This window comes from Panicum virgatum, chromosome 3N (assembly GCF_016808335.1).
Source record: "Panicum virgatum strain AP13 chromosome 3N, P.virgatum_v5, whole genome shotgun sequence".
Taxonomy (NCBI): Eukaryota; Viridiplantae; Streptophyta; class Magnoliopsida; order Poales; family Poaceae; genus Panicum; species Panicum virgatum.
Window position 1 is genome coordinate 7,533,411 of NC_053147.1, and position 69,893 is coordinate 7,603,303.

At 46.8% G+C, this 69,893-nt stretch overlaps 4 protein-coding genes and 1 non-coding gene across 23 annotated transcripts; all 5 read left to right on the forward strand.

The window, feature by feature from the left end:
* Positions 1-26,088: 26,088 nt before the first annotated feature.
* LOC120663638 (proline-rich receptor-like protein kinase PERK12) lies at positions 26,089-26,689 on the forward strand. Its single transcript, XM_039942519.1, has one exon. It carries the CDS (start codon positions 26,120-26,122, stop codon positions 26,630-26,632), a length of 513 nt encoding a protein of 170 aa, XP_039798453.1. The 5' UTR covers positions 26,089-26,119; the 3' UTR covers positions 26,633-26,689.
* A 368-nt stretch (positions 26,690-27,057) lies between these two features.
* On the forward strand, positions 27,058-27,131 carry TRNAR-UCG. The gene has a single exon. It is a non-coding gene; the product is annotated as a tRNA-Arg (tRNA).
* A 144-nt stretch (positions 27,132-27,275) lies between these two features.
* Positions 27,276-32,052, forward strand: LOC120664057 (nudix hydrolase 9-like). 3 transcript variants are annotated; one of them, XR_005670706.1, is made up of 9 exons: positions 27,277-27,479; positions 28,445-28,519; positions 28,625-28,681; positions 29,308-29,387; positions 29,551-29,609; positions 29,973-30,121; positions 30,796-30,933; positions 31,112-31,266; positions 31,354-32,052. XR_005670706.1 is itself a non-coding variant. In XM_039943031.1 (9 exons), the coding sequence occupies exons 1-9, from the start codon at positions 27,396-27,398 to the stop codon at positions 31,447-31,449; spliced, it is 897 nt and encodes a 298-aa protein (XP_039798965.1). In that variant the 5' UTR covers positions 27,280-27,395; the 3' UTR covers positions 31,450-32,052. The 3 variants fall into 3 exon arrangements, 2 of the variants coding, with proteins under 2 accessions (XP_039798967.1, XP_039798965.1); XM_039943031.1 differs by having other exon boundaries at positions 27,280-27,479; positions 31,108-31,266; XM_039943033.1 differs by lacking the exon at positions 31,112-31,266 and having other exon boundaries at positions 27,276-27,479.
* Positions 32,053-32,939: 887 nt separating this feature from the next.
* LOC120664058 (pre-rRNA-processing protein TSR1 homolog) lies at positions 32,940-40,759 on the forward strand. 2 transcript variants are annotated; one of them, XM_039943035.1, is made up of 22 exons: positions 32,940-33,265; positions 33,351-33,436; positions 33,907-33,984; positions 34,081-34,212; positions 34,373-34,423; positions 34,522-34,662; positions 34,792-34,914; positions 35,015-35,092; positions 35,857-35,946; positions 36,020-36,139; positions 36,281-36,364; positions 36,617-36,715; positions 36,799-36,987; positions 37,206-37,281; positions 37,917-38,020; positions 38,340-38,596; positions 39,359-39,445; positions 39,553-39,780; positions 39,986-40,064; positions 40,147-40,210; positions 40,323-40,468; positions 40,548-40,759. In XM_039943035.1, the coding sequence occupies exons 1-21, from the start codon at positions 33,184-33,186 to the stop codon at positions 40,430-40,432; spliced, it is 2,358 nt and encodes a 785-aa protein (XP_039798969.1). In that variant the 5' UTR covers positions 32,940-33,183; the 3' UTR covers positions 40,433-40,468; positions 40,548-40,759. The 2 variants fall into 2 exon arrangements, with proteins under 2 accessions (XP_039798969.1, XP_039798968.1); XM_039943034.1 differs by having other exon boundaries at positions 40,323-40,759.
* Positions 40,760-44,999: 4,240 nt separating this feature from the next.
* On the forward strand, positions 45,000-48,488 carry LOC120664059. 16 transcript variants are annotated; one of them, XM_039943041.1, is made up of 9 exons: positions 45,005-46,178; positions 46,261-46,343; positions 46,460-46,570; positions 46,714-46,770; positions 46,877-46,943; positions 47,383-47,558; positions 47,657-47,734; positions 48,124-48,165; positions 48,345-48,488. In XM_039943041.1, exons 1-3 carry the CDS (start codon positions 45,093-45,095, stop codon positions 46,554-46,556), a joined length of 1,266 nt encoding a protein of 421 aa, XP_039798975.1. In that variant the 5' UTR covers positions 45,005-45,092; the 3' UTR covers positions 46,557-46,570; positions 46,714-46,770; positions 46,877-46,943; positions 47,383-47,558; positions 47,657-47,734; positions 48,124-48,165; positions 48,345-48,488. The 16 variants fall into 16 exon arrangements, with proteins under 16 accessions (XP_039798971.1, XP_039798975.1, XP_039798984.1 ...); XM_039943050.1 differs by having other exon boundaries at positions 45,010-46,178; positions 47,383-47,553; XM_039943039.1 differs by having other exon boundaries at positions 45,010-46,178; positions 46,460-46,770.
* The last annotated feature ends 21,405 nt before the right edge of the window (positions 48,489-69,893 follow it).

The window sequence follows — 69,893 nt, forward strand, 5'->3', positions numbered from 1 at the left end:
TCAAAATTGACTGAAATTTGTTGGAGATGGCTCAGTATGACTAGCAGCTATTTTGTGCAAAGCAGTGTGGCTAGAATTACACGTGGGTTCCGCATCAAGAGCCGGACCCTAGAAATAAAACCTCGCGTTCACACTATAAAATTTTATCGAAATTGACTGAAATTTGTTGGACATGACTTAGTACTCAGTATGACTAGGAGCTACTTTGTGCAAAACAGCGTGGCTAGAATTATATGTGGGTCCCACATCAAGAACCGGACCCTAGAAATAAAACCTCGCGTTCACACTATAAAATTTTATCGAAATTGACTGAAATTTGTTGGAGATGACTCGGTATAACTAGCAGCTACTTTGTGCAAAGCAGTGTGGCTAGAATCATATGTGGGTCCCACATCAAGAGCCGGACCCCAGAAATAAAACCTCGCGTTCACACTATAAGATTTTATTAAAATTAACCGAAATTTGGAGATGGTTTAGTATAACTAACAGCTACTCTGTGCAAAACGATGTGGCAAAATTTACACTATAATTTTTTTTTGGAGAAACAGGTTCTTATTGGATTGTAACCATAGTTTGGCTAATAGTTTATTACATCATAAACTGAAATGTTTAAGTTGGATTGGTTTGTGGTGGTAGTGGTTTGGAGTGGCGTGGGTAATATTAATTTCCCTAATGAGAATGGATTGGTGTGGATATAGTTTGGTTTTGAACCCATTTGCAGGGCTAGTTGTAACAGTGTTTAGCATAAGTCTCATGTAACAGTTGCTGCCAATGACAGCCCACACAGAAGGCTGGCGGCGTTTGAACTGGAGGTGCGACAAGACTTGCGCTCTCCGTTGCTGCCAAAGCCACCGAAGGCTGCGCGACCGACGCCCCAGCCAAACCTACAGAACAGACGCAACTGCCCAAGCGCAGCGCGCGCCTCGCCAACCACCCACTTGCGAATGTCGCCTCGTCTAAACGGGCTGAGATCATTCTGATGCGTCGTTTCCATGGCTTGCCGGAGGAGGCGTCTGTGAACACGGAATCTAGGAAGGCATACACACAACTCTACACCGAGAATCTTGCTGGTGACCACTTCGAGGCGATCCGAGACTTGCTGCCAGCGCTACGCTGCGCCAGCCTGCAGTCGGAGGTGCCCCTCGGTTGACAAGCTAACCCATGGATCTCTTTACCCTACTGTCGTGGAACGTGCTTGACCTCCAAAGCGGCATCAAGCTTGACTTCAAGCTGTGGTTTGACGCGGGAGCGAGTCGCCTTGGTTGTTTAAGACGCGAGTAGTACGCACAAGGGTTGGCCTAGTTAGGCGTCTAGTTCTGATCTTTCAGCTGCACCTCCCATTGTGTTTCTGTATTTGGCGTGAGCTTCAGTCCCCGCGTTGTTGTCAAACTCTACTTCTTCTTAATACAATGATGCACGGCTCTTCTGCGTATTGGAGAAAAAAAATCTCATGTAACAGTTGGCCTCACGAAACACGTTGTAATTCATTATTGATTTTTTACGAGCTGCAATACATTGATTTTATTCTTAAAAAATAGATATGCAGCTCTTTTACATATTCTAAGAAAATGTGTCTCACCCTCTGTCTTAGGAGAAGCACTACTTACATTGAACCTGCCATGCAAATGAGACGTGTGATATGAGATCATGGCGCTATGGTTAGGAGACATTCCTGGGCGGACCTACAGGGAACCCCCCCCCCCCCCCCCCCCCCCCCTCTCCAATTTTGGATGAAAGAGTGAAGAGAGAAGGAAGAAGAGAGTGAATATAGGGCCCCTCTACATTCACAGACTAATTCGCCACTGCATGCTCCCTCTACATCCAGCATGAGTTCAGCTCGGATTGATCTATTTGAATATTTGATTTAGTGCAAAAGCTTTCTCCAATTTTTTATTTGCCTGTTGTCAGAAACTTATTTACCGGCCTGTTCGGTTAGCTAGCCCAACGGCCGGAGCTGGCTGGAGGCACAGTGAACCGTGAGAGGGGATATGCGCCCAGCCAGCCAGCATCGGCTGGCCCGGCCAGCCGAACAGGGGCTATATTCGTCTAGCATTTCCTATTCCAAACAAGGCCCAATAAAGGTATATTATAGATCGACAATCTATTATTTTATTATTTAGCCAACAAACGGAGCCTCCACATTTGTTCTCAAGGCCTAAAATTTTCATATTAATCGGAAAAAATAGAAAAATAAAAATTACCCACCACTACCATTATGATAAAAAGTAGCCTAAAATACCCATGTGACTAATTTAAAATCACCCACCAATGAAAAATTAAATATAAAATATCATTTAGCTATGTATTAGTTACAAACATATACTATTAATAAAAACTAAAACTAACAAAAATGAATCAAAATAAAACAAAAATAAGAATAACTATATGAATAATATTATTAAAGCTCAACAAATCAAATTGTTATTATAGGTAGATTATATTTGAATTGTTTTAACCAACAATAAGATATAATTTATGATAATGAGCAGAGCGATGTATGGTAAAAAATAGTATAATCTTTAAGTAAGAATACAACATACGAATTTTTGAATTTTCAATACTAGCCGCGCAAATGCGCGGGCTGTACGTCTCGTGTTTCGAGTGCCACCAGGCCGAGCACAGAGACAAAATCATTCTGAAATTTGGTCTGGTCTGAATTGATTCGTTGCATGCCGCAGCGAAGCCAGAAGAATGGAAAGCAAAACCGGGCCCAGAGGAGAAATTTCAGCACGAGTGAATTTGGTGGATTAATTGGCGGTAATTACAGCAATTTTTTGGCATCAGTTTACTGAAATTACTGCTAGGAAACCGTTTCAGTGTTCAGCAGTCAACCTGCCATTTCCTCAACGCCAGAGACCCCCTATAAATACGTGCCCAAGGAGCGACGCCACGACACCCACGAACACCAGTAGCTAGCGATGGCCGGGCACAAGAACGCCGCGATGGCGCTGCTGCCGCTGCTCCTCCTGCTGCCGATGGTGATCCTCCTGCTGCTCGGAGGACTTCTCGGTGCTGCGGAAGGTTCCCACTGGACCCAACAACGCAACCAGCAACCCACCGCCGCCGCCACCAGTCTCCTCGAGCACCGGCGTCCAGGAGCGGAGCCAGGATTGAAATATAGGGGGGGGACAATTTAGATCAGGGGGGCCACACACCTTGTTAATGAGCAATATTAGCAACGAGATTAGGGGATTTTATGTGGAGTTACAGCAACATTAGGGGGGCCTGGCCCCTGCCCGCCCCTCCTTGTCTCCGCCCCTGCGGCGTCGACTCCCCGGTTCTGCGTAAGGTTCCCACTGGACCCAATCACGCAACCAGCGACCCACCGCCGCCGCCACCAGTCTCCTCGAGCACCGGCGTCGACTCCCCGGTGATGCGGACGGTTCCCACTGGACCCAACCGCATGACCAGCGACCCGCCGCCGCCGCCGCCAGTGAGCGCCGCCGCCGGCTTCTCGGTTCTGAGGAAGGTCCCCAGTGGACCAAACAACATGACCAGCCAGCCGCCACCGCCGCCACCAGTGACCACGAGCGCCTAAGTCCCGGCGGTGCTTACAGTGGGCTTCTCGAAGAATTTTATGATGAACCGTGCGTGCGAGGCGATTTGAATGCGTGTGCCTCTATGTCTTCCATTGAGCCTTCATCACGCAAAAGGTACTTTGTAATATAGGGATGATGCATTGATGCTTTATTTTTGTTTTACTTCTTCTGGATCGATCGCAGCAATAAACAAATGTTACTAGTGAAGTTTGTGAGTTCATGATTTGAATTGGCAGCTTCCTACGTTTTGTTGTTTCGCAGAACTTACAATTCTTTTTCTTTTAAATTCAAAAAACTTAAAGTTTTTCATTTGATTTTAAGAGGAGGTTCTAACTTGTAAGAGTTCATAGATATCCTCCCTCTTGTTGAACAGAAACAGCATACGACTGGGCCTTGCCATGGCTATGACTGGGCCGGCCTTTCTCCATTTGTTTTCGGGCCTAGGCGAGTCCGTAAGAGCATCTCCAGCAATAACCCCTATTTCCGGTCCCTATTTTTTAAAATATGGGCTTCTCCTACTTTTGGGGGCTATAATTTTTACCATCAACTCCAGCAATGGTTCTCAAATTACAGCCCCTACTCTCCTATGGCAGGTGGAACCCATGTGTCGGGGTCTCATCTATCTTTCCCTTTTCATTTTTCCCTTTTCTCTCTCTGGTCCGCATCTCTCCTGCTTGCATTTCTCTGTCAGTCTCTCCCATCGATCTCTTTTTTGAGGGGAGCGGGGAGCGCTCAAAATTCATCTTTGGAGGTACGCTGGATTTTATTTTTAACATTTTGCATACTGTATTTCTCTCCTCTTTTTTGAGCAAAAATTACCTCTGTCACGGTCGCCTGCCACGTAGGTCACCAACCTATCGCCCTTTCAACCAATCATAACTTTTCGATATGAGTAAGAGTTCTGGTGGAAAAAAAATAAGTTTGTACACTTCTGACAAATCAACGGGCTGGGTGAATTCTCACTTGGATTTGTAGAGACAAATTACCTTGAATTTCATTTGGTTTTATCGTCGAATGTTGGAGATGCCTCAAGTAATCGAACACGAAAATTGTCCACCACACCATGCAGCTATCCGGCATTACCGCTTTAGTGATAGATACTTGGACTTGGGCATAGTACTATTTTATAGTATACTCGTATCGCATACACGCCTGGAAGCCATCATCAACAGAAACAAACAAAGCTGGACGATTTTGTAGTGAGGTTGTACTAAGCACGTTGGCTGGCTCTACATTTCCTCGCATTCACGAAGATGATTCTGTAGCCTATGCAGATCCTTGCTCAATTAAGCACTGCTGCATGTCGCCATCATCCCATTGTGATGGAAAATCCTTCGCGAGTTACTGACGATCTCGTCAACTAACCCAGCCCGCAGTAACATAAAAGGCCCTAGGCACGCAGCTAGCGTTGCAGCACGCAGCTCCGATCCCGCAATGGCAGCGTACAACAAGACCGCCGCAACCTCCGCCACCCTCGCGGCGGCGCTCCTCTTGGTACTCCCGCTGCTCATGCTCTCCTCCTCCACCGCCACGGCGTCGGCGGCGCGCCTGCCGGCCGGAAGGACAATCCCTCCCTTCCCCCACGATCCCATAGTCATCGACCCCCGGGCCCCGCCCCCTCCGGCGGATGCGCCAGTTATTATTCACGTGCACTCCGGCCGCCCCGGCGTGGGCGTCATCAGCGAGCCCCCGCCCCCGCATGGCTACTAACCACCGGTGCCGAGGAAACACGTTTTCATCTGATGAATAAGCTTATCAGTGGCAAACTTTTGTTCATGTAAGAGTTGTGATGTTTTCACCTTGGAACATGTAGCAAGATCTTTGTTTCACACAGATCTGTCCTGTGGCCATTTTCAACTTTTGATTGATATATAGTACATGATGATGTCCGGACGAACTCAGTACCTTTCATGGTTTAGCCTGGATCACCTTTTTTTTGGGCAAGTGTTAAGCCTTGAAGAAAGCTAGCCGAGCCGTAAACATGTCAGAGCTTGCGCCCAGGATTTCCAATCAGGCCTCTTTTCTTCCAAGTCAGAGCACCGTTTATTTTTAGGATGCCAGCAACCGCCACGCGCGATTCACTTCGAGCCTTCTAGAGCGTACACTGCCATATATAGGCGGCGCCATGCAACACAACCAAGCAACGATCGGATCCAGAGAAGAAGCTCAGCCACAGGTAGGTAGCTCCAGCCTCCAGCAATGGCCGCGCACAAGACCTCCTTGTCGCCTACCGCCGCGGCACTCTTCCTCGCCCTGATGTGCTCCTCGACGGCGTCGGCGGCACGGCAGTTAGGTGGGACTGGAAGCACCGTCGTTCAACCCTTCCCCGACCCTCCGCCACCGGCGCCGCAGAAGAAAGGAGAAGCGTCGCCTCCTCCGCCGCGGCCGCCGCGAGTGACGCCGGCGGCTCCGTCTCCGTACATTATCCAAGTGCCCTCCGGGCGCCCTAGCGTGACCTACCCGGAGGCACCACCGCCGCTGACCTACTGGCCGTCGGTGCTCGGGAATTATTAAGCCGTAGGATGACTGAATGTTTTGATCGACGAATAATTAAGTTTTTAGGATCATGCTTATTAAATGATATGATTATTATAATATGAAAGTGATGTTGCTATGAACTATAGGACGTATGCTATAAGCGTGCATTCAAGCGCGCAAAAGAAATATGATTGCTGTTTGTCTCATCAATTTCTATTCTTCAATTGGAGAAATCTGAAAGTTCATGACGAAATGTGATTTTCATCGGTGACTAATGATTGTTGGAGATGAGTGAGTAGGCTGGGCCTTTACTGAGTGGGCTAAAATGATCATGTTCCCAAAATTATATTAGCTGCTATTTGTGGGCTTAAACCATGATCACACTGGGCTCGTCTTTCTGGGCCACAGGTGTAGGTTTTTGGGCCACAAGTGTAGGCTGGAACGGCCCGTGAACAATTTTGTAGGGATATCGTTTCATACCGAATATGTAAAACGGAGGTATAAATTACTTGAAGTTATGTTTGAAAAATAAGAGGAAAGTCAACAGAGGCCAAACAGAAAGATGGAGAAAGCTGGCCAAGTTTAAACGAGCACTAAATTCATTCCAAAATAATCGACCGTCCTGCTAGTATTAGCATCTCGCTCAAAGCAAACACTAAATGGCCTCCTAGTTTAGCCGACGCAAATCGATCCATGCTAAAGTTAAACCCCGCATTGCCAAGTTATCCCACGCGATTTCAGGCAGCAATCAAATTGAGCCAGCGACTTATATAAACCTCCTCCTCCTGCAATTTTCTCTATCCCAACGCATCGTCCAAGAAGCAAGCACCGATCGATAAACAATGGCGCCGGCAGGGCACAAGAGCAACGCGACGGCGGCGGCGCTCCTCCTCCTGCTGCTGCCGCTGATGCTCTCCTCCACGGTGTCGGAGGCGGCACGCCATCCCGGTCATGGCAAATGGGAACCCCCGATCATCTACCCGACGCCGCAAACCCCGTGGAACCCGCCGATCATCTACCCGTCGCCGATCAAACCTCCTCCTCACTCCGGCGGGCACCTGGATATGGACTTGCCCTCCGTAGATGAGCAGGCCCCGCCAGCGTTGCCGGAACGCCCTGCCGACTGGTCGGCGGCGCCGAGGAAGCCGTAGGATGACGTAATATTATAGATTTTTATGAGTAATAACTTTTTGAGCTTATATGTATATATGCTCATAATATGATTAATCAGTGGTGTGGTGTTCGCGTCTGAAGATGATCAGTGCAGTGATTTAGCGTTTGATCTGTCTCACTGGCCTAATATATAATGTAGCGCAGAAGTATTGCAGTTAGAGGTAGAGTTTGTTCATTGCTCAGCTTATGATCAATCCATAATTACCAATGACACTCGAAAAGGTACATGCTAAAACACCATTAACTAACTCTTTATCAATCAAACCCGTGAGATTATGAGGTTATGAGCCTCGTGAGCTACCACTATATAGAACCAAAAAAGTGGACAAAGTTGCTTCAAAAAAAAGAAAAGGTGTACAAGAGAGTTGAATACAAGTCTCTACCATGGCAAAATCTCAATCTCACAAGTGGGCCGAGTCGTAATGATTTTGGACCATAGCGACGTCATGCTCAATTCTACCTTTTTAAAACACGGTACAATTACAATAGTATATACACATACCACTGCAAGAAAAATGGGCATTAGTACCGGGCGGGAACCCCCAGTTAGTACCGGTTACCCGCCCGGTACCGCCAGATCGGTACTAAAAGCGTTTGTATTTAGTACACATTTAGTACTGGTTAACAATACCAACCGGTACTAAAGAAATTTTGGCGCGAAAAAAATTATATTGCTTCTCCCGCTTCTCATCCTTCTCTCTTCTCATTTTTCTTTCTACCACCGCCTGCTTCATCTTTCTCCTCTGATCTTCACGAATCCAGAACAGAGAAAAATGATATGCAGATGACTGTGAGAAGAAAACCGAGAGAAATAAGAAAATAGATGAGGAGTCGGAGAAGCTTTACTTAGATTACAACAGGAGACCCAAGATTACAAGAAAAATTATACTACAACAAGAGAGATTCAGCATTCAACTACATATCCAAAAAGGGGAAAAATTCATCTACATATACAAGCCGGTCGTCTCGTGGGAGATCTGCACCAGGAACGCTGCCACCGCCGCAGGCTGGTCGAGCTCGCGCGCTCCGCCGCCTGGCCGAGCCCGCGCGCTCCGCCGCCGCCGCAGCAGCCGAGCCCAGCCCGCGCGCTCCGCTGCCATCGGCGCGGCCTGGCCGAGCCCGCGCGCTCCGCCGCCCAAGGGCCACCCATCTGCTCGAGAGAGAAGAGAGGGAGAAGGAAAGAGAGAAGAGATAAGGGGAAAAGGAGAAGGGATCGATGTAGAGATAATAAAGACCTCTGTCGGTCGCTGCCTGGTCGCGAGATTTTTTTGAGCGGTCATGTTAGTACCGGGTGGAGGCTCCACCAAGTACTAATATGATACTTTTTTATACTGGATGGAGTCTCTACCTGGTATTAAATATTTTGGGTGTCATTTAGTACCGGCTGGAGCCACCAGCCGGCACTAAATGGTTACCTTTCAGTGTTGGTGGCGCTCTCTAATATTACGAGCCGGTACTAAATGGTCTCTGTAGGTACTGTGCTATAGGACCAGTACTAATATGCATGTTAGTACCAGGTGAAATACAACCGGTATTGACAGCTGCGGACGAATGACCATTTCTCTAGTAGTGTACAAGTACATGTACCTACATCTATGAGTAGCTTCGAGGGAGGAGGTCGTTAAGTCCTCAGATTAACAAGCATACAACCATGTGTGTTAACTTTAAGACTCAACCCCGAACGGATAAGTTCTACCATAAGAAATATAACCAATTGTTCGTATTACCAGTGCCTTCACAAATGAGTTCGTGTTACTAGGTTCCTTTACAAATGCTTCTTTACAAAAAAAAAGAATGTATTATGTAAATTTATAACGGTCTCCAATCATAAATATAATTCGTTTAGGATTAACGAGGAAAGAGATGCAGGTTTTACTAGCAATTCACGTGAAAATTCGGCATTTGTTATGAAATAATTTTCCATGATAAATGCATTAACACAACCTTAAAATTTTAATTTCTATGATTTCTTGTATATTATTGTGAGTGTCTGAGTTATATTGTGTAATTATAAAAAGAAAAGGAAAGAACGTGTACACACCGACATTAGCTCGATCATGTTGAAGTTATATGTTTGGATTTCGGAGGATCAAGAAAAGATTAAAAAAAGACCAAACAATAAAGAACCCAGGCAACAAGTATAAGCGAGTGCTAAATTAATTATTAGAATGTAACCGATCGTCCTGCTGGTATTTTCGCATCTCGCTCAGAGCAAACGTTAGTCGATCCATAAATGCTAAATATAAGCACCGCCTGCCAAATTAATTAGCCCGCGCAATTTAAGCAGTAATCAAATCGAACCAGCGACTGGCCGGACACTGTATATAGGCAGCGGCGCCCCTGCTATCGTTTGCACACAGCGCATCTGTCCAAGAAGCAAGCACCGATCGATATCGATAGAGAGGAGCTCGATCAGGCTAGCTAGTAGCTACCAACAATGGCGGCGCTCGTCCTGCTGCTGCTGCTGCCCCTGATGCTCTCCTCTACGGTGTTGGAGGCGGCGCGCCAACCTGGTCATCTGGGCAAATGGGAGGCCCCGATCATCTACCCGACGCCGCAGACCCCGTGGAACCCGCCGATCATCTACCCGACGCCGCAAACGCCGTGGAACCCGCCGGTCGTCTACCCGTCGCCTACCCGTCGCCGATCAAACCTCCTCCACACTCCGGCGGGCACCTGGACGTGGACCTGCCCTCCGTGGTATGAGCGGGCTGCCTGAAGACCCTGCCGACTGGTCGCCGGCGCCGAGGAAGCCGTATGTAGGGTGACCCTGATATTATACAGTATGGTTTATGAGCAGTGGCAAAGCCAGCCCGAGAATTCACCTAGGGCGGACTCATACTCTAAAATTTTCGCTACTAACAACAGCTTGCATGTTTTGAGCAAAAATGGTAGAACAACCAACAAAAATCAAGATGTTACCTTTTAATAATGGAAGTATCAATAATAGATGTTTCAATAGACAAATGAAGTACAAAACCTGTCATTTTTTTACACAAGTCAATTAGAAAACAACATTAATCATAAAACATTGAAGAATGTAAAAAGGACGTCTAAACATACCTTTCCTAAAGCACTAAGGACTTCGAGGCCGCTTTTGATGTGGAAAACTCATCTTCCGATCTGTATAGTTCACGAATTGAATCAGTCAATTGGCTATAAATAATCAAATCAAATAATGAAGCACAGACTTGGCAATACCTAATTTCTTATAGCGCTTTGTGACAGAACCGCCAAATTAAAACTCAAATTAAGCTAAATGGCCATCATTTGAACACATCAGGCACATTTGGCTTAACGGTTTAATTTGACAGTCCTTTCGAAACCGACATTCCGATCGAAACAAACACCAGTAGTCCCACGCGAAGGTGAGCGCAGGCAGTACAAACATGACGAGCACATAAAAATATGATTACAATACCGAGTATAGTACATTAAGTTCTACAGACCTGGTTTAATTACATATGTATTATACAAGAGCAACTTTATTTTAACACAAAGTCCAATATAGAAACCTGACGTCTATAATACACGAAGTGCTGTATCGAATCACACACTCAGCCCACGGGTGTGTGATTTGGAAACTAGCCATGACTAAGCATCTGGTCCGGCCACCTCCCAACCATCCGCGCCAAGCTGGATGAACTTAGCACAACAAGGGCAGAAGTCTACCTCATACTGACCTGAAATAGTTTGAGCCACAACCCTGAGTATACTAATACTCCGCAAGGCTTACCCGACCAGTGGGTATAACTTAGCCCACATAACGCTTTTGGCTATTGGTTACTTTTGCAGAAAAAGCTCTAGAAACGAGTCCTTATTTTCCCTCTTTTAGCTCCAAATTCTATATTCATAAATCATTAACTATTATTTGCACCTGCTAAGCAATCATAACAACATGGAGTAATAATTCCTGGTAGACCCTACTACTCATCACTTAAAATCTATATAGCATCACTACGATGTGGTGCCGTGATCAAGGTGCTCATATCCGAGATGCGACGTACGGCGGATCGATCCGATTTAACCTTGCAAGGTGGACCTAACCAACACGGCACGTATTTGCCCCGTCGGACTATACATGCCAACCATTCCCCTCCCCACCTCGAACTACAGAACCGCCCCACCTGCATATAGTCAGCCGAGCCCTACGAGAGACCACCAAAAGTAAACTTAAACATCCCATTTCTCCGCGGCCACTCGACTCGCCCTAAGGGGTGGGTAGAAGTTCTGTACTTTCGAAACAAGGCAGTACTTGGATTACCGGTTTCGACTACCTCCTACTCCCGGCATGCGGTTAGTACAATTCAAACTCGATCACAGGGCCAGGCAACGAACGGTCCTTAACCGACACAGGCGGGGCTAACCTTTCCCCCGTCCGGTCTCCAATTACTTTTCCTTTCTTACCTAATTCCATAATCCATATATTCAGAAAAACTAAATCCCCTACATCTCGCGAGTGACCCAAATCACTCGACTTCTACCGAATTCTATTAAGCGTAGCATTTCTATCGTCTTCTATATACTAGTATAATCCGAGGAAACCTATGGATCATGCAACTAGGGTTCCAACAAAACCTAAACCTAATGCACAGGTAGTAGTTGAAACATAATCATAGGTGTGATAATTCGAAATAAAAGGACGTGCACCGGGGCTTGCCTGTGGGCTGCTGCTCAGAGCTAGTGTCCACTGGGCCTTGGGCCGGGTCGTCACGAAACGCCTGCGGGGCTGGCTCCGTCTGCTCCTGCGGCTCCGCGATCACCTCGTATACGACTTCCTCGGTCGCGGATTCTATATGTATGCATATGAAACAATGAGTAAATGTCATGCATATGAGGCAATGAGTAAATGCCAACATGACTTTGCCATTAGATGATAAACATTAAACAAATTAACAATTTACATAAAAGGATGCAAGTATGGTGATAAATAACTTTAATCCTAAGTGCTAGGAACAATTAGAGGCCAAATTATCAATTAGAGCATGGTTTGCTATAAAATAAAATATGACTAGTAAGGACATTATTATTTGCCTCTTATAATTTGTATAAAATCTATATGTAAAATAAATATTATTATACCTATACACATAATTAAGTTTGGTTACATATTATATTCGTATACTAAACTAAGTCCTATGAGTATGAAAATTTTATGGTGGATCACTCATGTTTAAAGTAATCTACTGCAAAAATCTCATAATTTTTAGATTAACAGATCTATAGAAATTAATTAAGCAAAACTAAATACAATCTAAATTATTGCAGGGGTAAAAAGGTCATTTTGCCACTGTGGATATTTTTCCTCTATAGATCTTGCTCTAACAAATCAAACAAAATTTATTTCATATTTTTCGCATTTTTCTTTGAATTTATATGGACTTTACAAATCACAGCCGAAATAAATAAACAAAATAAAAGAAATCCTTAACCCCCCTGACCAGTGGGCCCCACTGGTCAGTGGGACAAAACAGGGGAGGGGGCGGTTCTGGCCAGGAATAGGGCCCGCGGCGACGGCGGCCAGCGGCAGCCCGCGCAGGGCGCAGCCGCGGCCCCGACAGGGCCCCCGCGCGCGCGGCTCTGGGCAGCGGATTAGCCCGCGGCGGCGGCGGCGCAGGGGGCGACGCGGCGGCGGCGCCACTGGGGCGACGCGGCGGCGGCGGCGCTCGCCGTTCCAGGCGGCGGCGGGGCCAAGCGGCGGCGGCGCGAGGCAGTGCAAGCATCAGTGGAGCTAGGCGGCCTCAGTGCGCACGCTAGCATGGCACGTGGTGGCGCGAGGGATCCCCGCGGCGTACGGCAGCGGCGAAGCACCCCGGCCGGCGGCGGCAAGGCATGGAACGAGCGTGGAAATCAAGCGAACGCGAGGGAACGTGGAGGGCCTGAGTACCAGTGGCTCACCTAGGGTCGATTTGAGCCGTCAAGCAATGAAAACGATGATCGGACGAGGGAGTTCGACGGCGACCAGAGCTCCGAGCGGCTTTAATGGCTGGCGGCCGGGGAACCTCCGATTTCCGGCGAAGCAGGGGTCGTGGCTAGGATTGGAAGGGTTGGGAAGGTCGCTAGAGAGGTGTAGGAGCTTCGGGTGAAATGGATTTGGAATTCGTGGAGCGGAGCTCGCGAATCGGGCCGGCGAGCATGAACTGCTCAGACGCTGTCCATGGTGAGCAGAGGAAGGAGAAGGAGAGCGAGGCGAGGCGCAGAGAGAAGTGAGGCAGGTGGCGAGCTCGGGAGAGGGGCGTGGTCGACTTGGCGACGCCACCGACGGCCGAGCACGCGGCGACGTTCCTCGACGGCCACGCAACGGCTTCGGGAGGCATCGGCGCCATTACTGCGAACGTGCGCACAGGGAGAAGTATGGGAGAGGAGGGAGAGAGACTGACATGTGGGGGCCACGTGTAAGAAAATTTGTTTATTTGAATTCTAATTTTAGGATTGTTACAATCCTTCCCCCTAAAAGAAATCTCGTCCCGAGATTTAGGAGAAAAGTGCCGAATTGAAAGGAAGTCGGAAAATCATATACCTTGGTATAATTGGAGCAACTCAGGACATTTGGATTGAACAAATTCCTCCGTTTCCCAGGTAGCTTCTCGCTCTGAGTGATTACTCCATTGTACCTTATAGAAATTGCTGGTTTGATTTCGAGTGACCCGAGTCTTGTGATCAACAATTTTAACTGGATGCTCTGGATAGACAAGATCGGGCTCCACTTGTAACTTCTCTATGTCCATTATTTTGTTTGGAACACGGAGGCATTTCCTGAGCTGGGAGACATGGAATATATTATGAACTGCGGATAATTGGGCAGGAAGTTCCAGGCGATATGCTACTGGCCCACATTGTTCAATGATAGGAAAAGGCCCAACAAAACGAGGGGCAAGCTTTCCCTTCACACCGAACCGTTGGACTCCTCTCATTGGAGATACCCGTAAATAAACATGATCTCCCACTTGGAACGAAATCGCTTGACGTTTCTTGTCCGCGTAGCTTTTCTGCCGGGATTGGGCTATTTTCAAGTTCTCCTGTATAACCCGGACTTATTCTTCCGCCTCACTGACCATATCAGGGCCGAATACATTTCTCTCACCGGCTTCTGACCAATTCAATGGAGTTCTACACCTTCGCCCATATAATGCCTCAAAAGGAGCCATTTTGATGCTTTCCTGATAGCTGTTATTGTAGGAAAATTCAGCTAAAGGTAGACACTCATCCCATTTATGACTATAGGTGAGTGCACAGGCTCTAAGCATATCTTCGAGAATCTGATTTATTCTTTCCGTCTGACCATCGGTCTGAGGATGATAAGCCGAACTGAGAATGAGTTGAGTACCAAGGGCTGCATGGAAGTGTTCCCAAAAACGTGCAACGAATTGGGTACCACGGTCAGAAATGATAGTCTTGGGTACTCCATGCAAACTCAGGATACGACTGATATATAGCTCAGCATAATGTTGTGCCCTATAGATGGTTTTTACGGGAAGGAAATGAGCTGACTTCGTCAGACGGTCCACAATAACCCAAATAGAATCATATCCTTTAGAAGTCTTGGGAAGTCCAACAATGAAATCCATACTAATATCTTCCCATTTTCCTGATGGAATAGTCAGCGGTTGAAGAAGACCAGCTGATCTCAAGTGGCTTGCTTTAACTCTTTTACAAATGTCACACTCAGACACATATTTGGCAATTTCCCGCTTCATTCTTGTCCACCAAAATCGCTGCTTCAAATCTTGATACATTTTATTGCTGCCCGGGTGGATAGAATACCTAGAGAGATGAGCTTCATCAAGGATTTGTTTTCGGAGCTCTAAATCTTTAGGTACCACCAAACGATCCTTGAACCATAGAATTCCAGCCTCATCTAAATAAAAACACTTCACCCCCGGGTCATTTTCCGCAAGTCTTTGGCGAATCTTTTCCATCCCGACATTATGTTCTTGAGCAGAAATAATCCGATCTCGAAGAGTAGGTGAAAGGACCAAATTATTAAGACTGCCACGTGTGATGATCCCCAAGTTTAACTTTTCCAGTTCATAACAAAGGGTTTCGTTGAAAGGCACAATAGACAGGCAGTTGCACTGAGCCTTGCGGCTTAAAGCATCTGCTACCACATTGGTCTTACCCGGGTGATAGTGAATCTCCAAATCATAATCTTTAATCAATTCCAACCATCGCCTTTGGCGTAGATTTAGCTCATTCTGGGTGAAAATATACTTGAGACTTTTATGGTCCGTATATATGTGAACAGGATTGCCCAGAAGATAATGACGCCAGATCTTCAAAGCATGAACCACTGCTGCTAGTTCTAAATCATGAGTGGCATAATTTTCCTCATGTCGCCGGAGTGCTCTGGAAGCATAAGCAATTACTCGACGGTCTTGCATGAGGACACAACCTAAACCCGTACCCGATGCATCACAATATACATCAAAGGGTCGAGTAATATCAGGTTGGGCTAAAACAGGGGCAGATGTCAATAGTTTCCTCAAGGTCAGAAAAGCCTGATCACATTTATCGTTCCAATTAAATTTCACCCCTTTCTTGAGCAACTCAGTCATGGGCTTAGCAATTTTTGAAAAATCCGGAACAAACCGCCGGTAATACCCTGCTAGCCCAAGAAAACTCCGAATTTCCGGAACAGATGTAGGTGCTTCCCAATTCAAAACATCTTGGATTTTACTGGGATCAACAGAAATTCCATTTTCTGATATAACATGACCCAGGAATGGAACCTCCTTTAGCCAAAACTCACACTTGGTGAATTTGGCATACAACTTGTGTTCCTGAAGACGCTGGAGAACAATGCGAAGATGCTCAGCATGTTCTTCTTCATTCTTGGAGTATATAAGAATGTCGTCAATGAAAACCACGACAAACTTATCTAACTCGGGCATAAACACCGAGTTCATGAGATACATGAAATGAGCCGGGGCATTCGTCAATCCAAATGACATAACGAGATATTCATAAAGCCCATATCGTGTGGAGAAAGCTGTCTTTGGGATATCTTCGAGCCTAATTTTTATTTGATGATAGCCCGATCGAAGATCAATTTTGGAGAATACCTTGGCCCCAACTAACTGATCAAACAAAATATCAATTCGGGGAAGTGGATATTTGTTTTTGATAGTGACAGCATTCAAAGGCCGATAGTCCACGCACAACCTGAGGCTTTGATCTTTCTTCTTAACAAAGAGCGCTGGACAGCCCCAAGGTGAAGTGCTAGGACGGATATAACCCTTATCAAGCAACTCCTGTAATTGCTTCTTTAGTTCTGCTAACTCATTGGGTGGCATACGATAAGGTCTTCTGGAAATTGGTGCCGTTCCCGGTTGCAATTCAATGGTAAACTCGATCTTACGGTCAGGTGGCATGCCTGGTAAGTCATCCGGAAAAACATCCGGGTATTCACACACCACTGGTATTTCAGCCAGACTTTTGGCCTCAACCTGATTCACTGTGGGTGTCGAAGGTATATGGTCCATCAGATTCAAAATTATAGAACCATGCAAAGGAGAATTAATGTGCACAGACTGAGAAAGGGTGTCCAGAATGACTCCATGAACCCCCATCCAATTCATGCCAAGAATAATATCCATTTTCTGAGTTGGTAACACTATAAGCTGTGTGGCAAAAACCTTTCCCTGAAACAGCAAGGGCACTTGCCTAACAATTTGATTGGTAATTAAATGCCCCCCGGGTGAATGAATATTGTACGGCCTTGATATATTTTCCACTTCCAACCCAAGTCTACTGGCACATTCATTCCTAATGAAAGTGTGAGAGGCACCAGAATCAAATAATACAGTAACAGGGAGATTGTTAACTGAAAACATACCCGCCATCACTTGAGCTCCCTCAGGAACATCCTCTTGAGTGGTATAATGCACGCGTCCTGGCTTGAAATGAGCCACTCTCGGCTTCTGATTGTGCTGATTAGAACCCTGAACTTGTTTAGGTGGCATAGGGCATTCACGTGCAAAATGACCAACTTGACCACAGTTGTAACAGGGAGGAAAATTAGGGCGTACACCCTGCGGCTGCAACCCCGTCTTCTGCACATTCTGCTGAGGCACCGGAGATCTGGCTACCCCTTGAGGTTGTGGGTACTGAGGTGGTCTATATCCCGACTGGTACTGTGTTGGCCGATAACCCGACTGCTGTTGTGGAGGCCGATATGTGGCCTGATACTGTACTGGTCGGTACACCGGCCGATGCTGATAAGGTGCACGAGGGGGTCCGGCCTGAATCAGACGAAACCTCTGACTAGCCTGACTAGAAGATCCACCCATTGGTGCCTTCCTCTTTTTCTCTGCTTGGTGAGCTATACGAGCGTCCTCTTGAGTGATAGCCCCATTGACCAACTCACTAAAAGTGTTGAATTTAAACATAACCAAGCGTTCCTGGAGCTTGCTGCTAAGCCCCTGCCTGAAGCATGCTTGTTTCTTTTCATCTGTTTCCACATGATATCCAGCATATTGAGACAAGGTGTTGAAAGATTGAGCGTATTGCGTCACAGTATTATTGCCCTGTTTCAGAGCCAAGAACTCATTAAGCTTCCTGCGAATCACCCTTGCGGGGATATGATGTGCCCTGAAAGCTTCCTTGAACTCATCCCAAGAAAACCGAGTGCCAGCAGGAAACATAGCTACGTGATTATCCCACCACGTACGTGCAGGACCTCTGAGCTGCTGAGCTGCAAATGATGCCTTGTCATTGTCATCATACTGATATAGAGTGAACTTGGACTCAATGGTCCGGAGCCAACTGTCAGCTTCCAGTGGCTCATCCGCCTTATGGAAAAGCGGTGGCTGAGTACCCAAGAACTCCTGATACCCAGGGACAGGCGGCTGGTGATGATTATGATTTCCATGCCGCGGTGCAGCACCCTGATGAACGAGCTGACGGAGCAGTTCCGTCTGTTCATCGCGCCCAGTCAACATGGCCGCGATTGCCTCAACCAAATTGGGAGGCGGTGGCAGCGCATTAGCACCATTGGGCGCAGAGGAATCATTATCGGTGTTCGGCATTCTGCAATTAATCATGAATCGATTAGTTCCAATATCTGATTAAATTAAATAATCATGATAGCAACTAATATTCAATTCATGAAAAATGCTGAATTTAGAACACCGACTAAATAACTCAATATTTGTATCACCAATTTTCTGCCCCACAATTGTAACAAGAATAACTGGATCATGCATGAAGGAGGTACAACCAATTTTTTTGCATCATCTAGTGAATACAAAATAGGCCCCAATTAACTCTCAAAATCACAAATCTTCGCGGTATAGATTTGACAATACTTCCCCCAACTATACGTCCAAAAATTCACAATTTTTGCAAGCGAGTGGCTATCAAAATACTCTACAACTTTTGTATAACTCGCTAACCCACTCTTATAATGCAATGAATGGTATTATGCATGATCGTCCTACGTCACCCTTCCAACAAAAATTTGCCGACAATAATAGGGCAATATACGTGGTCTTTCGGTGGCAACATACGCTCTCAATTATATAATCGATTTCTACACGCCTTAACTTACGAGTTCGTTTGTTAGTGTACCTGTAGAAATCACATGATATACAGATATATGCATATATCCACGACTGGACCCTTCGTGCCAGCACACACGAACGGCCCCCCATGTGTCATACGCCACATGGGTAACGCATATGCAGTTGCCCACATATTCACACATACATCACCATCCACTATAGAGATGGCGCCCATGCGTTTAACGCTGCATGGACAGCGCTGCATACGTTACCGAGGCAACGTATTCACTTCCCGTACAAATCGCCTTACGGGACATCCAAGGGTACACGTGTCCCAAGGTACACGGTCATAACCAATCGCATGACAGATTTACATCTCGTAACATTGCCTTACAAAATGGCCGTGCTCACAATCACACGGTGGGAAGTCCGCGCTCCATATCAGGCGGCAGATAGCGACAGACTCATTTGAATGGAGCCTTATCACCTCCTCGTATGCTCATCATACGGGACCCGCGCACGTATGAAACACGTGGGCTATTCTAAGGACTACCAAGAATGCTCACCTTGCTTACCTCAGCGTAGGTGCGTCGTTACAATATTAAGTAAGGGTTGTGCAAGAAATTAAGGTTTAACAGAAAGAATGTGCTGGAAGTTAGTGAATATAAATATTGCCACCTATTTATAAATAACCAAGTACTATATAGGGCTTAATACGGATTTAATCGCAAAGCGCGACTGAAACGATTTTCTTTACAACCCAGAAATTCTTTTTAATTTTGAAAACCTAGAAAATAGTCACATCCATACCACCCCTGGTGTATTTCGGCTCTGATACCAGCTGTGACAGAACCGCCAAATTAAAACTCAAATTAAGCTAAATGGCCATCATTTGAACACATCAGACACATTTGGCTTAACGGTTTAATTTGACAGTCCTTTCGAAACCGACATTCCGATCGAAACAAACACCAGTAGTCCCACGCGAAGGTGAGCGCAGGCAGTACAAACATGACGAGCACATAAAAATATGATTACAATACCGAGTATAGTACATTAAGTTCTACAGACCTGGTTTAATTACATATGTATTATACAAGAGCAACTTTATTTTAACACAAAGTCCAATATAGAAACCTGACGTCTATAATACACGAAGTGCTGTATCGAATCACACACTCAGCCCACGGGTGTGTGATTTGGAAACTAGCCATGACTAAGCATCTGGTCCGGCCACCTCCCAACCATCCGCGCCAAGCTGGATGAACTTAGCACAACAAGGGCAGAAGTCTACCTCATACTGACCTGAAATAGTTTGAGCCACAACCCTGAGTATACTAATACTCCGCAAGGCTTACCCGACCAGTGGGTATAACTTAGCCTACATAACTAGACATGCAAGGCTTTTGGCTGTTGGTTACTTTTGCAGAAAAAGCTCTAGAAACGAGTCCTTATTTTCCCTCTTTTAGCTCCAAATTCTATATTCATAAATCATTAACTATTATTTGCACCTGCTAAGCAATCATAACAACATGGAGTAATAATTCCTGGTAGACCCTACTACTCATCACTTAAAATCTATATAACATCACTACGATGTGGTGCCGTGATCAAGGTGCTCATATCCAAGATGCGACGTACGGCGGATCGATCCGATTTAACCTTGCAAGGTGGACCTAACCAACACGGCACGTATTTGCCCCGTCGGACTATACATGCCAACCATTCCCCTCCCCACCTTGAACTACAGAACCGCCCCACCTGCATATAGTCAGCCGAGCCCTACGAGAGACCACCAAAAGTAAACTTAAACATCCCATTTCTCCGCGGCCACTTGACTCGCCCTAAGGAGTGGGTAGAAGTTCTGTACTTTCGAAACAAGGCAGTACTCGGATTACCGGTTTCGACTACCTCCTACTCCCGGCATGCGGTTAGTACAATTCAAACTCGATCACAGGGCCAGGCAACGAACGGTCCTTAACCGACACAGGCGGGGCTAACCTTTCCCCCGTCCGGTCTCCAATTACTTTTCCTTTCTTACCTAATTTCATAATCCATATATTCAGAAAAACTAAATCCCCTACATCTCGCGAGTGACCCAAATCACTCGACTTCTACCGAATTCTATTAAGCGTAGCATTTCTATCGTCTTCTATATACTAGTATAATCCGAGGAAACCTATGGATCATGCAACTAGGGTTCCAACAAAACCTAAACCTAATGCACAGGTAGTAGTTGAAACATAATCATAGGTGTGATAATTCGAAATAAAAGGACGTGCACCGGGGCTTGCCTGTGGGCTGCTGCTCAGAGCTAGTGTCCACTGGGCCTTGGGCCGGGTCGTCACGAAACGCCTGCGGGGCTGGCTCCGTCTGCTCCTGCGGCTCCGCGATCACCTCGTATACGACTTCCTCGGTCGCGGATTCTATATGCATGCATATGAAACAATGAGTAAATGTCATGCATATGAGGCAATGAGTAAATGCCAACATGACTTTGCCATTAGATGATAAACATTAAACAAATTAACAATTTACATAAAAGGATGCAAGTATGGTGATAAATAACTTTAATCCTAAGTGCTAGGAACAATTAGAGGCCAAATTATCAATTAGAGCATGGTTTGCTATAAAATAAAATATGACTAGTAAGGACATTATTATTTGCCTCTTATAATTTGTATAAAATCTATATGTAAAATAAATATTATTATACCTATACACATAATTAAGTTTGGTTACATATTATATTCGTATACTAAACTAAGTCCTATGAGTATGAAAATTTTATGGTGGATCACTCATGTTTAAAGTAAGCTACTGCAAAAATCTCATAATTTTTAGATTAACAGATCTATATAAATTAATTAAGCAAAACTAAATACAATCTAAATTATTGCAGGGGTAAAAAGGTCATTTTGCCACTGTGGATATTTTTCCTCTATAGATCTTGCTCTAACAAATCCAACAAAATTTATTTCATATTTTTCGCATTTTTCTTTGAATTTATATGGACTTTACAAATCACAGCCGAAATAAATAAACAAAATAAAAGAAATCCTTAACTCCCCCCTGACCAGTGGGCCCCACTGGTCAGTGGGACAAAACAGGGGAGGGGGCGGTTCTGGCCAGGCGCGTAGCATGGCGCGCGGCGCGCGACGCAGGGGGCTAGGGCCCTCGGCGACGGCGGCCAGCGGCAGCCCGCGCAGGGCGCAGCCGCGGCCCAGACAGGGCCCCCGCGCGCGCGGCTCTGGGCAGCGGATTAGCCCGCGGCGGCGGCGGCGCACTGGGGCGACGCGGCGGCGGCGGCGGGGCCAAGCGGCGGCGGCGCGAGGCAGTGCAAGCATCAGTGGAGCTAGGCGGCCTCAGTGCGCACGCTAGCATGGCACGTGGTGGCGCGAGGGATCCCCGCGGCGTACGGCAGCGGCGAAGCACCCCGGCCGGCGGCGGCAAGGCATGGAACGAGCGTGGAAATCAAGCGAACGCGAGGGAACGTGGAGGGCCTGAGTACCAGTGGCTCACCTAGGGTCGATTTGAGCCGTCAAGCAACGAAAACGATGATCGGACGAGGGAGTTCGACGGCGACCAGAGCTCCGAGCGGCTTTAATGGCTGGCGGCCGGGGAACCTCCGATTTCCAGCGAAGCAGGAGTCGTGGCTAGGATTGGAGGGGTTGGGAAGGTCGCTAGAGAGGTGTAGGAGCTTCGGGTGAAATGGATTTGGAATTCGTGGAGCGGAGCTTGCGAATCGGGCCGGCGAGCATGAACTGCTCAGACGCTGTCCATGGTGAGCAGAGGAAGGAGAAGGAGAGCGAGGCGAGGCGCAGAGAGAAGTGAGGCAGGTGGCGAGCTCGGGAGAGGGGCGTGGTCGACTTGGCGACGCCACCGACGGCCGAGCACGCGGCGACGTTCCTCGACGGCCACGCAACGGCTTCGGGAGGCATCGGCGCCATTACTGCGAACGTGCGCACAGGGAGAAGTATGGGAGAGGAGGGAGAGAGACTGACATGTGGGGGCCACGTGTAAGAAAATTTGTTTATTTGAATTCTAATTTTAGGATTGTTACACGCTTCTTTCCTACTGGAATTGAAGATGCCTGCCTAGTTGTAGTGGCAATGCCACCGCTATTTGAACCAATTTGATCTCCAGATATATTTTCCCCACCCACAACAGATTCATCTGCTTCTCTGTCCATCACCAAATGACTAAAAATCCCTAAAAATCCAATCCAAATGAAATGAAGCTTCTGGGTCAGGGGCTCGGGGCAGTCCTCTGACTCTGAGCACGGCTGCACGGGCCACGGGGGTCGGGGCCTCGGGCGGGGCGAGGAGGCCTGCAGGATCCTGCGGCGGCGGCCGGCGGGGGTGGCGTGCGCCGCGCGGGAAACGCCGGCGGCCGGGGGCGAGGGTTGCTGGCTTGCCGCCCTGGCCGGCTGGCCCTACTGCCCTGCAGGCAGATCCCCGCGGGCCGCGGCAGCGGGCGACCCGAACGGCTGAGCGCGCGCCGCGCGGGATCCGCCAGCGCCGGGGGCCGGCGCGGTCTGGCGCGGGCGCGCGGCCGACTGCCGGGGGAGCGAGCGGTGGAGGGGGTGGGGGCGCGGGGCTCAGCCGCTCAGGCGCTGAGGGTAACGCGGTGGCTGCGGCTCGATGCTTGGGCGGACCAGAAGACGAAGACCCGCGGGGCGCTGGGCGCCTGGGCCGAAGGGCGGAGGCTGCAGCCCACCAGGCCAGCGGCCCATGAGGCCCACGCTCGCCAAGTCGCCCCAATCCCAGCCTGGCAGACGACGCCTTCGTCCTCCTCGCGTCGGAGGGCGCCACAGCGCCGCCATTAGGCCTCGGCGCCTCGCCGGAGCTGCAGACTGCGGATTTGATGCGGAGCTCGCCCACAGGGACTTAGGGCGGCCGCCCAAGCTCGCCCTAGTGGTGGCTCCGCCACTGTTTATGAGGAATAATTTTTCAGCTTTAATTTGTATATATGCTCGCAATATGATTTGAACAATCTGAGCTTCTTCATGTGTAAGCTGTGGTGTTTTCATCTGAAGATGATCAGCGCAGTGATTCATGTAGCGTTTGATCTGTTGCTGTTGTGGACAAGAAAGTGTTTCCCGTAGAGTTGTTTCGTTGCTACAGGGGAAAAAATTCTGAATCTCGTGCAAAGTGGGGGCTGCAACGGCGTGCACCGTGCAGGTGGAGCCATGTATTCGACTAGGCCTAGGTTCGTGTGGATTTGTTCATCTCTGTCTACCATGCGAGTTGAGCAGGCGTGACAGCCGTGATGTCATGGTTTGGAGCTCTAAATTCATAGTGCTTGATCATCTCTCAGTTCATCAGCGTAAGCTGGATGTATCACGGTATGATACGGTACAGATGTATGTATAATTACATTTATATCGTTCATTAATTAATTAATTGTAGCCACACTATATATACTGGGAGAGCAAATCGAGCTTATATATATACACTACAGTATACGAGCAGTTGACCAACAGTAGCAAGATTTGCATGCTGATGCGTGCCACCCCAAGATAGGACGACCCAGCGAGCCATGGGCACCCGCAGCATGCACAACACGACCACCGCCAGAATACCAGCAGCGCTGCTGCTTCTGCCGCTGCTTCTACTGCCGGCGAATCCCGTCTCGCCGGCGTCGGTGGCATCTGGCCCACCAGCGCCGGCGACTGGTGGCGTCGTGCTGAGCGAGGTGTCGTCCGTCTCCGGCGGCGTGCTGGTGACGGATGTTTCTCCTTCGAAAGTGCCGCCAGGCGCCGCGACGACGTCCGGCGGCGGTTCCCGGCCGCCGCCGTTGCCGGCAGGTTTGGTGAGCCGGCGGGTCTTGGCGGCGGCCAAGGTCATCCCTCCCTCCGGGCCTAGCCAGGGGAGCAACGAGTACACCCTCCGGCCGCCGGCTGCCCCTCAGGGGTGATGCTGGCTGGAGTGCTTGTCAGCGTAAGAGGCGTGTGCTTTTCAGTGTGCGTTTATGCATCCTAGGCTTGTTAATGTTGATGATCGAGCTTAATTGTAAGATTCTTGCATTGTCATTTCTTGGTCACGGCAAGTTGGCAACGGGCAATTCGAAATAAAAATTCCAAAACTGCTATGACGTTTTCCTCCCGAACAGAAGTCGGAGAGTTGTCATTCATAATGATGATTTGTCGCACGCAAATTAAATGGTGTGCCGTTGTCTTTTGAGTTTGGAAAAGAAGAAGAGGTGATATGGGCATCGAATTTCAAATCTCATATGTAGGATAATGTGAAATATTTTTCATCGCAAAACCATTGATACTGTTTTTTGCGCTAAATTACAATAGTTCTATGGATGCTGGTGGTTAGTGTCAAAGTTATTGAGCGCACGTGTTCCGCATAGAACATAAGGATAGTAGCCTCTCGGAGTCCTTTTCTGGATATCGCGGATTTAGATATAGCAACTCCAACAGATTAGCTAAATGTACTTATATGTAAAAAAATAAAAAGCTCGGTGAAAGCCATCTAACGTACTCGCTTTCATCTTCACCAATATATCACGCTCGGCATCTCTGGACCTCCGCTAGCTATCTTTTCCGAGCGCCCTCGCCATCCGCTCCGTGCATGCCTCTTTCTCCTCCCGCGCTTCCTTCACCTCTATTGCGGCCTCCCGTCACCACCACGCCTGGGTGGGTGCCCCATGGCAACGCCAGTCATCACTCCTCCACAGCTCCCTGTATTGCTGCTCCTCGCCCGCCTCGTCGCCGCCTCCGCCATCGCTCATCCAGCGCGTGCCGCCATCGCCATCGCCGTGGCGCGTCTGCCCCCTCCCCGTCGACGGAACTAGCGGCGCCTTGCTGCTCCTCGCCTGCCTTTGCTGTCGCATTGCCGCACGTCCACGCGAGCTGCCACCTCGTCGCCGCACCCGCCGTCTAGTCCGCCGCCAGGGCTGGTGGCTGGTGGGATGTGGCGGTCTCTGGGGCTGGAGCAGGGGTGGCAACCGTCCAAGTGTGCAAGACAGATGGAGTGGCCCACACGATCCAACGTTTTGAATATGGAGAGTTTGTTTTTTTAGAGTCAGTTGGTTAACCCTGCCATTAGGAAGCTTTTTATTCTTTTTACCTAGTTTGTTATATATTTATTTAGCTAATTTTTAAAAAATCTTTATTTAGCTAGGATTTTTACCTAATCTGTTGGGTTGCTCTAATAGAGATATTTGCAGCCCATATATACAACTGTTTTGTGGTGGTTCCATCTGTCGTCATTAATGTCGTGCTGGATTAAACTCACTGGCATCCATAGCCACCTCAGCAGGCTCCAGCATTGAATACAGCTTAACATACACTTACAAAATGAAGAAATCCATAAATGAGTGCCAAACATACATACATACCTCGGCCATATATAAATCGGTCCAGATCTTCGTCCAAGATTGTACTCTCCTACACAAAGATCACCCAGCAAGAACACCATGACCAAGGCCGCCGCACCCTCGGTTGCGGCTGCGGCTGCGGCGACGGCGCTGGTACTACTAGCGGCGACGCTCCTGACGACCGTGGCAGATGCACGGCCTCTCTTAGATATGTACTCCCAACCATTGCAGTCTCGCACCCACACCCACTCGCGAGTGAGTTGGATCTCCATGTCGTCGAGCCCCGAAATGCCCAGTGATTCGTCGGATCAGTCAACAAAACTGGATGTGATTGGGAGAATCTTGCCACGCAAGATCATACCGCCCTCCGGACCTAGCAACGGCAGCTCCGGCGATCGGCCACCTCTGTCGACGGCGCCGGATGTTGTTGGGAAGATCTTGCCACCAAAGATCATACCGCCCTCTGGGCCTAGCAATGGCAGCTCCGATGACTCGCCACCTCCATCGACGGCGCGGGACATGGTTAAGCCCTTGCCACGGAAGATCATACCACCCTCTGGACCCAGCAACGGCAGCTCCGACGACTCGCCGGCACCGCCGAATGTCATGTAACTTCAGGCAGGAGCATGAATAAAAAGCATGATGATAGGTCATCTACTCTGAAAATTATTAAGCATATACTTATCGGATCCCCAGGCCAAACGTGTCTCTTATGATTTATGAACATGAATTGTTCAGCCTACATTCTTCCTTTCGGAGAAGCGTCTCGCTTTCTATTTTTCCTAAATTGAAAACGCCAAATATCGTGGACCTTTTGCCGATCTGGCGCATATTGGTGAGAAATTTCAGTGGACGTTCGCTAGAGCTGGAACCTGGGAGGAAGAGGTCCCCGAAAGCCAAAGCCACTCGTTTCCATTGGATCTGGAGCTCCCGATGCAAAACATCAACCCTGCATATGTTTACGGGGTGTATTTTGACAGGGAATGCTAGGCATTTATTTATTAAATATCATATGCAGGTTACAGAGAACACGTTGTGACCGCATAGCGCAGTGGATTAGCGCGTCTGACTTCGGATCAGAAGGTCGTGGGTTCGACTCCCACTGTGGTCGCTCCTTTTCTTTTTTCCTTTCCCCTCCTTTGTATTTTATACTGATTTTAAAAAAAAGTTTTTGAACTTTTTTGTACAATTTTCTTCTTTGGAAATCCATTGCGCTGGATTTTCGATCGGACGGTAATATACTTGCGCAGTTGCGCTGCTCTTGCTTTCCCTGGTTGCAGGCAGTCTTGCAGAGCAGAGCGTTTGTTAGCCCGCCGCTGTTGCGCGCCGGCGAACTCCTTCGTCTCCACCCCCCGCCACCCGCATCAGAAGCCGTATGGCCGGCACCGCCTCCGCCGCAGATCCGGGGACGGCGTTCAAGCTCCTCCTCTCCTGCCCCGCCGGCCTCCCTCGCTCCCGCGTGAGTACCTTCTCTCTCGCCCCCCTTCTCCTCCTCCCCCTCCCCCTCTCCCTCCCGATTGCATGATACTCCGTTTCCCCATTTGGACCACCGCACGGCGTCGCGCCCAACTTTCGGTTGACGGATCGTGCTTGTCTGTAATCGCCCTTAGCGCCGTTACATTGTCCCGTACTTATCTGGTCATGCCAGCTTCCCCCAAATCCGAAATGATGTGTTTCAGCTATGCCATTCTTAACAATAAAGTGATGAACTAACCTCAGGCGTTTTGAATTTGCGCTGCAATTGCCATGAACACCCGTGGAGATTGCTTTAGGTTGTTGCTAATTGCGTGGAGTGTGCTATCGCTGTTAGATTGCCATATGAGTGTCTGGTTGCTAGTAGTACAGCACTGTTCTGAGGACTGATGGAGCTCATGTTGTGAACTGAAGGTTTCGGTTAAGTTTGGTCAGTCGTTTGACAGGATTCCCCAACCGGATGCAGCCTTAGAGGAATCTATAAGTGAGGTAATGGGGTCTATCTATATGCTTTCGTCCCCCTTCTCCCCCTCCCCCCTATCCCTCCCGATTGCATGATACGTCTGACGGCGTGGCATCGCGCCTCCGTTTCCCCATTTGGACCACCGCACGGCGTCGCGCTGGACTTTCGGTCGACGGATCGTGCTTGTCTGTAATCGCCCTTAGCACCGTTACATTGTCCCGTACTTATCTGGTCATGCCAGCTTCCCCCAAATCCGGAATGATGTGTTTCAGCTATGCCATTCTGAACAATAAAATGATGAACTAACCTCAGACGTTTGGATTTGCGCTGCAATTGCCATGAACACTCGTGGAGATTGCTTTAGGTTGTTGCTAATTGCGTGGAGTGTGCTATCGCTGATTCGCTGTGAAATTGCCATATGAGTGTCTGGTTGCTAGTAGTACAGCACCCGTTCTGAGGACTGATGGAGCTCATGTTGTGCACTGAAGGTTTCGGTTATGTTTGGTCAGTCGTTTGACAGGATTCCCCATCCGGATGCAGCCTTAGAGGAATCAATAAGTGAGGTAATGGGGTCTATCTATATGCTTTCTCTCAATTGTATGTCTATCTTATGCATGCTTGCATGCATCCAGGTCATCCAATCATCCTAGCGTTTGTTGATCTTTCAGATATGGAACCAAAGGCTTCAGCGGAACCCATCTCTATACAACGGTACAAAGTTTCGGGTATGCATCTTTAGCTCTGTCTTGGTATGCTCTTTTTGCTGCTTCACTGATGGAGATGCTGCCATTTAGTGATAAAGCACATCGTATTAAACTCAGAAAACAGAAAGTTATTTCCATGTTAAGTGATTTGCATGCTCTATACAAATAAACAGATAATATGGCTATTTTGGCCTTTCTCCTTCTCTTAATGCAATGATACGCAGCTCTCCTGCGTATTCGAGAAAAAAAGAATCTGTTCATTTGGACTGGACATAGCATGTTTAATGTAGCTGTTTTTTTTGAAATGAAATGTTTAATGCAGCTGTTCCAGACTTTGTTAAAGTATAGGGGTTTTCTATGCTCGCTTCTGAATCCGATGGGAAATTCCTAGTCAGTTCCAGGCATTATTTCATCCAAAATGCACCTGCATCTTCACTTTTCTTATCTCTACTGAACTGCCAAGCAATGTATGCTTAGTCATGACTCATTACTTGTCCTAGCTTGTGTTAGTATTTCTTTTATAGCTAAAGATGTATCATTGCAACAGTTCATGTACACATTTTTTTTCCGAATGATCTCTGGTATCTGCTTTACTGCATTCACCAAGTATGAAAATACAAAGCTTTGATCATGATCACAAATTTCAGTATGGAGGACATGCTGTGTACTACAAAGATGACTCCAAGGAGTACTGTGTCTCACTTCATTTGGGTCTCACAGACTACAGGTTGGTTTGATCATTTGTAATCATTTCAACAGATCTTCTTTTAAGAAAATAAAATTCCGGCAGCATATATTTCTTCAACTTTTGTCTCTCCCACTATATCTTTCTTTCTGGTATTTCAATGTAATGCCACTATTTAACAACTATGTTTACTTGCAAAAAACAGGACATTTGTGGGAACAAATCTCAATCCATTGTGGGAGAAATTTTTGGTCCCCTCTGAAGGTAATTTGTAATCTTAGACAACTTAATCACAGCTGGCCATGTGCGTTTCGCATCGTAAACTTTGAAGTCTTCTAGTGCCATCACTTTACTACTGAGTACCTAGTATCTATCTGTTTCTTCCATCGGTTCACCTTTCAGAAATGTAAATACTTGATATGTATATTCCTGTCCTTCTGTTATGCTTATGCCTTCCATTTACCAATATGTTTTCTCTAACACACACGAGTCCTCTATAAGGATGAACATCTATCTGGTCTGTAAATGAATATTCATTAGGTAGTTTGCCATAGTGCTTTTTTTTTCTCAGACAACATCGTGTCAGTCTTGACCAAAACATTTCCTCTTTCAATCTGATCGGGTCAGATGATCCTGTGCGTTGCCAACACATGTCAAATCCACTGGGCAATGGTGCAATTGTTGAAACATCTGATCAAAAGATTATTGTATTGCAAAGGAGCCACAATGTGGGGGAGTTTCCAGGATATTATGTTTTCCCTGGAGGACACTCGGAGGTAAATTCTTAAGATTCCTTGACAATATTAAGTGCAGTTGATGAAAGTCAAGATTTGTGTAGATATTAATGTACATCTTAGATTTGCTTGAAGAACTAATATACAAATATAGCTCTACATGTAGCTCCTTTATTCTTTGAAATGACAAAGACAAACAGTACTACTGCGGACTGCAACACAGACTGATTCGGTGGCTTCTTCCAGTGAACATGCTGACATATAATTTTGAGGTAGCATGAGGAACCTTTACCTCATTATTAAGGACTTAGAAAAAAAATTATATGGAGATGGTAATTGAATTTAACTAGAATGCATAAACCTGGCATTTCTCTGCCTTATTTAACTGTCTTTTCTCACCCTAGCAGTCAGTTTTCTGAATCTGAAGTGACTGTAGGAGTTCGGATCAAATTTATAACTTGGAAATAGCCTCTTTTCATTTTTGAGTTGCGACTTGCGAGGGGTGGCAGTTGGCACCTACCTGTTTGTCATTTGATTTAGAAAACTGAAAAGAAAACAAAGATGACTAGAGAGGGCGGACTAGGAAAATTTTCATCTAAATGTAGTTCTGTAAGTCAACAGTATTTTTGTTTTTATATCCTTGAAAAAATCATGGATTGAGTGTCAAATCAGTAAAATGCATGTCATATTACTGAACTTCATTTTGCTTAGATCAGCCACAAGAAATCGGCATCTTGGGTCATCAGACTGATGAAGAAAACCTGGTTCCTCTCACTGAACGAGTTTCACAAGAAATGTATGATGGAATCATCCGTGAAGTAGTTGAGGAAACTGGAGTTCCTGCGAGTTCCCTGGTAAGTACAGACCTACAATGCATGCCATTTTGTGTAATATAATGGTTTGCATGCACAAACAGGACCCAATAGAAAGGGTGTTGTTTAGTTGTTTCTAATTGCCACACCAGAAAGATTTTTTTACTTCAGGATTTTCTTGGCATGTTCATTAACTATTGATATTTACTTTTTTAGACAGATCCTGTCTTCATCGGAGTTTCTTGCCGAGAAATGAATGTTAGACCAGCTGCATTCTTTTTAACAAAATGTGACATTGATTCCACTGGCATAAATGAACTTTATTCTAAAGCTCAAGATGGCTATGAATCGACTAAACTATATGCAGTCTCAGTGGTTAGTTTAACTGCGCTAGCGGCTCTCTCTGATCCTTAGCTTGCCTTTACCTGCTTCCAAATCACTGAAGTTGTTTTTGAATTACAGGAAGAGCTACGAGGAATGAGTCAGCGAATGCCTGGCTGCCACAATGGCGGTTTTGCTCTTTATGAATTGATGAGGAATGAGGCCAAGAGTTTGTGAAGATTCTGAGTTAAACTTAAACAGTCTTTCTTTTGCAGGACTGACTTGCTGATTGGTGATTGCATTAATACATTAGAAATAAGTGTAGATATGTTCATAGCTGACACAAACACAGTGTTGAGCACCATATATTCGCACCCATCATTGCTGGTCTTTATAGTAGATGTGCCATTTCCATCTTTGTCGGGTTGATGGTCTCCCTATACCCTTACAGAAGCTCTGGAAGAAATAAAAGCACGAAGCTCGAATTTTCCTCTGAAGACAGTAATAGAAATTAAATCTCCAGTTGTTTCGCCAACTAAGGCACCCAAGGTCAGCATTACAATGCTAACTCACAATGAGGGAAGACTTTATATTGTAATGATCTTTTAGGTCCTGATCGACGGCCATCGCTGATGCCCTGTTTGTGTTATCTTCCAACGAAAAAGATAATATGTAGTGTAAGGACCCTATGTTAGAGAACATGTCCTGTGTTACAAGTGGATTAGGTGTTACCATATTACCAAACATGGTAACATTTAAACCGGTGCATGTAAAATTGTAATAAAAATATAGATTGATAGAGGATGAAATCATCTACGTGCATGAAAAAATTGAGTTTGAGCAAAAAATTGTGCAGGGAGGAAAAAAAAAGAGAAATCAGCTCTTGAATAGTTGCGGGTCGTGGATCCTAAATGAACAGTTCCACATGTTCGAGAAAAGAAATGAACAGTTCCAATCGCAACTATTTATGTGCTGATTTCTCTTTTTTCCCCCCTATTTGCACAGATTTTTGTTCAAGCTCAAATTTTGCATGTACATAAATGATTGCTTGTTCTATCAATCCAGATTTTTGTTATAATTTTACGTGTATCGATTTAAGTGCTACCATATTTGGTAACACGGTAGCAACACATGATATATTCTCCCCTATGTTATACTTCAAGTGTGAAAAAGGGTATCTTTCAGCAAAGATCTGTGGAAGTAGGTTTTAAATTCTATAGATGTTATGCGACGGCTTTATTTGTCGCCAAAATTGTTACCTTGTTGAATTTGGCGCTTAAAACATTCAGTTATAACACTTCAGCAGATCAGCTCAACAGTGCGCGTAAACACTTCAGCGGTGGTGGTGGGCTGCCCATTTCAACATCTCAATTGAACTTGTTCATGTTTGAAACAAATATAAAACTTTGTTCGCAATCTTTCCATCTAATCTGAAGTGAATCCAGAGTCATCCAAACTGATAGCAGATTCCTGCTTACAAGTCACAACACAAATCAAATATCTACAATGGATTATGATAATCAATTCAAATGCCGAATGCTGCACCACAGTCCTTTTGAACCACAATTCAAATATCAAATTACGAGTTTCACAAGGAATGACAGGAAAATTGCCCCACTCGGAAAGCCGGACGGGGTATCTCGCCCCCATCCGATTCTGGGACGTCGAATCGGTATCCGACGGCCACAAGCATTTAATATTTGGTTTGCAAGTGAAGAAAATTTCGCCCGCGAAGAAGCCCTAAACCCGCGGTTCTCCTCCCTCTCCCGCCGCCGGCTGAAACCCCCAAAGCCCCTCCGAGCTGGCCCGCGCCGTCGCTCCCGTCTTCCTCACTTTCCCAGGCCGCCGCCGACCCCGCGGTGCTGAAGACCGCGACGCCCTCGAGCTCCGTTGTGCCGCCGAGCTCTGCCAGCTTTCCGACGACCCCGAGCTGACCCACCCAGCAAAGCAGCCGGACCTCCCGCCGCCGAGATGGGCGGGGGCCGCGCGCAGGTAAACAAGCCTCACAAGACCCGCTTCGCGTCCAAGGCGTCCCGCCACGCGCACAAGATCGGTAAAGTCGCCCCCCCCCCCCTCCGCGTCTCCCTTGCCCCCCTGTCCGCGGCTCCTCATCTCACTGGTTGCATCTGCTTCCGCAGACAAGGTCAGGAGCGGGAAGCCAGAGAGCAGCCACCGCGCCGCCGTCAAGGGTGCCCGCGCCGCGCGCATCCAGCAGAGCAAGGCGGTCGGTTTTCAATTCAACACCGTGCCCATTTGTCCCCCCCCCCCCCCTTTTAGGCGCTCTATATGCAGCTGAACAATATGTGATTTGCGCGATTGCTTTTAGTTCTAATAGTGCTGGTCGAAATGGCATAAGTACAGCACATGTACATATGAGAACACTAGCCAGAGAAAAGAAACACTGATTGTTAGTTTGCAAATCGAGGTCAAGTTTGAAGTTTGCATATCTCTATTTTTTTCAGTAACTTACTAGTGTTAATAAAAGATTCTCAGTATTGTTTGCATGGTGAGATGAGAGATGTTAAAATGTCTCAGCTTTGTCCTCACATTTGGATGAAGAAATATCTCTCAGAGCAACAATCTGATGTATACCGTCTTTCTGATTGAGTCCCACGAATGCAACCTATACCATAATTTCCTCATCCCTGTTTATATTTTTATCCTGCTGTCTGAAGCATTTTTCTGTGTGTACAGATCCGTGATAAAAAACGTGCTGCTTTGCTGAAGGAGAAATGGTCATCTATAGGATCTTCAGGCGCACCACGTGTCATTGTTAGTGTTCTAGGATTTTCTCTGAGATTCCATTTGGTCACTCTTGTTGTTTCTTGTGGTCAGGCTAGTTCTTCTTTTAAAAGTAATTATTTTCAGGTTCTTGTTGGCCTATCTTCATCAGCAAATGTTGGATCGCTTGCCAAAGACCTTTTGACATTTGCGGAAGGATGTGATGGGAAACTGAGATCCTCTACTGTTGCTTCTCCTACTTATAAGCTTCGAACCACGGTAAGTTCAAAATAAACATGATCATGATATTTTGATTGATGCCACAATTAGTTCACAATGGGTCTAGTTTTAAGATTCTTTAGTGTTATAATGCCATTTATTTAATTTAGATAGTCAATTTCATTTATACCATTGTTTTATATTCACAATATCTGTGAAGGTACTGCAAGCACCATATGGTGATCTTACCTCATGCATGGAACTTGCAAAGGTATACCTTTCAACCATACTCAATTTGTGGTAATTTTACGCTCTATTTTATTTTCTTAGCTCTAATCTGGAACCTGCAAATGTACCTGTCCTACATAGGTCGCTGATTTGTTGGCATTCGTACTACCAGCAAATTCATTGTACAGTAGTGATTCGAGCAGTCCAATTGATGAGTTTGGGTCGCAATGCCTATCGGTATTTCGGGCCATGGGTTTACCTAGTACAGCTGTTTTCATTCGAGTAAGCTCCAGCCATGAACTCATTAAGATACCATGTTACGATTTTCTGGTGACTTACCTGTTTAGTACTCTAAGATACCATGTTACAATTTTCTGGTGGCTTACCTGTTTAGTACTCTAACATAATCAGGATCTTCCAGTGGACAATAAAAGCAGGCAAGAATTGAAGAAAGCAGCAACTTCTTTCCTCTCTGCAGAGCTGCCTGAGGACTGCAAGTTTTACTTAGCGGACACAAAGGATGATTTGCATAAGGTTAGTATTCTTTTGAATATTTAATATTAGAACCTTTGGTTACCTTATGTTTGTTATTTCCAATTTTTTGTTTTGATCATGTATCCTTAATATTGTCCAGTTCATGTGGCTTTTCAAGGAGCAGCATCTTTCGTCACCACATTGGAGAAACCAGAGACCATATGTTATGTCTGAACAGGTTTTCTTACGTGCTATGCTTCACTGTGTTGCTTTTCTAGAACAGTTGCTAATTAATTTTGTCCACATATGAAATTTACCAGAAGACATAAATTGATTTTTATGTAATAACGGGTCTTACTGCTATGTTTATACTGTTATATGATTATATCTGGCCCCACTATATGGTGCAAGACATGATTTTTATGGTATTGCCTAGGCGATGAGGTGGGCTGGGTCTCCTTACGGCAAGGCGCCACCCTGTTGCCTTATGCACATGCCATTGCCAGCTTGTTTCTGTTGCTGCCCTCTTGAGCCTCGATTCTACATCACCTGCTCGATTCCACTGTTGCTCACTTGGGGTGTTGGCCACTGTTGCCTGCCTTATCCGGGAGGGCCCATGAGGCTGCTGCTGTGGATGGGAGCAGAGAGGCTTCATTTTGCTTTTCTTGTTTGTCGAATATGTGTGTAAGTTTTGTGTCATGTCATGCTTTAGGCGCCTAGACAGTGAGTCATACTGGGGCTGCCGTAGCTCATTTGACCGTCTTAAGAACCATGGTGCAAGGCTTTATTAAAGCATGTGGCCACAGAGTATATCAAAAAAGTGTGGCCACATGCTTTCAGGCGTTATGGATCTGGATTGGGCTTGGTCTTGGTACATTTTTGCATCAAAGGTTTCTCAAGTGATCTTGTGCCAGTTTACTTTTGTTTATGCAATATAGCTACTTCAGTTCTTGCATTTCTCATTTTACTATCATTGGTACCAACACATGATTACTGCTTCAGGTCTGTATAAAACCTGATGACAATACGGGATTGTGCACACTACAAGTGTCTGGATACTTGCGGGCCCATAATCTTTCAGTGAATCAGCTTGTAGGTGTCAATGTTCAATTTTTTCTTAGCTCTTATGTTCATTTCCTTTTCTAATACCTTTTCCATCCAAAAGGTCCATGTTTCAGGTGCTGGTGATTTTCAGTTAAGCCAAATTGATGTCTTCAAGGATCCTTGTCCTCTTAATGAGCGGAAAAACTCTGATGTAATGGAAACAGAAGATAATGGAATTCAGGTTTGTTACATTGAACTCGAAAGCTTTAGAAATTGAATAATGCTGATGCCCTTTTGCTAGGCACTTCTCACATGTTAAGGTATCTGTTTTCAGTGTCATAGTTTAACTCATTTTAACCTCCCATATTTTGTTTTGTTTCAGATTGTTAACACCTTTGTTCCAGACTCTTCGAATCAGGAACCCTTACTTGTCGAAAATGTACCAGATCCTCTTGCCGGGGAGCAGGTGAGTATTTGTTTCCAATCCTGCTCCATGACTTGTAATTTTTACAAGTATTTGTTTATAAGTAGCATCAGTATAAATGTTCTCTTGTTTGTAGATTTTCATGAATTATGTCTTTCCTCCGTAGCATTTCAACTATGTTGATCACCCATTCATATTTTGTGTTAAGATGCTTATGTTTTTGTAAGGCAAACATGCGAAAAGTTTAGTTCATCTTTTTAAGTACTTATTGTTATAATATCTATATGTGATTAGACTTGGCCTACGGAAGAAGATATGGAAGAGGCCAACATAAACAACAAACAGAGAAAATTGGTAAAGAGGAAGCTTCCTAGAGGCACTTCGGAATATCAGGTTTGCATTTCTATTGAACTTTTTGGTACCTCAGTTTGATTATGTTTACGTATTTACTAATCATCCTCAAATGCTATTGCCAGGCTGCTTGGATTGTTGATGATACAGATGATGAAGATAATGACTCCGATAATGACAACCAGGCTGGTTCTGGAATGGTCATTGATGAGCAAGGTCATGCAGATCAAGGAAGTGATGGTTCAGATATAGATGCAGTTTCTCACTTCACGGAAAAGTTTGATGAAGAAACTGTTGGGGATACTGAGATGGCAGTAAGTTTCTGTCTTCATTTGATAATTTTAAAGCACTTGCTTGCCATATTAGAGTTTAGGGTTTCACAGGAGTTGGAAGGTAAAACATATTTTCTACTTGTTACTCCTGTTCTTTTTTGTTCAGTAAATTTTGACATTTACACCCTCTTATTTTTTGAATTGTGTGCTTGTCCATATTAAGCTGTCTCAAGATTTAAAGTATCATTCTTCACTTGCAGGATGAAGAAAATTTGACTAAAGAACAGATAGAAGAAGAGATTAAGAAAATCAAAGAAGCTAATGCTGAAGATGAAGGTATGGGCTTGCTATTTCCTTGTGATGTTAACATGCCATTATTTGAGCATGATATATGAACGGACTTAACACTTTAAACTTGTTTCCTTAACAGTTCCAATTGGCTGCTTGTTACATATTTCTTGCTTATTATGACTGCCAATTATCAAATTATGTATGGAACACAGTTTCATTGCAATAGTTGCAAATTTTCAAGAGTTATGCTTTATACATTACTGATAGAATAAAACACATATCCCTCAACAAATGTGATCATTCCCACGATGAGGGGTTGCAATGGGCCCCTGATCAATAACCCCCAATAATCAGTTTACAATTTTCTAGTAGGTTTTGGTATTTCTGTCGTATAAGACGATTCCAAAATCAGCCAGGAATATTAATGTATTGCCTAAGTCAACATTGAAGACCAGTGTTCTTTTCACATCACCCGTGCTGATTTAGTATCCCAAGTTCTCAACGGATGTTATTTGAGAAATGATATATGTCCCTGTTAGTCAAGCTTGAAGTTAAGCAAAGTTCCTAATATGATCTGACCAAAGTTAATATCAGTGTGGGCTTTTAGCTTCAGTAAATTTTAGCAGTTTTGGTTAAGGGATTGACAAAGACTTACATTCATATATCATATAATATCGCAGAATTCCCTGATGAGGTGGAAACACCATTGGATGTTCCAGCAAAAAAACGGTTTGCAAAATACAGAGGACTAAAGTCATTTAGAACGTCATCCTGGGATCCTAAGGTGTCTATTATTTAATTTTGTTAACAATTAATTTAAATCTTAAAAAACTATTGCTAATTACTGCTATTTTATTGGAGAATTTATTCATTTCATGTGGCATGTTCTCTCTCTCTCTCTCTCTCTCTCTCTCTCTCTCTCTCTCTCTCTCTCTCTCTCTCTCTCTCTCTCTCTCTCTCTCTCTCTCTCTCTCTCTCTCTCTCTCTCTCTCTCTCTCTCTCTCTCTCTCTCTCTCTCTCTCTCTCTCTCTCTCTCTCTCTCTCTCTCTCTCTCTCTCTCTCTCTCTCTCTCTCTCTCTCTCTCTCTGTACTGTTAATTGTAGGAATCATTGCCACCTGATTATGCAAGAATATTTGCATTTGATAACTTCACACGGACTCAAAAGCATGTCCTTGCGAAAATTACCGAGCTAGATGGGGGAACAAAGGACTGTGCTCTTGTGGGATCATACGTAAGGCTCCATGTAACAAACATTCCTACTGATATTGCTTCCAAACTTTGTCATCCATCAAGAAGAATACCTGTGGTGGTTTCTGGTCTTCTTCAACATGAGTCGAAAATGTCAGTTCTTCACTTCAGGTAGACATGCTGTACTAAACAACAAATTTCATTTGCTCCAATATTCCGGCAGTATGGCATATCTCAAATGGTCTGTAGCTCAATTTGTATGTCATAATAATGTATGTTTCTTTAATTCATTTGCTCTTAGTGTGCGTGCGCGTGCATGCGCGCTCACCCTAAGTTCCCTCCTGAAAATGATCATGTCTATTGTATGTGGGTGTTGTTTGGTTTGCTTAGAAAATTTTAACTGGGTCGCATGCTGTGTCATTCCCTCTTAATTGATAATTCCGACCAAATGTTGGCAGAAGCATGGCCGCCATCACCAAAAGATTGGCTATCCAAAAAATTGCATCTCTTGGGGGTGACCATATACTGAAAAGTAGTACTAGTATTGTTTTTTATGATCTCTAAATTTTAGTTATAATTATTTCTTGTGGGTAAATATTTGACAGAAACAGAAGGGGGGATTAGAGGGGAGGAATCGTAAACTGTAACATAAATCCCTGAACTAAACAGAAGAAAACTCATGATTCTATACATCTGGTGTTTTGCCCTATGACAGACCAGAGCCACTTGGATAACCCGTTTCCAAGAGTGAAAAGAAAGCTCCATTTGTGGGCAAATTTTTTTAAGATGGTGACATAATACAGATGTAGACACAGCTAATATGCTTCTTAAATACAAGCAAATATAGACGATTGAATGGTTTCAGCTTGTGTCCTGTCTGCTGTACTTTATTGCTACAATACTGTGCTTAATCTTATCATCCCTTTTTTGCAGCATAAAGAAACATGACTCATATGAAGCTCCTATCAAATCTAAGGAGCCTTTGATTTTCAATGTTGGATTCAGGCAATTTACAGCAAGGTAATCGAGGTTTCAATTTTACTATTAGGAATTATATACTTTCATTTTCCCTTTCTTTACTTTGCATTTCACCTTGAAAGTTATCTCACTGTTCTTTTCTATATTAGGCCGTTGTTTTCATCCGATAATATCAACTGCAATAAACATAAGATGGAGAGGTTTCTACATCATGGACGGTTTTCTGTTGCCTCTGTATATGCTCCAATTTGCTTCCCTCCATTTCCTCTGATTGTTTTGAAGAACAGAGATGGCGAGCAACCTGCCATTGCTGCTGTAGGTTCACTAAAAAGCGTGGATCCCGATCGAATCATCCTTAAGAAAATTGTGTTGACAGGGTACGCTGAGGCATCCTATTTTTAGTTCTGCAAAATTCCTTGTACTTTTTTCATTTCTGTGGAAGGTTTTGGCATTTGACTTTTGCACACTATTAGTGCTGCATTTTCAATTCATTTTTTTTGCTCACTTCCATTAAAAGTGCAGAGTAACTTCACATACAACGCTTGTTTAGATGCCAGCTAATTTGACATGTTATTTCTGCAGGTATCCACAGAGAGTCTCGAAACTGAAAGCGATTGTGCGGTACATGTTCCACAATCCCGAAGATGTCAAATGGTTCAAGGAAAGTATATATTTCTCCATGTTCTATTGATACTGTAGGCTAATTCAATGGGCCAATAACCAGGGGGTCATTTTGGTTGCAGCCTGTTGAGTTGTGGACAAAACATGGACGCCGTGGCCGGATCAAGGAGACTGTTGGCACTCATGGTATGTTGGTTGGCTAATGTTTCTTTTGACAGTACATGTTTGATTGTTTTAGAATATCCCTGCTATTTTAATGGTTTTGCTAACTTTTTTGTTTTCACAATTCTCTGACCAGGTGCTATGAAGTGCATATTCAACAGCAGCATACAACAGCATGATACCGTGTGCATGAGCTTGTTCAAACGCGCATACCCAAAATGGCCTGAACAGCTGTACCAGGTGTAGGATGGATTAACCTTGGACGTTTCAGCAGCATGTCAGGTTGGTGGCACTTTGTTTGATATAGCAGCTCCTACCAACAAGATGGAATCCAATTTCCTGTAACGTTTTGACTGTTTAGGTGTTAGCCGTACCGTTTGTGCCATCAGGCGAAGTTTTGGTCATGTCAGTTCCGCTGGATAATCAGTTGTATTTTGTTTCTTTTTGTGAGGCCGGTGCAGGACATTGTGGATGAACCTGTATATGTGTGCTGATCTTATTTATTTAGAGCTAAATCTGCGGAGTAAGATTATGGATGCATTTTTGGTGGAATACAAATGTGTTATTGTTTCAGTTGCACCTTGTTTAAGGGTAGGTCAGTGCTGCAAAAAGCAAGTTGCTAATGGAATCCTTTTGAGTGCTAGACGATACTAAACACGAGGTTCCAAAGTTAGCTCCTGGTGTTCTAACGCCGGGTTCCAACAAATAGTTCGTTGCCAAACGAGAGTAATCAATGCTTTTAATAGTAAGCCCAGCGTAGGTGTTTCATTATGGCTTTACCTGTTCCTAATACAGTGCGCACCTCTATTTCTCGCCTAGGAAAAGATAAAAGAATGTGTAGAACTCCTATCTTTATTGTGGCAAGTATACTAAATTTCACTTATACGGAGCTGGTGACAACATAATTGTCAAAGAAAATAAATCAAATAAAAATACAAATGAAGGCAAAATCTAGGAGAATCGAACGTATCATTATATAAAAATAAAGAATATGGATCAGGCGTCCGATTGATTCGACGCCTTTCCCCCTACACTACCATCCGCACTGCTATCCCGTGCCCTTCCAAGCTACTATTGGCTATTGCCGCTGCCCTCCCGCCACTGGCCTCCAGCGCCGCCCACCCGCGCCACGCGTATGCTGCCGCCGGCATGAGTCTCCGCCGCGTGCAGAGCTTTGCCTCTCCCAGCGGCGAGCTCCCACGGCAGCGAGCTCTCTCGGTGGCGCGACCTCCAGGCGGCAAGCTCCCCCAGCGGTGCGAGCTCCCTTGGCGGCGCAACCTCCCGGCGGCAAGTTCCTCGGGCGGCATGAGCTCCCCTGGAGCGAGCTCCTCGGCTCGCCATCCTCCTCTGTTTTGTGCTAGGGTTTGTTGAATGTTGCAAGCGTATGTTCACGTGTTTTAAATGGTTTAGAATAATGTTGCAAGTATTTCATTTAGATGTTGCAAAAGTAGATTTGAATGTTGCACGTGTTTCACACGCATGTTACAAGTGTTTTATTTGAATGTTGCATTTTCATCGAGAGTTCTAGAATGTTCAATGCAATGTGGAATAGGTGTTGTGGCATTTTTTTCTCATAACTGATGGATGGATAATAATTTTTTCGATTTGCTTTGATGGTACAAATACTAATTTTCAATGTTGCATATGGTAAGTTTTATATGTTTCATATGTTATTTTCGAATGTTGCATGGACCGTTCGATGGAAGATGTTCAGGCACTACCAGCATCCTAAAGAATAAGTTGAACACCCATCTTTCATGATAATAAGTATTCTTAATTTCTTGTCAGCATAAACTGCTCTTTTGCATTAATATAGTCTAACTTAAACTTTTATCCAGCAAACCAAACATACTCAACATGAATTTAACATGTTCGGTTGTGCTACTTGTGGTTGGCCGCGAAGGAAGCGCAAGTGCCACCAAGCAAGATGTTACTGCAGCTAGGGTTGAAAATGGACGGAAATAATTCTATTCCCGTCCGTTCTTTTCTAAATTTGTTCCGGATCTATCTGAAAACATGACCGAAAAGTTCGAAATAGATCCGTGTAGCCAGTAGCAGGATGAGAAACAGGTAATAATGTATGCATTATGTATTTATGAGATCCTATTTTCAACCATCTTTAACTTAATAGTCGAGATGTACATGCCACATGCACACATTTAATTTTTCTTCCATCAAGCAAGCAACGATGTTATTTATTTTCCTCCCAAAAATAATAAAAATATTTCATTTCCTTCTATAAAATAATGATATCAGTTATTATCCTTCCAAATAAATAATGACGCGAACTATGAGCATATGCAAAGAAAAGTAAAGTGTGTGCAAGAAAAGTAATATACGTGTATAAGAGGTGGGTATAGAAAATTGTTGGAGTAAAAAGTATTTGATTTTTTATAGAAATATTTTTTCTTCTATAAAAATGGGTCTCCATCTCCTAGGATTCCCCCGCTGTGGGCCTCGAGTGCTCCTAATTCATTTAAGAACCCATTAGATCAATTTTTAGAGAAAATCTCTCTCTTGCCAATTTCTTTGGCCTGACAAGTGAGATCCGTGTAGCGTACGTTGGGTCTAATTTTGGTGAGAAAAAATTTCAATGAGTAAAGTGCACACCCGATCCTTAAACTTGCGTTGATGTGTCATCCCGGTCCACAAACTCTCAAAACGATTAAATACATCCATAATCATGGTTACTGTGCTATTTAAGTCCATAATCCCAAGTAAACCGCGTCTATTATTGCAACTAGGCCCTTCCACGTTTTTTTTCTCCGTTTGGAGCATGTGACATAACTTGTAGAATGTTGTCTCTATCAGGGAGATTCCTCTTACAAAAATTCTTTTACACAAGTTCATCATTCAACTTTTTACGTACGAAATTCATCATACAATTTTTGAGTACAACTCTCAGTATACTTTTTTAGATAACTTTTCACACAATTTTGATGTATAAGTTCGTCATACAGCTTGTGAAAAATATAATTTGTCGAGATAATTTTTTCAACACAACTTCTATGAAGATATAATTAGGAAAACTTATCGGATAACTTTTTATGTACAAGTTCGTCATACAATTTCAAAGCACAATGCTTGATATAAATTTTAGTAGATTTTTTTCTAAAGACTTTGTCAAGAGAATTTCTCTAGAGAAATACATAGTAGAAAGTAAAAAGTTAAAACCTGAAAAAAGAATAATAAATAGTAGAAAGTAAAAAGTTAAAACCTGAAAAAGAATAAATAATAAATGCTGCCATTACGGAACACAGGGAAGAAAAATAGAAAAGAAAAAAAAAGAGAAAGGAAATCGATTACCTGCCTCCCGCCTGGCTATCACGTGGCCACGTGGCTGGGCACTCGCTGGATGTTCCGTCGCGCGCCACGAAGCACGTGCAAAGGAAACTGCGCGGGAGGAAAATTGGAGCCGGAATCCAAAAAAAGAAACAGACGTGTCAGACGTGGAAACCGAAAAGGAAAAGGAGGGACTGTCTGAAATCGCGCGCTGCTACCCGTCCTAGCGCGCGCGCTAAATAGTGTCGCCCGCAGCCAACCGCATGCTCGCGCCCCTCGTGTTGCCACCTTCTCGGCCGTGTGGTGCGACTACACCCTAGTCTTAGCGTACACGCCCGTGCAAGAGATCATGTGCTTGCATTACTGGTGATGTAGATGGTGGAGGTTGTGCCCGACCTTATAATCCTTTTAGACGGGTGGTCTTCGTGTTGAATTTTTTGTGTTGTGATAATTGATAAAGTACTATGTTATTTCTATATATTAGTCCCCCCCGGCTCCGTGGACGCTCAACCAGTCCACGTTATCGAAAATTTTATTGCTCATTGGATGTCTATCGGACGGTAAAAAATGTTCTGCACGGTTGAAACTATAGCGCCGTCAACCGCGTTTCTATATATGAGTGCCCCGCGGCTCGTCCTCTTACCCAGCCGCGTGCCTTCAGGCTTGCTCAAGGGGGCACGGTAAACCGCCCCCCACCCTACGTAGGGGGGTTTTGGGGGGGAGCGAGCGCTCCAACGGCTCCCCCCACAGCTCCCCCTACGTAAGGGGAGAGATGAATCTCCCCCCATGTATGGAGGGAGTTCACATCTCCCCCTATACTTTAATCACATCATTTCTTCATGATATTAATCTCGTTTGAGTCCCGTAACATGATGATAATGCGTATTATGACAGTACAAATACTATATGATTTTTTTAAATTCAAAAACGATAAATAAATAGTTAGTTAATGAGTGATAGTATATAGAGGGAATAGATATGGGGGGAATGGTTGGAGAGAAGGAGTTATAGAGGGAGGAATCTTTTGGAGGGAGGTAGTAAAATATAGTAAATAGTACGTTTGGGGGGAGTTGGATGGGGGGAATGGTTGGAGATAGCCTCAGGCGTTCTCCAACGCCTCCCCCCAAACCCCCTCCCCCTGTGTGGGGGGAGCTTTAGAGGGGAGGGTGCCTCCAACGGCACCCCTAAAGCTCCCCCTATGTAGGGGTGGAGTTGAATCTCCCCCCATATATAAGGGGAGATTACAACTCCCTTTATACTCTAATTACGTTATTTGTTTATGATAAAAAATTTATTTGAATTTCGTAACTTGATAACAATATGTATTATAGTAGTATAAATACAGTACTATTTTTTTCAGAATTTAAAAATGATAAATAAATAGTTAAAGAGTGAGTTATAGTGTATAGGGGAATGGATATGGGGGGAATGGTTGGAGAGAAGGAGTTATAGGGGGAGGAATTTTTTGGAAGGAGGTAGTAAAATATAGTAAATATTATGTTTGGGGGGGTTGGATGGGGGGAATGGTCGGAGAAAGACGGTCTCCTCCGCGTCCCTGCTCATCTGCTGCCTCCTCATCTGCTACCTCCGGCCCGCCACTACCGCTCGCCGACGCCGTGCACGCATGCCTAGCGCGCCACCGCCGTGGACGCTCGCCTCCGAGCGGAGCTGCGGTTGGCGAACAGGGTGGGGCGCAGCGGCCGTCCCCGGCCCGGCGGGCGACTGTGGAGGCGTCTCCCCGGTCTCCTCGAGCTCCGGCGGCAGCCTCCGGATCCGGCCGGAGCGGACCTCGAGCGCAGCACAGATGGCGTCCATGGCCGGCGCGGCCCTCCTCCCTCGGCGACGCGGGTCCATAGCCTCCCTCCTCCATCCTGCGGCGGCTTGCATGGCCGGCGCGGCGGAGACGGCGTCCATGGTCGGTTCGAGAGGGCACGTCGACGGCTACCTCCATTGCTTGCGGATCTGCCCTCCATGGCTTGCGGATCCATGGCAGCAATGGCGGGTGCCCGCGCGGCGCCATGGCGGTGGCAGCGGCCGGATCCGCCCCATGGCTGCTGCGCGCGGGGCTGGCGGCGGCCGTTCTCCTCCTCTGCCCCCTCACCTGCCGCACGCCATGGCGGGTCTCCTCGAGGTCCACCGCGCGACTTCGGCCGGGCCGGACCTCCTCGACCTCAGCCGCGCGAGGCTGTCTTTCTTCCCGGCGCACCCCCTCGTCCCTCTCCCTCCTCCAGATGCCGGCGTCGGCGGCAGAGGTGGGCTGCGTCGACCTCCGCCGCGCGCCATGGCGGACCGCGACGGCCTCCGCAGCGTGCCATGGCGAGCCACCTCGAGCTCCGCCGGCCGGATCCGCACGCGGTCACCATGGCAGAGCTCGTGGCGGCGTCCAGCGGCCGTGGTACCCCGCACCTGCAGTACCCACTACCTGCAGTACCCCGCACCCCAGAACGCCGGCCAGCCGGGCGGCCAGTGCCGCCGGCATCCATGGCCAGGAGCGCTTCGAGCTCTCCTATTTAGGCAGGGGCGGCTCCAAATGGTGGACCGGGTCTCGCGTTTCGTCGTCCGCCGCGCGTCTCGACGTCTCTCCGTCTCGGACTGTCTCTCGGAGTCTCTCCGAATCCAAATCGCTCCGCGTCTCTGCTCCCTCGGTCAGTCCGTGCATGTTTTGGGGCAGCGGCATGGCGCCGCGGTGGCCGGCGAGCGGCGGCCGCAGGTACTGCCAATTTGCCAATTCGTCCGCGCTTGGAAATTTGGGAGCTGCCGCCAGTACCGATCTCCTCTTCCCTCCCATACAGCCCCACCCCTGCATTTCGTTGGAAGCAGTCACTTGCATGCAGTTGCTGAGGAATCGATCCTGCTGCATCAAACCCCCAGCGAGGTAACAAACCTTTCAATTGCAGCTACCAGTAGATCAGCTAGGATGCTTTGGACTCAAATCATTTCACTATAAATGCGGAGGAAGATAACACCGTGTTAGTTGTTTTGTTTTTTCAGATCTGAACCTTTCCTCCTCCCTACTAAGGTTGCAATCCCTGTGGCTAAGAATGAATCTACAGAACTGACTTCTCCAAGCAGCAGGCGATTAGCCTAATCTGTTTCCCTGTGGTATGCGTTAGCCTCGTCCTTTCCTGCCCACAGACAGTTAGATGATTATTTCGTTTAGTTGGCTAAATCTCTGTAAGGTGTGACATGTCTTCTTTATTTCTTCCCTTTACTCTCTATTTTTTTGGTCTATTTTTCTTTGTCAGGATAATAAGTTGGGTGAACATTGCAATATGAAAGAGAAACATTGCAACATGGGGAAGGTTAGTATCTCCTATCCGAGAAGAAGCATTTCCCTTATCAGTTATCACATGTTTGGCCGACATAAGTGTGCTCATTTCTTTTTTCGTTTCTCCGAAACCAATCAAGATTTTATCTCGGAGATGTAGGCGATGGTGCTGCTTCTGAAGCTCATGGTCAACATGGTCATGGGAAGGTGACGCAAAATCATTCACATTCTTCAGCTTTGCAATAAAATGATTTAACGCATATCATGCTAATTACACATTTGATTATAACTATCAACTCTGATTTTGACTTGCTTACCTACATCTCCTTTCTTAGTCCTTTTTCATGCCCAGGGAGATATTAATTATGGTCCTAAATTAAAATTAGAAAGTCCCTTCTTCAGCTAAAGCTTATTGTGGTTTGTATTTCCCTTTTCCTCATTGTTATTTAAATTCTGAATACCCTACTAGGTTAAAGCTTTTTTCTGAGCCTCAGACTTCAGAATTACAAAGCTATTTTCCATGGCAATACTGCTTGTGGGTTCATAGTCTTCAGTCTTGACCTCCCTAGCAACATCAAATTTCCCCTTAAACTACTGATACACATTATTGTAACTACTTAAACTGATTCTGTTTCCCCCTTTTTAGAGCATGAATACCTTTATCAGATAGAAGATCCTGCGGCATGATTTTATTTCAACCCGAATTTCCCGCGGCATGCAGATAGAAGATCTCTGCCTAGCTGCATATGGGGATTTGATTTTTGTTTCAGTATCAGATCGCTTCTATAATGCTGGATGGGTGCCAGTATTATGCTGGGTTGAGTTTGTGCCCCCATCCTCCTTCCAGTGGAAATTTTGCTGCTGCTGTATTTAACATCCTAAGGTTATTTTGACTTTTTTCTTATATGTTGCTCATGTAGGTCAAGTACCTCGGAGAAGAAGGTGAAAGCACCCCTGCAGCTGGTGTTACATTTATTTGCTCACCCTGGGAGCTGCTGGTCAGTGACAATAGTCAATCGATCTATCATAGCGGCATCCTTTTTTTTTCCTGGTTTTACTATAGTCCATTTGTGCGTTAGCATTTCGGTTTGCATACCACAAGTCTTGGGACGACTTTCAAACTAGGAATACAAACTGTTGTCATACCTCCTTTATATTCCAGTTATAATTAAAAAGGTTCCAAACATAAAACAGCCAAGCCAGATAACCATTGAGTTGTATGTTTTTTTTGCTTTCCTTGTCATTATCTGAGTGAACTGGACTCTTGGACCTCAGGTTCATCAACATTTTATATTTACATGCTGCTGTTTGCACCATTTAGCTTTTATAAGATCATGCTGATAAGTCATTGTTCATGTTCGGATGATCTGTTTATGTGATATTTCAGAGAATGCTGCAGTGATTGTGAGCCCAAAGGGAGAGGTGAAAGGTGCACACTGAAACTCCCTTTATTTCTGTATGCATAACTAATCTGCAGTAGGATTAGTTGTAAGTCGTTCCAGAAGATTACCAATGTTTAAAGTTTGCTAATTCATGTTTGCCCAGCACAATCAGAATAATATGCATAACTGAAACTTCCTTGTTGCTAATGCATGTGAACATATACAGAAGCAAAGCATAGGAAAAGAATGCCATTCTACTGTATTTGGGGGTGACTTCACGGTGACCTGCTCATTCTTCACGTACAACTCTGAAACTGTACCTGTCTGCCTCCGATTTTGACCGCCCCGTCTTCTTTTCCCATCAAGGCTGATATGAACACAAGAAACTCAAATAGGAAGCTACCAATCCTTTGGGTACTAGAAAATGCTGAGCTTGCTTCTGTTGCTCTGTCAGCTGGATTGGCGACTGCTGCAGGGGTTGGAATGGGTGCTGTTGGTGCAGTGGGGGTCCCTCGCCGCCTGCCTCGTTTGCGTCGTGCGCGTCGCAGATTCTTACTTCGGCTTCTCCCTTTCACATTTGCCCCCGTGAACGGCTGGTTGAAGCGTTTGTGCGCCAAGAAGTCATTTCGCATGTATTATTATCATGGCCTTCTATGTTGCTTTAAAATTATTTTCTTATGGACTGTGGTGGTCTCATTTGCTGCTCATCAGAGTCTTCCAGTAAGCATATATCCTATGGCGAGGAAAAAAATATGTACATATATAATGAACTGAAAAATATACTTGCATCCTCCCATCCAGCTTCTTCCAAATTTCATATTCCTCAGATTATATTGTTTGCATTCTACTGAAACTAGGACCACATCCAAAAATACAACTGTTGCATGCCTGGCTCAACAAGACCACAAAACATTAAGTTGACAGAATAATTCCGTTTCTTTTGAGAGCTAGCTGTACTATAATGGGATAGCTATTTATTTAGGATTGAAATAACCTCATAGTCTGCCAAGAATTGCTCAGATAATGTGGTAGATTAGTTTTCTTATCTTTATAGGTGGCTAATTATAAGCCTAACTAGCAATCTTTGGCGTTGGCTGTCTCTTATTAGCTACTGTAATTCTGGTTAGCTCCTCTCCCCGTTTACTTATACTGACTAAAAATTTTAAAAATTCATGTACCCAGACACATTTGGATGGCCAAGTTCAGTTGCTTTCCGCAACAGTAATAATATGAATTAAGCTCATTGTTGCTTTTTGGTTCTTACTGTTACGGCGACATGTGTCCCTAAACCATGTGAGCTATCTCCATGGACATGCAATTTTAAGCTGTAGCAGTAGGGGAAACAAATCCTACCTGAAATGCACACACCACATTACGTTTCGCTTTTCAGCCCTTAATCGCCTTGGTGTTTTGAGCCCCCTATTTTTTTTATGTTACAACTGCTGCCTTCTAATACCCTCATTGCGGTGTTAAGCTTAATGAGAACCTGCTGTTATTCTTTTTGGGTTGTTTTTCTTCTCAAATTTGGAACAGGCAACATTGTATGTCCTTACACATGAAGTTGATTGTGAACAACAGGAGCAAGCAATTCAGTTCCTTTATTGTCCCTATAATACCTTGACATTATTCCACTTTTATTTAATGAATGTGAGTAATTTTAGTTAGTATTGTTAATTGGGATCTGGAATTTGTCCACCCAATTTTGTTGAGTGTGTTTGCACCTTCTCCATGTGATAATTCAGCAGGTTTGTGTTGAATTAAAATTCCATGCAGACAACAACCTTTACACCTGAGCTGCATGTAGATCTGCCTTGGTATCCTTTGTAAATGTTTAGCATTTTGCTAGCTTAACAAAATGACTGAACTGGCTGTTTAAGATAAAGTATCATCGAACTATTGTAATCCTCTATGTATGGACCATTTAGTTGTTTTGCCTATCTTTTGACAATTATAGCTCTACTACAAATTTATTCATACAGTTACTGTGCTTTCTAAAACAAAAACAGAGGTCATATTTGACTTGGGACTGCCCCGGGTCTGACAAAAATGATGGCAAGAATTTAACTCTTGAACGATTTCAAATACTTCTTGCGCTTCCCAAACTGCTTACAGTGTCATATCTCTGTACTCCTTAACATTTGGGTTACATTTTCTATTTGAGTGTGAGTCCTCTTTAATACTTAGGCTACATATGCTATCTGGGCTGTTTTGCACGAACTGACCCGTTACGATCTTATTAGGTTACACCTGGAAAAAAATAGAAATTTATAAAACTTTAACTCTGACCTTCCTTTATCCATTTTCCTATCAGATCTTATAAAATTTACATACTATTTTTAATTTCTCTACACTTCAAAATATTTACTACTACCATAATAATTACCAGTAAGATTACAAAGAAATTATGCGCGCGCGTAATCCCCTAGTATGGATACTGACTGATGACAGATTATTGCTGTTGTAGTGGGCTTCGCTCATCATCCCTATGATTCTATCCATCTAGACGGTGCAACAGCCAATGTCGCAACCAATAGCTCACACAAAACCATGGATCGTACCTCGGCCGCATGTGCCCTCGTGACGTCCAGCGACTCACCCTCGACAGCTCTTCTTTATCTGTTCTATAAAACGCAAGGCCACTATCTTTCTCTTCCTTATCACATCCACCGTTGTGACGTCGTCACCTTCGGTCTTTTTTCTCCATCAGGGGCGGAGCCAGGAATTTGTTTTTATTATTATTAGAGAGACCAATCATGCTAATTTATATAAAAATTTAATCAAAATTCAAATGTTCAATGTAAATTTGGGAACCATAGGGGCCAGGCCCCAGCCCGCCCCTGTCTCCGCCCCTGCATGCAATAAGCCGCCGCTATTGATATCTGGTCATCTTGTCTATTTCTCATCTCTATCTCACTCTAATGCTGCTTTACACTTGTGTTGACACTGCTTTTTGGTACGTGTCAAAAGATCGGTGAAAAGAAGGATTGCCAGTTGGAGATAATGATGGTGCGCGGAAGGAAAGCATCGGGCACGATTTGATGCCGATCGGACATCTCAACGTTTTCTGGGCAAGTTTTGATGAGAGATAGTCTCGGTTTGGAAGGCGGTGTTTTTAGTTATTAGAATAAGTTTCTTTAGATAGAGTCAATGCTTTGCCGTAATCGGTTAGTACTGTGTTAGGATGGGGGTATAAATATGAGCCTTCGGACTATTGTAAAGATTGATACACATCCAAACAAACAAACTTTACTACTTGCAATTTACTTTCCCATCGGCGACTTCGCCATCCCTTTTTCTTTTCGGCGAGTTCTTTCGAGCTGATCAAGTACGTCTCACATTCGAGCGACTTGATTTGCTGGTAAGTTTTTGTTTACCGAGTAAATCTGAGCTTTAACTTCCGGGCGCATCGCTGTCGCTTCGTTCAGATCTATTCAAAATTTACCGAATTTATCTAAGTTTTGATCTCGGGCGCATCGCTGTTTTCTCGTTTAGATTAATTCACAAACTACCCGGCTTAGTGATCTGTTTAATCGGCTGTAAGCTACTTGTTTATCACGATAAACCCTGTAAAGCCGATTAGATTGAATCAAAAGCTTAACTTTGTCCAGATCCATACATTCGTGGATTTGTACATTGTTACTCGGCACGTGTCGGCTTTAGATCTAGCCGTCTAGCTGATTATCGGCATTGTGTGACATCCCGAAAACTCACCAAAATAAATCACGCGCTAAACTTGTTGAGCTCGACTCAAACCCTGAACCCTAATTCCCAGAAACTCTCCCGATCAACCCGACACCCGACTTCAATCCACGTCCCATCTCCTTCCCATCCAACGCGACGCGTCGTGACCGGCCGCCGCGAATCCCGCCCCCTCTTTTTCCTTCTCCCCTTTTTTCTCTCCCTCTCCTCCGACCGCGTGCCCCACCTCCAGCGGCCGCACGCCACGCGTGGCCGACCGCAGTCGCGGTCGCCGCTGGCGCACACCGCCCCCCTCCTTTTTCTTTCCCTCCCTCCCCTTTTCTTTTCCTCTATTTCTTTTTCCTTTTTCCATTTCTTTTTCCCTCTTTTCTCTTTTTTTTTTCCTTTCTTTTCTTTTCTCTCCCTCCCTCCTCCCTTTCTCCCTCCTCTGCCTCGCTCCCGCTCGCCCGAGCCCCGCCAGGCCGGCTCCCTCCCCTCTCTCCCGGCTCCCTCTCCGGCCTGCCCCGGCCCTCCCTGGCCGCGACGCCGCCCGCCCGCTCACGTTCCACTCACTCCCCGCGCGCACACGCCGCTCCCCACGCACGCCCACGCGTGCGCACCCGCGCGCACCCGCACGCGCTCGCCGCACCGCGGCACACCGAGCGGCGCACGCCGCCGCACACGCGCGCGCGCCCCGCACCCCGGCCACCCCCACCACGCCACGCACGCTGCCCGGCCGCACGCGCACCAGCGCTGCGTCGCCTGGCCGCGCGTGCCCGCTGCACCAAAGCCGCCGCTGGCGCTGCCCCGGCCCCGCGCACGCCGCTGGCCCCAGCGCCGCTCGCGCGCACGCGCCACACCGCCCTCGCCCCTGCGTGCCACGACGCGGCCGCCATCACCGCCCCGCCATCACCGCCCGCCGCTGGCACCTCGCCCCAGCCCTGCTCAGCCTGCACGCGCCCACGTGCGCCCGCCGCGCCGCTCGCCGTGCCCTGCCTCGCCACTCGCGCCGCCGCTGTGCCAACAGCGCTCCCCCACATGCTCGACGACGGCCTCGGCGCCCACGCCCTCGCCGCACGCCGCGTCGCGACACAAGCACGCCATTAATGGCCGCCGCAGAACTTGCGACGCCGGTCACCTACCCCCGCCGCACCACCGACCTAATCCGGCTATAAAAGGGCCCCCACGGCGTCGCCGTTGCTCCCCAATCCCGGCCGCCATCCCCAGCACCTTTCCCCGCTTCCCTAGCACCGCCGCCAGAGCTGCCTAGCGCCGCCGCCGCCTGCCCTCGTGAAGCCGCCGCCTCGCTCCACCATAGCCCGAGCTAGGTAGGGGAATCGGAGCTCCTCCCTCCCCTCTCCCTTTTCCCTCTCTCCTCGGTCGCCGCCGTCGCCCAGGCTGCCCGGATTGGCCGCCGCCGGTGGGCCGGCGCCCCTCCCCTGTTTTGCGATGGGAGGAAGGGGATGAATGGCCATTTTGCATTTAGGCCCCCCCTCTCCTCCCATTCTATTAAAGGACCCTTGTCCTTATACCCTCTCTTTTCAAAAAGAACCCTGTCCTTTGTTTTATTTTCAAGAAGACCCTTTCGCATGAAACATAATTCCAAGTATGCCCTAGACCTTTCCAGTTTAGTCCAAATATCTCTAGAAATTACAAATAGGTCCCTGCCTTCTCGAGGAGTAATTACAACCAGACCCCTGACCGACCCCCGAACCTCTACTAAACCTATTATTTCATGAATCTAACGACCTCTAATCAACCCGAAACCTTACCAAGTATCTCTTAACTCAGTTTCGGCCTTACCGTTAAGAAACCACACAAAAATGCCACTTCTATCTTTATATTTTATGTGTTCCCGACTCGAGCTCAACGATGAATCTTTGTTTTGATTGGACGCTTGGTTGTGTGTGCTGTAGACCGCGGAGTGAGCGAAGGAGAGCCCGTCAACGAGCAGTTCTGTGAGCAGGAGAACGAGGATCAGTTCCGCGACCCCGAGCCCGAAGGACAGGACTTCCCCGAAGGCTTCGAAGACGGCAAGTTCAATCCCATCCTTTGATGCATGTTTCTGTCCTAGTTTTTATGAACACAACCCAATGGCCTGTTTTATAAAGTTGCATATGTTTTACTTGCATGAAGACACGGTTGGATAGCCACCCCTTGATTTGTGATGACTATTCCTTGACCACCTAGATTAATGTCTGATTTTGCTTGGACGTTAATCGATATTAGAACGCTTAGTACTCTACTCATAATATAATTTATTTGATAAAGAAAATGTGTGCGTGTGGGAAGGGAATAAAATGTGGATTTTCGAAAGATGAGTATGGGCGAGATGGACGGCATTTCTGCGTGATTTGCCGATTGGTGTGCTTGTGCCTGTGTGGCAAAGCAAAGAAGGGAGATATCCATCTTGTCGCGTCTAAGGACCGAGTTGGTGTGTCATCTCACCTAACTCCACTATCGTGCAAACCACTCGACCGTTGAATGGGCAACGGCGTAGCATAAATCCCACTAGTTGGTGTGGTAGCCATCAGGAGAGCTGAGAGCAACGGGTGACTAAGGAAAAGGGGTAAGCCTCGAGTGACTTATGCCCGGTTATACCTAAGTGAACGGTCAATGACCCCTTGGTGCATCCCGTGATGGCTAGTCAGGCTTAGCTATGGTGGGTAATGGCTATGTTGGGATCTACACCGACACGACGGTGTTCGAGTTGTGGTATCCTACTTGTGGGCAAAGTTGCACACCTCTGCAGAGTTAAGAATCTATTCGAATAGTCCGTGCCCACGGTATTGGGCGAGTTACGGTGGGGTCACATAACTAGTGTTTCTTTGGGATGGGCTGGTGTGAGTTGTTTTGGAATTGTGTCCGGCAGATGTGCCGTGTGCTACGACGGACGGGGAGTCCGGTAGCAGTTTAAAAATTGGAAACTCCGTGTTACTTCTGAAATTGATTTTCATAAAGGTTTTCTTAAAACAAACCCTTGCATAAAATATAGTTTTTCTGCAAATTAAACCGTAACCTTATCCTTGATTTACCTTTGCATATTAATCTGTCATAACCCCCGCCGTGGGTGTGGTTGGACTTGCTGAGTACGTTTGTACTCACCCCACTCTTACTTTTTACAGAAGAAGATCCAGACTTCGTGCCAGACGACGCCGAGTAGGGTTACCGTTCTACACCCAACCTTGCCTGTGGTACCGGCCCTGTCGAGATGCCTCCGCTGTCGCAGTACTCTGAGCCCGTAGTAGACCCCATGTGGTTTGCAGTCTGGTGTTATGTTGTAGCTTGGTTAATAATTATTATCATCTGTATCGAGTGCCCGCCAAGGTTTGTAAGGTTTTGAACCATCTGATGAAATAAATGTGGCATCAGCCTCCTGGGACTGATGTTTTGTATCACATTTAAGTCTTCTCTTATGAGGGGACGCTTCAGGTGGTATCAGAGCCAGGTTGGCCGTAGGACGTGACCCTAGGAGCGAAACCTGTTTTCAGGACCTTTCACCTTAGGACTTTTCGATCCTTAATCCTTTCCTCACACAAATACTTACCCTTGGTTCTTGCCCTGTTCCAGATGACTGACAATGGATGGATCAGCGGAATCTGTTTCGCAGAGCCCGGCCTTCCTAAGCTGTTGATACTCAGCCTGGAACGCATTGGAGTTGTGGATCCGCCAGAGTTTCTCTATCGGGAGTACGACTCCAAGGGTACTCTTCGGTGTGACCTGATGATCTTCATAGCAAGAAGCACCCGCTACCCTGATGTGGACCCTTGGTTCATCTCCACCACTGGTTTCCGTTTCCCGGATACCTATCGGAAAGCCGCCCGTAAAGCCCTGCGACGGCTCCGAGTGATCTACAAGCATCACCTTCAGCGGACTCCTATGGGATTTTTCCCGCCGACTGAAGGAAGAGGACGCACATGGATTGCCAGGATGAGAGGACTTGGAAGAGAAGAAGAAGACCTAGAAGACACGGTCTCTCACTTATCCATCTATCTCACCGGCCTGGATGAGCTCTATCGCGAGCAAGCAGCACAACTGAAGCAGCAGGTCCACAGAGCAGAAAAAGCAACCCAGGAGATGGAGGAACAACGGGCGAGGACTTTCCATGCCGAGTATTCCCTAGCCGCCCTCCAGGTCCAAATGGATGAAAAAGAGGAAGAACTGGAAGAACAGCGGGCAAGAGCCACACGCGCCGAGAACTCGCTAGCCGCTCTCCAGGCTCAGTTGCGGAGGTACGAGGCTCGCTGGGGAATAGGTGGATGGATAGAGGAAGACGAAGAAGAGGAAGAACCCATGGAAACCCATTGGGACGTTGGCACTCAGACTGAAGAAGAAGAACCCGAAGAAACCCACTGGGATAAAGGAACTCAGACCGAGGATGATGTGATGGATCAGCACCTCCCACTGAAGAAGCGCTCCTTTAGAATTGAGGAAGAATCCCCATGATAGGAGTAGTCTCTAAGCTAGAACCCTTGCTCAAATAATCATGTACCCATGAAGTTGTACCCCACCATGATGCCATAAATAAAAACCATCTACCCCTTTGTGTACCGCAAATATTCGTGCAAGATCTTCACTCTATCTTTGTTTTCAGATGGCTGAGGAAGGATGGACCCAGGGCGATTGCCAAGCTGCACCTGGCTTCCCCAGCCTATTGATCAACGCCCTGGAGAGCCTTGGCGTTACGGAACGCCCAAGGTACTACAGCAGAGAGTACGAGCATCATGGCACTCTCCGCTGCAGGGTGATCCTTGTCATCGCCAGAAGTGAACGCCACCCCAACATCCAGTCGTGGCGAGTGACCGCTACGGGATTCAGGCACCAAGACACCTATCCCTTGGCTGTCAGAAAGACACTTCGGTACCTATGCCGGATTTTCGAAGAACACCTAGCACCCACGCCAATGAGGTTCTTTCCGCCGGCCATCAGGACCCCTGTTTGGGAAGCCCGCATGAGAAGCCTGGAACGGCGCCGCCATGAAGTAGACCCTTTGTACCAAATGGCTAACTATCTGGCCGCTTTGGACCAACTCTTCGATGAGCAGGCCCACCTGCTGAGGGAGCAGACCAATCGTGCCGAGCAAGCTGAACTCGCGGTGAGGCTCCAACAGGTCCGAGCAGCCCAAGCCGAGGCAAGAGCCGCAGCCGCGATCAGCAGTGAAGCAGTGGCACAGGAGAGCCTCAGACAGGCCCGAGACCGGCGCATGCAAGAATGGACCAGGAGTGGGACCCCAGTTCCGGCCATCGGAGAAGACCATGTTCTACTTGGGACACCCGTCATAGGATGGGGAACGCTCTTTGGAAGCCCTCGAGCTCCACCCGAGAACCCCGAAGGGTCTACTGCTGTCAGAGAAAGAGAAGTTGCTGCTCAGCCCCAGGAGAACGGGAACCCGGAGGACGACGAGCCGTTTGTTTCCCCGGAAGCACGTACCACCCCAGAAGAAGACTCGTCCCGCGAGTAGAGTGTCCAACCCCACCCTGTTGTTGTACCCTTCTAGTCCTTCCAGTTTAAGTTGTATTCCTAGTTTGAACCTGTACCCGGACGTGTAGTACGCGTTCTAGTCTTGTTCCGTGTTGTACCCTGCCTCGCTTTATTGAAGGTTGCTTGTTTGCCTTGTTGTGTGCTTGTTGTGTGTGTGCCTTTCGGCAGAAGGTTAATTCTGCCTTTTCAAAAATACGAATTAAACAACTTAAACATCACCTAATCTCAATCTCACAAAACCCTACCCAATCTGCAGATGGTTTCTCGAAGCGTCACGAGGGCCTCCCGTGTCAGGGACCCTGCAGCTGCTGATGCAGGAGCACGCCTTAACGGGCAAAACCATCCTTAGGAAGAACAAGAAGTGAGTCAGGGCAGAGGAGAAAATCATGATGCACAGCTACCACCACCACCACCCTTCGTGGACCTGGCACAAGTGATCCATAACCAGACTCTCATACTGGAGACACTGGCCAATGCTCTAATAAACAGGCAGCCACGAGAGCAGACCTTCAACGACAAGCTTACAGCTTTTCTGAGGGCTAAGCCACCTACTTTTGCCGGATCCAGCAACCCCTTGGACGCAGATGACTGGCTCCGCGTGATCCAGAGGAAGCTTGAGCCATTTGGGTGCCAGGATCGAGATAAAGTTCTCTTGGCAGCACATCAACTCACCGGGACTGCTTTAGCCTGGTGGGAAAATTACTGCGCTGCTGCCAGAGATGCCACCACCATCACCTGGAATGAATTCGTGAGGGAGTTCCGCCGTTATCACATCCCCTCGGCAACCATGAAGCGTAAGGCAGATGAGTTCCGTGCACTTCAGCAAGGAAGTATGTCTGTGGAGGAGTATACCCACCAGTTTATGGAATTGGCTCGCTATGCACCGGAAGAAGTGAACGACGATGAGAAGAAGCAGGATATGTTCAAGAAGGGACTAAACCCAGAACTCAGGACCCTGCTCACCCCTCAGATCTATCCTGATTTCAACACCTTGATGAACAAGGCAATCCTCACCGAGAAGGCTAAGATTGATGAAAGGAAAGAGAACAAGCGCAAGTTTCTGGAGAGTAAGTCTCGTCAGCAGGATCGTTTTCAGAAGACCAGAAGTCTCAGCTACAACACACCAAGGTCCCAAGCCCCAATGCAGTACAAAACTCAGTCTCAAGTGACAGGACCACGGGCCCCTAACACACAGCTCAGAAGCCAGAACACCATGAGGGCCCCACAGAGTAATGCGAGCCAAGTCACCAACAGCAACAGCAATGTCAGGGCCTGTTTCAACTGCCGAGAGACAGGGCATTTCATCGCCGACTGCCCTTATGCCAAGAACAAGCCAGCCACTTCAGCTTTCTCCAACACCGTGAACGGACCCAAGCCAGTGTTGACCGGAGCCAACCGAGTGCCCCTCCGTGGCAACACCACCAACAACAGCAACCAGCAGAGGCAACCCCAGCAGACTTTTGGACGAGCCCGCGTCAACCACATCGACGCGCAGGAAGCTCAAGGAGCTCAGGGCGTTGTACTCGGTGAGTACCTTGTCAGCTCAACTCTTGCAACAGTACTGTTCGATTCTGGAGCATCACACTCATTTATATCTTCGAGTTTTGTGGAGAAACATAAAATACCTACAGTACTACTAAAAACACCCCTATTAACCCGGACGCCCGGAGGAGACATCAGGTGTCAATTGGGCTGTCTACGGGTAAGGATCAATTTAAGTGGGGTAGAGTTTCTAGCAGACCTAGTAGTACTTAAGTCAGAAGGTATAGATGTGATCCTCGGAATGGACTGGTTAAGCAAACATAATGGCCTCATAGGTTGTACGGACAAGGTAGTACATCTAACAAACACAGAGGGAGTCCGAGTGACCTGTCATACCCGGGAAAGTGGAGCAAACCCGATGGTATTCAGCATGGAAGCCAAGTGCTTGGAAGAAGTCCCAGTAGTGAATGAGTACCCCGATGTCTTTCCCGAAGAACTTCCCGGTATGCCACCAGATAGGGACATAGAATTTGTCATTGATCTTGTTCCTGGAACCGCCCCCATAGCCAAAAGACCCTATAGGATGGCAGCCTCTGAGTTGGCAGAGTTAAAGAAACAACTAGAGGAGTTGCAACGGATTGGCTTCATCAGGCCAAGTTCGTCGCCTTGGGGAGCCCCGGTTCTATTTGTCAAAAAGAAGGACGGAAGTATGAGGTTATGTGTAGACTACCGGGCACTAAACGAAGTCACTATCAAAAACAAGTATCCCCTACCCAGAATCGATGACCTTTTTGACCAGTTAAAAGGAGCCAGGTACTTCTCCAAGATTGACCTGAGGTCCGGTTATTTTCAGCTCAAGATCAGGGAGAGCGACATCCCGAAAATAGCTTTTGTCACCCGGTATGGTCAGTTTGAGTTTACGGTGATGTCTTTTGGACTGACAAATGCACCTGCCTATTTCATGAACCTCATGAACAAAGTGTTTATGGACGAGTTAGATAAGTTTGTCGTAGTCTTCATTGACGACATACTTATTTACTCGAAGAGTATTCAGGAGCACGAGCAACACCTGAGGGTAGTTCTGGAAAAATTGAGAGTGCATAGGCTATACGCCAAATTTAGCAAGTGTGAGTTCTGGCTGGAGAAAGTAGGTTTCCTTGGTCACATTCTGACCGCAGAAGGAGTAGCAGTGGATCCCGAGAAGGTCGAAGCAGTCTCCAACTGGCAGCAACCAACCAATGTCAGTGAGATCAGGAGTTTTCTCGGATTAGCTGGGTATTATCGGAGATTCATTGAGGGGTTTTCTAAGATAGCCCGGCCCATGACAGAGCTGCTCAAGAAAGAAAAGAAGTTCATCTGGACGGAGTCGTGTGAAAGAAGTTTCCAGGAATTGAAGCGAAAGTTGACGACAGCCCCAGTGCTAACCCTGCCGGATATTCATCGGGATTTTGTCATCTATTGTGATGCGTCCCGACAAGGATTGGGTTGTGTGCTGATGCAAGATGGGAAAGTCGTTGCATATGCTTCCCGTCAGCTCAGGACTCATGAGCAAAATTACCCGACTCATGATTTGGAGCTTGCGGCCGTAGTGCACGCACTTAAGATCTGGAGGCACTATTTGATTGGAAATAAGTGCGAAATCTTTACCGATCATAAAAGTCTGAAGTATATCTTCACCCAACCAGACCTAAACCTGAGGCAGAGAAGATGGCTGGAATTAGTCAAAGATTATAATTTGGAAATTCATTATCACCCAGGTAAAGCCAATGTAGTAGCCGATGCACTAAGTCGGAAATCCTACGGGCCCAAGAATGACCATTTACGAGAGGAAATGGCACGATTAAATGTGCACATTGTCCCTCGAGGTTCCAGCCAAGTGCTGAACGTTCAATCCACTCTAGAAGAACGAATCAGGAAAGCCCAGAGAGCGGACAAGGGACTGATGGAAATCCGGAAGCAAACCGGAGAAAATAAGGCACCAGACTTTAGAGTGGATAATAGGGGAACATTGTGGTACAAAGATAGAATTTGTGTGCCCCAGAAGGGAGATTTCAGGCAAATAATCATGGATGAAGCCCACAACTCAGCCTACTCTATTCACCCAGGATCCACCAAGATGTATATGGACTTAAAACAGAAATATTGGTGGAATGGGATGAAGGCAGATATTGCACGATTTGTCGCCCATTGCGATACTTGCCAGAGAATCAAAGCTGAACACCAGAAGCCGGCAGGATTGTTGCAGCCCCTACCCATTCCGGTTTGGAAATGGGATGAAATAGGGATGGATTTTGTGGTAGGTCTGCCCAGAACCCAGAAAGGACACGATTCCATATGGGTAATAGTGGACCGACTCACTAAAGCAGCTCACTTCATACCCGTACGTACCAACTACGGCGGAGAGAAGCTAGCCAAGCTTTACGTGGAAAATATAGTGAAGTTGCATGGTGTGCCCAGTCGAATTGTTTCAGATAGAGGGACCCAGTTCACCTCTAGATTTTGGAAAAGCTTGCATAAAGCTATGGGCACCAAGCTAGACTTTAGTTCCGCTTATCACCCGCAGACAGATGGTCAGACAGAAAGGGTGAATCAGATTATGGAAGATATGTTGAGAGCATGTGTTCTCACCTACGGCAAAGATTGGGAACAGAGTTTACCCTATGCCGAGTTCTCATACAACAACGGGTATCAAGCAAGCTTGGGCATGTCACCGTTCGAGGCTCTCTACGGAAGGAAATGCAGGACCCCTCTGATGTGGTCAGAAGTTGGAGAACGTGCTTTAGTCGGGCCCGCCCTCATAAAGGAAGCAGAAGAAAGAGTAGCCGAGATCAGAGAGAAGCTGAAAGCAGCCCAGTCCCGACAGAAGAGTTACGCTGACAAGAAAAGGCGGGAAATAAGTTTCAGTCCAGGGGATTTTGTGTATCTCAAGGTTTCACCCATTCGAGGAACCCGAAGATTTCAGGTGCAAGGAAAATTAGCCCCTCGGTACATTGGGCCATACCGAGTTCTGAAGAAAGTTGGAGCAGTAGCATACCGTTTGGAACTGCCAGAAGAAATGTCAGATATACATCCAGTGTTCCATGTCTCACAGCTAAGAAGATGTTTGAGGGTACCCGAAGCAGAACATGTGCCAGTAGAAACGATAGATCTACAGCCAGACCTACGATACCAAGAAGTACCGGTCAAGATTCTCGACACTGTCACCAGAAGGACCAGAAATTCTGAAGTACGGATATGCAGAGTCCAGTGGAGCAGACACGGAGTAGAAGAAGCAACGTGGGAACGAGAAGACGCTCTGAAGAAGGAGTTTCCCCACCTGTTTAGGAACCAGCCGAATCTCGAGGACGAGATTCATTTTAAGTGGGGTAGGTTTGTGACATCCCGAAAACTCACCAAAATAAATCACGCGCTAAACTTGTTGAGCTCGACTCAAACCCTGAACCCTAATTCCCAGAAACTCTCCCGATCAACCCGACACCCGACTTCAATCCACGTCCCATCTCCTTCCCATCCAACGCGACGCGTCGTGACCGGCCGCCGCGAATCCCGCCCCCTCTTTTTCCCTCTCCCCTTTTTTCTCTCCCTCTCCTCCGACCGCGTGCCCCACCTCCAGCGGCCGCACGCCACGCGTGGCCGACCGCAGTCGCGGTCGCCGCTGGCGCGCACCGCCCCCCTCCTTTTTCTTTCCCTCCCTCCCCTTTTCTTTTCCTCTATTTCTTTTTCCTTTTTCCATTTCTTTTTCCCTCTTTTCTCTTTTTTTTTCCTTTCTTTTCTTTTCTCTCCCTCCCTCCTCCCTTTCTCCCTCCTCTGCCTCGCTCCCGCTCGCCCGAGCCCCGCCAGGCCGGCTCCCTCCCCTCTCTCCCGGCTCCCTCTCCGGCCTGCCCCGGCCCTCCCTGGCCGCGACGCCGCCCGCCCGCTCACGTTCCACTCACTCCCCGCGCGCACACGCCGCTCCCCACGCACGCCCACGCGTGCGCACCCGCGCGCACCCGCACGCGCTCGCCGCACCGCGGCACACCGAGCGGCGCACGCCGCCGCACACGCGCGCGCCCCGCACCCCGGCCACCCCCACCACGCCACGCACGCTGCCCGGCCGCACGCGCACCAGCGCTGCGTCGCCTGGCCGCGCGTGCCCGCTGCACCAAAGCCGCCGCTGGCGCTGCCCCGGCCCCGCGCACGCCGCTGGCCCCAGCGCCGCTCGCGCGCACGCGCCACACCGCCCTCGCCCCTGCGTGCCACGACGCGGCCGCCATCACCGCCCCGCCATCACCGCCCGCCGCTGGCACCTCGCCCCAGCCCTGCTCAGCCTGCACGCGCCCACGTGCGCCCGCCGCGCCGCTCGCCGTGCCCTGCCTCGCCACTCGCGCCGCCGCTGTGCCAACAGCGCTCCCCCACATGCTCGACGACGGCCTCGGCGCCCACGCCCTCGCCGCACGCCGCGTCGCGACACAAGCACGCCATTAATGGCCGCCGCAGAACTTGCGACGCCGGTCACCTACCCCCGCCGCACCACCGACCTAATCCGGCTATAAAAGGGCCCCCACGGCGTCGCCGTTGCTCCCCAATCCCGGCCGCCATCCCCAGCACCTTTCCCCGCTTCCCTAGCACCGCCGCCAGAGCTGCCTAGCGCCGCCGCCGCCTGCCCTCGTGAAGCCGCCGCCTCGCTCCACCATAGCCCGAGCTAGGTAGGGGAATCGGAGCTCCTCCCTCCCCTCTCCCTTTTCCCTCTCTCCCCGGTCGCCACCGTCGCCCAGGCTGCCCGGATTGGCCGCCGCCGGTGGGCCGGCGCCCCTCCCCTGTTTTGCGATGGGAGGAAGGGGATGAATGGCCATTTTGCATTTAGGCCCCCCCTCTCCTCCCATTCTATTAAAGGACCCTTGTCCTTATACCCTCTCTTTTCAAAAAGAACCCTGTCCTTTGTTTTATTTTCAAGAAGACCCTTTCGCATGAAACATAATTCCAAGTATGCCCTAGACCTTTCCAGTTTAGTCCAAATATCTCTAGAAATTACAAATAGGTCCCTGCCTTCTCGAGGAGTAATTACAACCAGACCCCTGACCGACCCCCGAACCTCTACTAAACCTATTATTTCATGAATCTAACGACCTCTAATCAACCCGAAACCTTACCAAGTATCTCTTAACTCAGTTTCGGCCTTACCGTTAAGAAACCACACAAAAATGCCACTTCTATCTTTATATTTTATGTGTTCCCGACTCGAGCTCAACGATGAATCTTTGTTTTGATTGGACGCTTGGTTGTGTGTGCTGTAGACCGCGGAGTGAGCGAAGGAGAGCCCGTCAACGAGCAGTTCTGTGAGCAGGAGAACGAGGATCAGTTCCGCGACCCCGAGCCCGAAGGACAGGACTTCCCCAAAGGCTTCGAAGACGGCAAGTTCAATCCCATCCTTTGATGCATGTTTCTGTCCTAGTTTTTATGAACACAACCCAATGGCCTGTTTTATAAAGTTGCATATGTTTTACTTGCATGAAAACACGGTTGGATAGCCACCCCTTGATTTGTGATGACTATTCCTTGACCACCTAGATTAATGTCTGATTTTGCTTGGACGTTAATCGATATTAGAACGCTTAGTACTCTACTCATAATATAATTTATTTGATAAAGAAAATGTGTGCGTGTGGGAAGGGAATAAAATGTGGATTTTCGAAAGATGAGTATGGGCGAGATGGACGGCATTTCTGCGTGATTTGCCGATTGGTGTGCTTGTGCCTGTGTGGCAAAGCAAAGAAGGGAGATATCCATCTTGTCGCGTCTAAGGACCGAGTTGGTGTGTCATCTCACCTAACTCCACTATCGTGCAAACCACTCGACCGTTGAATGGGCAACGGCGTAGCATAAATCCCACTAGTTGGTGTGGTAGCCATCAGGAGAGCTGAGAGCAACGGGTGACTAAGGAAAAGGGGTAAGCCTCGAGTGACTTATGCCCGGTTATACCTAAGTGAACGGTCAATGACCCCTTGGTGCATCCCGTGATGGCTAGTCAGGCTTAGCTATGGTGGGTAATGGCTATGTTGGGATCTACACCGACACGACGGTGTTCGAGTTGTGGTATCCTACTTGTGGGCAAAGTTGCACACCTCTGCAGAGTTAAGAATCTATTCGAATAGTCCGTGCCCACGGTATTGGGCGAGTTACGGTGGGGTCACATAACTAGTGTTTCTTTGGGATGGGCTGGTGTGAGTTGTTTTGGAATTGTGTCCGGCAGATGTGCCGTGTGCTACGACGGACGGGGAGTCCGGTAGCAGTTTAAAAATTGGAAACTCCGTGTTACTTCTGAAATTGATTTTCATAAAGGTTTTCTTAAAACAAACCCTTGCATAAAATATAGTTTTTCTGCAAATTAAACCGTAACCTTATCCTTGATTTACCTTTGCATATTAATCTGTCATAACCCCCACCGTGGGTGTGGTTGGACTTGCTGAGTACGTTTGTACTCACCCCACTCTTACTTTTTACAGAAGAAGATCCAGACTTCGTGCCAGACGACGCCGAGTAGGGTTACCGTTCTACACCCAACCTTGCCTGTGGTACCGGCCCTGTCGAGATGCCTCCGCTGTCGCAGTACTCTGAGCCCGTAGTAGACCCCATGTGGTTTGCAGTCTGGTGTTATGTTGTAGCTTGGTTAATAATTATTATCATCTGTATCGAGTGCCCGCCAAGGTTTGTAAGGTTTTGAACCATCTGATGAAATAAATGTGGCATCAGCCTCCTGGGACTGATGTTTTGTATCACATTTAAGTCTTCTCTTATGAGGGGACGCTTCACATTGGCAGCCCATTGCCGATCCCTTATAGATCGCTTTTATTACACGCTCATCATACCCGACCTTTTGTCGTCTTCTGTATCGACAGGACCTTGCCGATACCTCACGTAAGAGTGATTTGGAAATCCAGCCGATACACTCTTGCATTTGACGGTTTGCTATTTTCTTGTCAATTTATAGGTCAAATTGACTGGCACGCCTTGGTTCAAATCATGTGCAGTCCGGGCATGGCGTACGGGGCGCCTGGGCTTGGTGTGTGATCATCTCGCGTCAACACATCTTTTGGCACGCCCGGTGGGACAAGAAACATCAAGATGTCAGAGAAGGCAAAGGTTTCTGGACAGAACCAGATCCCGATCGATAAGGAGAAGTTGAAAGAAGAACACAAGACATAACTTAAAGCAATCACAGATGCTTTTGAGCGGCAGTGACTTTTGTCCTTCAGCACCAACAGAAGTGGGGAAGTAATCAAGAAATTCAACTTTCCCGCTTTTGTATCATATGAAGAGTCACAGAAGGAGGACAGGATGATACATCAGATGAATCAGGCGTTGGACATGATTTTGTAAATCATGCTCCGATCATGGCCAACCACGTCCACAACGCTGTGCTCAAGACGCTACAAGATAGGGGAACACCTGGCTTTGTGGGACCTGCTTATCATCAGGCTAGTTAGATGGTCTTCTCTCCTATTGGATCGGCTATTGGCACCTCACAGATTCATCCTCAAGCTTATGCAGATGAGAGTGTAATAGATGCACAGCCGATTAGTACTGTAGTGTCAACTCAGATTCCTCCTGTGTACACCAATTCTACGCCAATGACTACATATGCACAGGAGAGCTTTATGCCAGGATACCCAGCTGGTTGGGATCCAACTACTGGTCTTGGTATGCCTCCAGAGTTCATGATTCCATCTCCAACAGGGCAACCAAGCACATCGGCTTCTCAGCCGATGAATCAGCAAGTCAATGCGCCGGCTGCACAGCCGACTCAACCTCAAGATACCGCACCAGCTTCACAACCAGCAGTTACACCTACGTCAGTACCTTCGCCAGCAAGCCCAAACAACATGTCGGCCTCATGGCTGACACCTCAACAACAGAATCTGGCGATGATGCTGCAGCCCAAGTCTCCTACAGAAGTCCTGGCAAATAGAGTTCCTCATGCCAATGGAGTCACATGGGTTTTCTAGGATCTTGTGACTGGCTTTGTGCGTCACGTGAACGTGCCTCTTGTAGTACAGCAACAACCTAATCAGAAGACATCGCAGAACAGTCATGGTAATGAGATGGTGCTCTACCAATCACCATCCAATCAACCCCCTCAGCAAGTCACACAAACTGCATCGGCTGTACAGCCGATGGCCACACCAAACGTCCAGCCAGCATCGGCAGCCTTGCCGTTGATTCCACCAGCACCACAGGCAGCATCAGCTTGTAGTCAGCAGATCGACTGGGCATTCAAGATTGCTGAGGTGATGAGAGATTAATTCGGTTTGAGGCCAAAGTAGCAGAACCTGATGTACAGAACTCCGTATCCAGCTGCTTATGATCATTTACCATTGCCCCACAAATACAAGCTTCCAGATTTCACCAAGTTTTCTGGACAGGGGGATGTTTCCACAGTTGAACACATCAACAGATTCATCGTATAATGTAGAGAAGCAGCTCAACATGACGCATTAAAAGTGCATTTGTTTTCTATGTCTTTGTCTGGATCGACCTTTACATGGTTTACTATGTTGCTAGCCAACTCCATTATATATTGGGCCGATCTGGAAAAGCAGTTCCACTAGTTCTTTTACTCTTGTGTAGAGGAGATGAAGCTGACCGATCTAACCAACCTGAGGCAAAGGAATGATGAATCGGTCGCTGCCTTTATTCAGAGGTTCAGAGATGTCAAGAACCCGTGCTTTAGTCTGGTTCTATCTGATCAGCAGCTTGTAGAGGTTGCCTTCCAAGGACTCCTGCCACACATCAAGGAGAAATATGCTTCTCAGGAGTTCTATAGCATCAGTCAGATGGACAACAGGATGATAGGGGGAGGCAAGACCTTACGAGCAGAAAAGAAGCAACTTCCAGAAAAAGGTTAATTTTGTTGACTGCTCAGATGCTTCTGACTCAGATGATGATCAGATGGTGGGATCGGCTGAATGGGTTCAGAACAATAAGAAGCCGATCTTATGTCCTTTCGGTAACAAAGAATTCGAGAAGTATGGGTTTGATATTACCAAGGCTGACAAGATCTTCGACCTGTTGCTACCAGAGGGGCAGATCAAGCCGAAACCATATCATACAATCCCGACAGATCAAGAGTTGAAGAATATCAAGTACTATAAGTGGCACAATGCAACGTCTCATGATACCAATGAGTGCAAGGTGTTTCGCCAGCAGATACAATCGGCTATAGAACAGGGTAGGCTCAAGTTTGAAACACCCAAAAAGCCGATGAAGATTGATGGGCATCCGTTTCCAGCAAACATGGTAGATGTTGGAAAAAAGAGAAATGCATTACAAACAAAAGGTGCTCACATCGCAATCGGCCAAGGAGACTAGTACTGTTGATCCCAAAGCATAGATAACGACCGGTGAAGCTAAAGGCAAAGAGCCGCAACAGAAAGAAGAATCAACGGCACCAAAGAAGAAGGTCACGTCTCAGATGCTACTGAACAAATTCCAGCATGATCAAGAGAGAAGACAGTACCGGGAAGAGTCTGCACGACGACATGAAGGGCATTTGAGATGTCCTTTCTTTGTGTACTGTTGGGAAGAAAGGTTGACTCTGCCGACAGTGGATAATTGTCCAGAGTGCAACAGTTTCTATCATGGAGACCGATCGTACAAGAAGCCACGTTTTGACTAGAAGCCTCGAGGGCCGATCATTAGAGAGAGAGCTGATGATAGACGCATCTCTGTACATGATCGACTGGGAGGTAGGGTTTCAGTGCATGATTGGCTGGGGGGGCAGGACCATGTTACGTGATCCTGCCGGAGGAAGAATTTTTGCCGATGAGCGGGTTGAACAAGTTGCTGCTGCTCAAGTCCCCGATGAATACCCACACCGAAGAGATCCTGAGAGAGAACCTTTTCATGACAACATTGATCGGCCTCGATGGTGCTCGGGAGGTCTGACCAGATCACAGAAGAGACGAGTTCAGAGACTGCGTCAGACAGAGGCACTAGAGGAAGAGGAAAGAAGAGAGACTCCTAGAAAGGGAGTTAGATCTGAAGTTTGGTGTGTCAAGCCAAAAGCCAATGATGGACAACAATCAGGGTCATCAGCTGCACCTATTAATATGGTCTTCATGCTGCCTAGTGAGTTCATGGCTCCAGATGATGATTGTGAGGAACAAGATTTGGAAGAAGCTATGGCTCAGTTAAATTTGGAGTCTATACCAGCTACTTTTGAGAAACTAGAGGATGAAAAACGCAAACATCTCAAAGCTCTATTCTTAAAAAGATTTGTTGATGGTAAAGCTGTCAGGAAGATGCTGGTGGATGGAGGAGCAGCGATGAATATAATGCCTTATGGCATGTTATGCAAGTTCAGAAAAAGTAGTGAAGATCTGACCAAGACAGATATGTTGCTTAAAGATTTTGAAGGAGTCGTATCTCCAGCAGTTGGAGCATTGTGTGTTGATTTGACCATCGACAGTAAGACTCTTCCTACTACCTTCTTTGTTATCAATGGGAAGAGATCATACAGTTTGCTGTTGGGGAGAGATTGGATTCATGCCAATTGTTGCATACCATCTACTATGCATCAATGCCTTATACAGTGGATCGGTGATGTTGTTAAAATTGTTGCTGCCGATTCATCATTCAGTATTGCATCGGCAGAAGCTTGTGAGGAAAATTATGAAAGAGTAAAGTGCTTTTCTGGCCAAGCATGGGAAGCAGAGTTTCTGAAAGTCGCCGATTATGAGATATCATCGAGTTCAGCAAGTGGATCTACAGATGAATCTTAAATGACATTGTAAAAACTGATGATGCAAACATCGATTAGATTTTAGTATAGCCGACATAGTAAGTGTCGCCTTTAGAACAAAAAATATAAAGGAAAGCCAATGATGTTGTGATAACATTGGCTAAGGGTGGCCGATATAATTTTGTATCGACCTTAGGGCAATAAAATTAAAAAAATTGATGTATTGGGCAAAGGTAGAGATTGTAAATTAAGCATTGTTAACGATACATTAGATTGAAGTTTTCCACCACGACAAGAACAAATAGCAGTTTACAAGGATCCAAGAGCGTTCTGAATTACAGAAATCGCACGCAGGCGAATATCATCAGCTTTATGAATCTCTTGGATGTCAGCCTCGGCAGAACCTGGTACTGATTT

What these genes read in the sequence shown, in the direction of transcription:
- LOC120664057 (XM_039943031.1), top strand. Translation starts at nt 27,396, where the DNA reads ATGGCCGGCACCGCCTCCGCCGCAGATCCGGGGACGGCGTTCAAGCTC. An exon ending in GAGTTCCTGCGAGTTCCCTG is followed by an intron (nt 30,934 to 31,107) that starts GTAAGTACAGAC and finishes TTACTTTTTTAG; the next exon opens with ACAGATCCTGTCTTCATCGG. An exon ending in AACTATATGCAGTCTCAGTG is followed by an intron (nt 31,267 to 31,353) that starts GTTAGTTTAACT and finishes TTTGAATTACAG; the next exon opens with GAAGAGCTACGAGGAATGAG.
- LOC120664058 (XM_039943034.1), top strand. Translation starts at nt 33,184, where the DNA reads ATGGGCGGGGGCCGCGCGCAGGTAAACAAGCCTCACAAGACCCGCTTC. An exon ending in CAGGCGCACCACGTGTCATT is followed by an intron (nt 33,985 to 34,080) that starts GTTAGTGTTCTA and finishes AATTATTTTCAG; the next exon opens with GTTCTTGTTGGCCTATCTTC. An exon ending in CATATGTTATGTCTGAACAG is followed by an intron (nt 35,093 to 35,856) that starts GTTTTCTTACGT and finishes TTACTGCTTCAG; the next exon opens with GTCTGTATAAAACCTGATGA.
- LOC120664059 (XM_039943037.1), top strand. Translation starts at nt 45,093, where the DNA reads ATGCCTAGCGCGCCACCGCCGTGGACGCTCGCCTCCGAGCGGAGCTGC. An exon ending in CCGGCGAGCGGCGGCCGCAG is followed by an intron (nt 46,179 to 46,260) that starts GTACTGCCAATT and finishes CCTCCCATACAG; the next exon opens with CCCCACCCCTGCATTTCGTT. An exon ending in TGCATCAAACCCCCAGCGAG is followed by an intron (nt 46,344 to 46,459) that starts GTAACAAACCTT and finishes TTGTTTTTTCAG; the next exon opens with ATCTGAACCTTTCCTCCTCC.
- LOC120663638 (XM_039942519.1), top strand. Translation starts at nt 26,120, where the DNA reads ATGACCAAGGCCGCCGCACCCTCGGTTGCGGCTGCGGCTGCGGCGACG.